The sequence below is a fragment of the Macrotis lagotis genome, chromosome X (assembly GCF_037893015.1).
Source record: "Macrotis lagotis isolate mMagLag1 chromosome X, bilby.v1.9.chrom.fasta, whole genome shotgun sequence".
In the NCBI taxonomy this organism is placed as follows: domain Eukaryota; kingdom Metazoa; phylum Chordata; class Mammalia; order Peramelemorphia; family Peramelidae; genus Macrotis; species Macrotis lagotis.
Genome location: NC_133666.1, coordinates 601,519,260 through 601,591,348, shown reverse-complemented (window position 1 = coordinate 601,591,348; position 72,089 = coordinate 601,519,260). Strand labels below are relative to the sequence as shown.

At 33.9% G+C, this 72,089-nt stretch overlaps 1 long non-coding RNA gene across 2 annotated transcripts; it reads left to right on the top strand.

Annotated features, from left to right (window-relative positions):
- Positions 1 to 15,323: 15,323 nt before the first annotated feature.
- On the top strand, positions 15,324 to 57,086 carry LOC141503363 (uncharacterized). Of its 2 annotated transcripts, none has more exons than XR_012472826.1 (3): positions 15,324 to 15,401; positions 53,313 to 53,440; positions 56,011 to 57,086. It is a non-coding gene; the product is annotated as an uncharacterized LOC141503363 (long non-coding RNA). The 2 variants fall into 2 exon arrangements; XR_012472827.1 differs by lacking the exon at positions 15,324 to 15,401 and adding an exon at positions 41,928 to 42,002.
- Positions 57,087 to 72,089: the final 15,003 nt, after the last annotated feature.

Here is a 72,089-nt window from a genome sequence, read left to right as displayed (position 1 = left end):
CTGCCACTCTCTCTCTGTCTCTGTCTGTCTTGGTCTCTCTCTCCTATATTTGTGAAACATAATAGACTACCACATTATGACACTAAAGTACAAAAATAAACATAAAAATAAGCAAATCTCTTAAGAAAAATAGGTCATGAAATGTTCCAAAAGATGTACCATTTCAACATCTTCTTTAAGTTGATTGGGTTGCCCTTATCCTGCAAACAGAATCTAATGGTTGATGATCGCTCCCTAAATTTCTAAAGGATGGTTTTTTCATTCCCTGATGGAGTGTCAAATATTATGATGACTGTCTCTCATACTCACCAATACTCCCCACAACCCTCTTCCACTGCATGACTTCACCTGTCTCCTCAAATTCTACCAGGACTTTGGTTAGGAAAAATTCCTAGAAGATTTAATCTTCTTACTATTTTAGTGTCCTGCATATTTCTGTCTGCTAACAAAGATTATCTCTGATATCTTATTACATGCTAAACAAGCATACTATTATCTCTACTACTTTCTTTAAATAATTGTTGCCAAGAAAATGTTTTGAAAACAATCAAATCATGATATTTCAGATTTGGAAGAAGTATCAGAATTAATTTGGTCCAATCCACCTTCAAATATGGAACTCCTCAATGACATTGCGAACAAGTGGTTACTCAGTTCCATTTTGAAGGTCATATGATAGTAAAATTAGTATCTCCTAAGTTAGCCTTTGCCAATTTTTCACAACTCTAATCATTAGTAAGTCTCTAATTTCTACAAATTTTGATGTCTGGAGTCAAGCAGAACAATTTCAATCCCCTTTCCACAAGACACCCTTTCAAATGCTTGAAGGTATCTATTGTTTCCCCTAAACCTTTCTTTTTCTACAGTAAGTAATCAAATTACTACTTGTTTTGTTCACATGACCTTTGGTCCCTTAATATCTTGTTCATTCATCTCTAAATAAGCTCTATCATATCTATCCTAAAATGAAATTTTACCCTCTCCCTTGAAAAAGAAGATAATACTCTATGTAGGGCCTGGCTAAGACAAAGGACAATATTGATGGTATATTCCCAATAAAACCATTTCAGGGATAGTATTCCTAATGAAGTCCTCTCAGGGTTAAGAAATACTAAAGAAAGAACAAACTATTCTTAACTATTCTTATTTATAGAAGAAAGCCCCTTGTATTCCAAACAGGTATGTCACATTCCTAACTTTTGATAAGACTACTTTTACTGACTACTAGAAGGATAGTAGACTTTTTCTCATGAGAAAAACCTTGCATTCCAATGAAGCTCATAAGACTCCTCTTGTTTGATGATAAGTAGACTGTTCCTAGATCTTGAGTTCCAAGACAAGTTGCATTACTTCAATAAGATAATTATAATCCTGAAGGTTATTCTTACCATCTGGATGGTGAGGTAATATTTTATGAAAACCTTTCATTCTTTTCTTTGTTGCTAGGGAAGATTTCACAAGTAGAATATAACTCTGAAGACTAATCAATGAGTCCTCAGAGAGGGATGATAGGGAGGAGGAGGGGATTGCATTAGGCCATATAATCTTTCTTTACTGACAATTTGGGGCAGCTCCTTGATCTTCACTGCATTTTTGAGACTTGGAGTGTGCCCTTTTTCCAAGAAAAACCAAAATAAACTTTTTTCTTTTGCTCAGAGGAGTCTATTTTTTAAAGTGGATTTTTATCTCACACAATATCATCATCACTAAATGATAAATATTAGACACTTATTAATGTAGTGAAGTTAATGGCTTTTTGCCCCGCCCCCCCCATTTTTTAATCCCTGAAGAACTATAGCCAGGGTACTTTTTGCTTCCTAATTGTTGCTATGTATACCTTAGTAGATAGATGCAGAGCTAAGAAGGAGCAAATGGTTCTTTAACAGGGTGCTAATATTTAGGGACATGTTCTCCTCTGGGATGAGACATTTTTTTCATTGCCCTCCCCACCCTTAGCAACTAACATCATCATTTCTCCTCAGTACATAGGAAGGAGATAAGATGCCCTTTTCAAAATGACTCCACCTATGGTGGTTCTTTCCTTTGTGGTTACCTGATGCTACAGTCAACTGAATTTCTATCATAGATAGGACTACAGAAATGTGAGCTAAAAATGGGACCATTTGAACTTCTCTTTTTTCCTTGTCACACTTCATGATAAGGCAAGACAAGAGATTCATTCTTGTTTCCAGCACCAGAATTAGCAATGAAAAATAAAACAACTGTAATTCCTCTATTCCAGTGTAAATTCTCTCAGTTTATGTTACCTAGCTGAAGTTATACATAATCAGAAGATATATTGACATGTGATTTTCTTGGAATAAAATGTCAAAATCCCAAGGGCAGGAGTATTGTGCCTGAGTTGCCTCAATAATCACCCTGAAAGCAGTTATCTCCACATTGGATGAAGAGTAGATGATATGTGGGTTCTTTCCTATGAAAGTTCTCTTTGTCACCAGGAAAATCTCTTCTAATTGGACAATCCTTTTGCAAAATATTGTTCTTTGCAACTTTTTTGGGGCAAAACTTAGATGTTTCTCAGAATAAGTAGATCAACCAGTAAGTATTGAAAGTTTTGACTTCCACAGAAGGAGGTTTGATGTATAACTCAGGTTAAAATAGCAGGGAGTATGAGGAAAAACATCAAAGCAACACTGAACAAAGGGTGACAGATATAGTTTAGCCAGTGAGGGGCAGGAAGGCCTTTGGTAACGTAATATTCAGCCCATGAGAAGAATTGGGGATAAATAACGCAGCAATTGACAGTTAGTCACAATGCTATATAGTGGTGGCAAAAAAGACAAAAGAGAGTTCTCAAATAGCTCACAGTATTATGGGGGAGAGCAAATGCAATAACTTTATACATGCAAAATACACATAGAGTAAATAGAGATAATTTCAGAGCATGCTTATATTGGTAAACTCATCTAAGTACTGAGATGATAGTAGATGAACTCTAATAAAATAGAAATAAATAGATGAAGAGTAAATACAAGTAACTGAATTTATGCCTATCAGTTGGGATCAGTATGAGTAGTCATATCATATAAATAAAATGAAACAAACATTTTTGTATAGCAAGAACTGACGAACTGAATTCAGAGAAGCATGGGAAGATTCAAAAACTGCTGTTGAAAAAAGTAAGCAGAACCAAGACAACATAGATAGTAATACTATAATCTAAATAAAAATATCACTAAACCCGCTTAGTTTCACTTAATTGTAATGACCAGTTTAATGTCTTAAGAACATACACAGTGGTAAGGACAGTATATTGGCCAGATGTGCTCCTTATATTGATTACTTTGGTTGGATGTTTTTCTTTATTATAGGGGAGGGATCTACAAATGTGAGAGCAAAATGGGGATATAGTGTAGTGTAAAAATCAAACTGTAAGTAAAACTTCCAAAAGCAAAAAATATGTATGTGTATATATACACAAGTTTATATATATATATATACATATATATATATGTATATATATATATATATATATATATATATATGCTATTGTCATTGTATCCATGTATATGATACACATATACACATATGTGGTGGTATATACATTTTTACATATATGTATATATATAAATATTTATATAATATCTATCTATTTATTAAAGTATGGGTTGATAATTCCCTAGGATGAAACTAAATTCTTCAGCTTCTATATGTTCATTGAGTTCTTTTGCAATCTTTCCAGACACAGGGCCAATTGCAAGGCTATTAAGGTTAATGGAAGATATATCTCAGGGTTGTTTTTTGTTCTCAAATGTACATAATGTGCTCTTGCTCGCACAAAGAAAAACAACAATGTCATAGAAGTAGGTCATGAACTATTGATCAAGCATATCCAACACTTCATTAATCAACCCAAAGGGCATAACTAAAAAAGGACATAACCAAGCATTTATTCTTTTGAATTGTGTTCTGATGAGTTTAACTTCTTTCCATGTAAAACTATAAATGGCAAAGAGCCAATTTGGAATTTGTCCCAGGGTGCCCACACCTTACTAAAGGAGTAGGTGACTAGTTGCCTTCTTTCTGGGAACATTTCATAACAGCTCAAAGCAGGCATTCGATAAAGATATTCAAAGATATATTAAGAAGACTTCTTTTAATCTCCCTAGCTACTAGTAGAGACCACTCATTTGTTGTAGCTGCTGTTACCATTGTTCCCAGAAAGGAGTTAGTATGTACTTTTGTACTGACTACACCAATGAAACAATGAAATAGTTTTGTGCACTGAAATCACCACTTATTCTTGCTAATCTCTTCCACTCGAATGGGCATCTCCTACTTAGTAATTGTATCAGGAATCTTTGGCCTGGCAAAGAATGAAAAAGTAAAACTACTGAGTAGAAGGAAGTATTTCCCCTTCTACCTTTAATGTCTTCACTGCAGGAAGAAGAGGTGGAGAAGTGCACCCTCTCATTTTGGCAATGTCTGGTGAGGAAATGTTCCCAGAGATGCTATTTCCAGGGAATCCCATGGTTCTTATGGTACTTTATAGAAGCCCTTTCCCTCAAAGACTAATCCAAGTGCTCCTGATTAATAGGTTGTCATCATGCTGCCTGGCTTGGGGACCCACGCTACAGAAGATATGCAGGATTTGGCATATACAGGCTTCAGGATGACCTAGAGTTATTGCTTTTCAATTGCCTGCTCCCTTTTCCCACTCTTTTCATAATTAATTAACTTTACTCCAGGAATTTCAAATTAATCACCACTCTTATACCTAGCCATAATTCTAATTGATGTAGGAATTCCCAGGTCCCAGGTAAGTGTAGTTTAATATAGATTCATGTTCCCTGAGTACTAACTTAGACATCTAAGGTTAATGGAAAGGGTTAACAAGGCATAAATGCTATCACTAGCTATCAATTGGAGATATCTTAAATTCAATATGTTCATTTTTCAGGGATTGGCAGTCATTGCAAGAGTACAATCCACTTCCTTTCTTCATAATAAAAACAGTTAAAACAGCAAGAATAAATGTTTTTATTTAGTGTTTTTATTAGTGCCCAGTAGGCTTAAATGAAACCTTAACATTTCCTTCATGTTTCTTTTATCTAATTCCTTCTTTGATATGATATATATTGTAAAAAAAATTCACAAAGAGAAGGCAGCTACTCAACTTATTCCTTGCTAAAGAGGTTATATAGTTATATAGTGGGAATTTCTAATACATCAAATTAGAGTTCTAAACTTTGAGTCAGACCAGGGTTCAAATCTAGCCTAAGATATTAACTGTACTTTCATTTTCTATGCCTCAGTTTCTTCATCTATAAAATAAGTGGATTAGACTATATGGCCTCTAGATGAAGGTGCTTTCCAACTTCAAATCCAAGGTCTTATGTGCTATCTACACCTAAAAGAAGGTGACTTTAGATGAAACAATCTTTAGCTGACCCTTGGTCTACATAGAATAATTTTGCCTGTAGAACATATGAGCAACTGAGCACCAATCAATACTGGGGTTTTAGATTATATTATATCAAAGCATATCATAATCTTATTAATTTTCATTATATTATGTTAGATATTATACCATATTATTTGTTGTTGTCTAGTCATTTCCAAGATTTTCTTGGCAAAGATACTAGACTGGTTTGTTATTTTCTTCTCCAGTTTATTTTATAGATGAAGATTTGACGCAAACAGATTTAAGTCACTTGCCCAGAGTCACACATCTAGTAAGTACCTGAAGCCCAACTTGAACGCAAATTTTCCTAACTCTAGGCCCATCACTCTATGCACTGAACCAGCTAATTGCCCATCACATATTTATGTCATATATCCTATCACATTGTTATGTCATATTGTATTATGTTTTGTTATATTATATTGTACTTTAATACTAAACTTCCACCTCATCTTTTTAAAATTACCAATGCTTTATTAATTTCCATTTCATATGGTATTTTTGTAGGACTCTTCCTTCATATCTATTATATTTGACACTGTTAAATTACCCCCTCTGGATTTTTGAGACACCACTGTCTTCTGGCTCCCTTCATACTTGATCACTACACCTCCATATACTCATGGAGAAGCACTAGTTCATTATTCATATCATACCCCCTAACCATGGACTTTTTGGCAAACTATCCTGCTCTTTGTTCCACTCTTTATTCTACTTCTCATGGATTTAACTACATTCTTTTTTTGCTATGACTCATAGATCTATTCAGATAGGTTAGTTTCTGTCTTTATTTTCAACCTTATCTCACCAGTTGTCAATTGAATATTCCAAACTGGATAAGATAGAGACATCTCAAATAAGGTCTTTCATATCTCTTTGCATTTTCCCTGTAATTCCACCCACTTCCAAAATTCCTTTTTTTTCTTTTTGTCAAAAGCACCACAATCCTTTCAGTCTTCCAGGTTATAAACTTTGTCATATCCTTAACTTTTCATGCGTAGACCATATATTTAATAACAGCATTTTCACAGTTTTAACTAACTGCCATACACAGGGAAGTCAAGCTAGTCTAGATACAATAGCAATGACCTTGAGGGATTAGCAAAATAGCATCATCAGGCCCTACTGTTACAAGTTTGTCTTTCATTTCCCCTTACTCTTGGGATGAAGATAGCCTAAGATCCTGAACCTTAATGTCTTGGAAATAATAGTTCTAGTCCAATGACCTTAGTGATCATTCTGGAAAATGACTCTTGTGGATATGTAACTTGATAATTGTTCCTTGAACTGCCAAAGACAAATCTCAAAGAAAGGAAGTTCTTTCTACCAAAGTCCTTGACACTGCCAGTTGGGTCAATATCATGCTGATATCATTTATCGGTGAAAAATCACATTAGAAAAGATTCATTACCATCTGCTTTGCTATAAATACATCCTTGGGACAGGAGAAATTTCCATCTTACTTATAGTTGAAATCTTATTTAGATATATCATTTTTTCTATTAGAATGAGAACTTCTTGGAGTAGAGATTCAGTTTTTTTCTATGTGTAGGCCCAAGTACTTAACCAATGAATTACATAAAGTAAGCACTTAACAAATACTTCACTTATTCATATTTTTATCACCACCATAATCTAATAATTCTTTGAGCTCATCAAATATTCTGAGTACAGTTTGCCTTGACACTTTCTCTGTTTACCTATCCTTATATTTATCTCTGCAAATATTATATTTGTACCACCCTCTCAGTAGAATGCACACTCCTAGAGGGTAGACATAGTATGATTTTTTATCTTTGTATTCTTCATACAGAGAAAACTGTTCAGCACCCAGGGAGATACTTCATTATAATTGAGTTGAAGAAGTCACTTATTTCAAATGGATGACATCCTTGCCAATGACCTTGCCACCTGGAACAGAAACCATGATCCCCACTTTCATTCTCAGAATACCTACCCTATATCCTAGCTATCCTGATTGTGGTTCTTCAGTTGCCCTGCTCTTAATAGGCTCTTAATAGGCTACTCTAATTATTCTTCATTCCATATTCTTCTCCCCCTTCTCCGACTCACTCTTCCCCAACTCCCAGTCTTTAGTTTGGTAATAATGAGCACTTCAACTCCACCATTATTACTGGATGGAGAATAGCAATCTATTCTCCTGATGTCCAATTCACCATTCCTATAACTTTCCATATAAAATTCCCCTCTCTGGCCCTTAATAATCTGTGTATATTCATCCACCCACCCATTAGAATATACATTTCTTGAACTCAAGGACTGTTTCTTTTTTGTTTTAGTGTCCCTAGCATAGTAAGTACTTAAAAAATCAAAGATTCCTATTCAGGTATTGGTTGGTTTAAATTACCTCCAGGGTAATTTTTAATTTATTTATTTAAGGCAATGGCATTAAGTGACTTGCCCAAAATCACACAGCTAGGTAATTATTAAGATCTGAAGTCAAATTTGAACTCAGGTCCTCCTGACTCCAAGACCCATGTTCTGTGCCCCCAGTTACCCCATCAGGATTACTTTTTTTTAGTTTTATTTTTTGCAAGGCAATGGCGTTAAGTGGCTTGCCCAAGGCCACACTGCTAGGTAATTATTAAGTGTCTGAGGTTAGATTTGAACTCAGGTACTCCTGACTCCAGGGCCGGTGCTCTATCCACTGTGCCACCTAGCTGTGCCCCAGAATTCCTTTTAACATTGAATTTTGGGGTTCCAAATGTGAGTGATCTCTTAGAATGGGATGAATAATTAGGATTTGGTAACTCTGTCATCTAATTATCTCAGCAATAAACTTTATCTATACCTCAGTTTTCTTATCTGTCAAATCAAATCAATAATAGTTGTCCATCTTCTATACCTCATAGGCACATGAGTGAAATTAGATACAGATTTATTCTGCAAGATTAATATCATCTTGCATATATTAGTGAGGCATTAGTTCCCAGAGTCAGGTGTGGAGAAAGCAGGCAGAGATGGTATGTCTATCTGTAGCAGGATATTAGGAGGAGAAGTAGGCAGTGGAGAGAAAGTCCTGTTGGAGTGCCAATAGACTCATCAACTCACTCTGTTAATGAGGAATGGGACTCATTTTGAGAAATCAATTGCATTGTCATGGAATATTTATGGGTCCTTTCTCTTGGAAAACAGTCTAATTTAATTGAAGTTTGCTCATTTACCAGATCTGGGCTGACTCCTTCTCCCAAATGGAAGAAAAGAAAAAGAAAAAGGGAAAGTCACTTGTCATATTCTGTTTTAATTTTTGAATTCACTTTATACTTTCTAGGATAATCAGTATTTATTTTTTTCCTAAAGAAAAGCAAGCATTTTTAAGACATCTGACCCCACTGACATTATTTATAAAATAATCTCATATGGCAGAAACCCATTAATCAGCAAGGAATGGATGTGTTTGGAGGAATTCTGAGTAGTCATTGTGTAGTTCTAACTTGTTTGTGGTGCAGGAATGATAGGACTTCTGTTCCAATCCCAGATATACCACTTAGGACTCTGCTTAATTACTTTGCATTTTGGGGCCTTTTATGATCTTTTTGCCGATCATAACTTGAGAAATATCATACAGGCAATGCCATTCTTCAACAATCACTGTGAAGTTCTCTTGACACTCATATATAACACAGTACAATGTCAGGTACATCCTGGAAACTTCGAAATGCCTTGAATTTTCAGGTAAAACTTGTCATCTAGAAGAAAAACTAGATTAATTCTGTTCAGTTCTAAAGTTAAAAGCTAAGAATACAGAGTAACATTTTGGCTCAATACAAAGAGCAAAAAATTACTAATAATCAAATGTAACCTTTAATGGATTAGATTATCTCAATAAATAGTAAGCTCTCTATCACTAGAAATGTTTCAAAATTGTTTCTGGGTATAACAGAAGGTATTCCTTCATAAGGTAGTAGGTTGAGTGATGTGAACTGTGATATTGCCTTTATCTCTAAGGTTATAAGATTCTGATTCCTATAGGAAATTTGTAGCTTTTACAAGATTCATTCTGCAGTTAATTTTAATTCATTTTAATTCATGTCAATATGAAAGAATAACAATACACACCATTATTCCCCCCTCAAATATGGTGTGTAGAAAACCTGCATGAAGTTTATAATTGCACCTCCAGTCTGTATTTTTTGCATCACTGTTTTCTTAGAAAGCAAGACAAAAAGAGAGTTATAATGAATGAGAATAAAGAATGTTTATCCATAAGGAAAGTGTTGTACAAAGAGAGGAAACATGTTTATTGGAAAGAACATTGCATCTGGAGTTACAATTCAATTCAATTCCTATTTAGTGCCTACTCTGGATCAAAAAACTGCTAGGGACCAGAATTACAAAAACAAAAATGAAATAGAAAAATCTTTCCTAAAGATGCTTCTATTCTGTTGATACAAGAAAGTAAATCAAAAATCATATGAGAAGGGAGAGGGAATTCACAACTATGAAGGAAGGAAAGACTTCTTCTGGGAAGCAGATCTAGAGCTGAGATATTTAAGAAGTCAGGAATTTAATCAGGCAATGAGGACTGAATAAGCACATTGAACAGGCACTGTGCTAAGCACTAAGAATACAAAGAAGGGGAAAAACCCCCACAGTTCTTGCTCTCAAGGAACTCAAGAAAATAATTGCACCTATAACATATAAACATTCTAAATGGGCTAAAATCATGAAACATGAAAATAATTGTACAAATAAGACATATAATCATTCCAAATGGATATAATGTCAGAGGTAAAGTATTAACATTCTAAAGGGGGGTGGATGAGGAGGGAATTAGGGAATGATTTCTGCAGGAGATGGGATTTCAATAGATTATTGAGAAAGTGTTAGAAACCAGGAAGTAGAGACAAAGAATGAGAGTATTATAAGTAAGAGGGACAGACATTATTGTAAATTCTGGAAGTCATATGAGAGGAATTAGAAGTCACTGAATCATAGTGGGGTATATAGCAAGAGTAATGAGTTACAAAAATGGAACACTTAGGAAAAGGTCAGAGTGAGAAAAGTTTCAATGCCAAACAGAATATTTTATACTTCAATATGGAGATAATAAGGAGCCAATGGAGATTGTTGAGGGTTGACCTGGATTCAACATGGGTTGATCTAAAATTTATTTAACTTTTATTTAGATGATCAAGTCTAAATGGTTTCAGAATAAAAAAAGTCATTTTGGCAGTTGAACAGATGATTCATTGGAATGGGGAGAAATTTGAAATAGGAAGGTCAACCAGAAGGTTATTTTATTAGTTTGGGTATTAGGTGGTAAGGCCTTGTGCCAGCTTGTGAATGGAAAAAAAAAAAGGCGATTAATAAGAAACATATTGTTCAGGTGAAAGTGACAAAGTGACATGACTAGGCAGTAGATTGGAATTGGAGAGAGTGAAAAAGAGAAGAGGAGAGAGAGAGAGAGAGAGAGAGAGAGAGAGAGAGACAGAGACAGAGACAGAGAGACAGAGAGGCAGAGACAGACAGAGACAGAGATAAAGAGAGAGACAAAGAGACACAGTCAGAGAGAGAAATAGAGACAAAGACAGAGACATAGAGACAGAGTCAGAGACAGAGAGACAGACAGAAACAGAGACAGAGACAGTCAGATAGAGATAGAGATCCAGAGACAGCAAAAGAGACAGAGACAGAGAGAGAGAAATAGAAAGACAGAGAATCAAAGAGAAGCTCAAGAATTTGGCTCCTGACTTTCACTAGCTGTGGGACCATATAATTAACATTTTTACATCTTAAGTTCTTCATTTGCAAAATGGGGATAATGATATTTATACTTCACACAGCTATTATATAGAAAAGCATTTTCTGAACCTTAAAGTGCTATATAAAAGTAAACTACTTCTATCATTAAAAAGCAGAAAAAGTAAAACCTTACTCAGTAAACTTACATTTATATAGTAATTTTGTATAATCTTCTTTCAGTGTATACTTTAGTACTTACAAAATAACAGCAGAAACCATAGTTTAGGTCTGTGTTTGTGAACATCTTGCAATTTAACTGTACAACCCCTGTGCCATTTTGGCTATGGGGTGGGAAATGTTAGATTGGACCAAATTGCGAGAAATCCATTCATTCATTCAACAAGCATTTGTCACAAGTAGACTAGGTGCAGGGGCTCTATACTAGGGATATATTAGAAACTAGTATATGAAAACAAAGTTGAGTATTTTTTCCTCAAGTAGATTATGTTTTATTGGAGGAAGACAAAAGCATGTATGCAAAGAGATAAATGAACAGACTCCATAATTCCTTGCATTTTTCCAGTTGTCCTCATTTTCCCCAGATTTAATTTTTCTGGATTTTCCTGATTCCACAGAGGGACTAAGTTCCCAAGGTTCCAGTTCCATTCAAATTCCTAAGGATCAATTTTATTTTAGGTTGTAGTCCAAGTGTCTTCCTTAGCAGGAGGAGAGGGTAGAGAGAAAGCAAAAATATACTTGGACTAGAAAGATGAATTTTTGAAACATGTAGGAATATAGAACAGGCAGACCTTTCTCAAATAGAAAGAGGAATGCTAAACAATTATGAATGATTAAATATTATAATCATTTGAACAGGTAACAAGAAAGTCTCCTCAAGACATTTGGAAGAAGACTGCTCTTTGGCTATTTTAAGTTTTGTTTTTAATATATTTTTATTTATATATTACTATTATTTATATTTTATATTCATCTCTACTGTGTATAGTCTACTCAGTGGGGTCTTTCCTTTTAGATTGTCTGTTTTTAATAGGAAATTCACTTTTTTTTGCAAGGCAGTGGGGTTAAGTGACTTGCCCAGGGCCACCCAGCTGGGGGTAATCTACTCTTGATAAACTGTTGTTGCCTCTGTCCCATCATTGTTGCTGAAGCAGTGGCTCCAGGAGTCAAAATCTATGGCTCATGTGTTTAGTAGGGGATAGGGGACCAGTTCTATTTCCAATGGAGAGTGAAGACACAAACAAAAAGGTGTTCTTAGCCCAGATACAGGAAGTAATACATTCACAGAGCTGGGACCAATGTCAGGATAGTCACTCCCAGTCCCAGACACTTCCTACCTTTGTGACCTTGAGCAATCCACTCAACCTCTACTTGCCTCAGTTTTCTCATATGTGAACTGAGACAACTTGTATTATCCTTGTAAAATCCTTTTCAAACCTTAAAGTGTTAGTTACTATTATTGTTGATATTAGAATAGAAGGTGATCAAAGGTAGTAATTGAACTGAGCATTAAAAATTAGATTGAATTCTATGAGACTATTACAGGCTTCCAAAAGTTGGAAGCAGTTTTTAAAAAAATGACTAGGAATTTTCTTTGTATTTTGAGATAACAGATGAGATTTGATATTTTAAGATAACTGACCAAGTATCCTTTACTTCCTTCCTCTATGCCCCAAGTTCTGTTAAGAATTACCATTTCAAATGGTTGTATAAAGAGAAACCCAAAAGCCATAGAAAGCTTTTCCTGGTGAGAAATGCAAAATTAGGAATCTAGCTTTCTCTGACTCAGTCTCTAACTATTTTCCATAATGGAGAGTCAGACTTCATTCTACATATAATGATAATAATAGCTCATACAGCCATATTCAGGATTCTAACCCAAGGCTTGACTCAAAGACTATTGCTCTTTGCAATGTACCATGGCAAATTTGTGATATTCAATTTCAGTGACCCATATCATATGATTTGAGTGTCACTGAACTCTTCCTTTCCTTTCTCCCTATCCCAGTCTCTGATGGTCCTTGAAATTCCTTGAGATTCATTTCTGTGGATGTGTGCAGAAATACTAGCTTTCTAATTGATTTATTTCCCTTCCATTTCCCTGCTCAGTCCTCATCTATCTTTACATTGTCACTAGGCTCACAGCAAAATAAGGTGTTAGAGGTGTAAGGAACCTCCAGTATCATCTAGTCAAATTGAACCTAATTAAAAAAATGGGGAAACTAAGGCACCAAATGTATAAAATTGCTCAAAGCTATATAATAGATCAGAAAATGACTAGAATTGCTGTCTTTCTTGCAGTTCATTTCTCTTCAATTAAACAAACCTTTACTAAGTGCCTACAATGACCAAATGGTGGGATTTCCTCAGACTTCAACTTCAGTTTTCTGAAGAGCATCATTAGTCCTTAGACTGAAGATGGAGTGAATAGCTCTCCCAATGCAACAAGAAACTCAGCTTTCATCACATAAAGCAAAAATTGCACTTTACCCCTTGCTGATCCAGTTAAGAGTTTATATGTGACATAATGTGAGCATAAGTCATAAGTATGGCCATCATCATCTTTCTTACAAAAGTTTCTGAATTGGATGTCTGTATTCCAGTCTTCTCTCATTCTCCCCATAGCTGCCAAAATAATCTTCCTAATGCACAATTCTGACAATGTAACTTGGGGTTTAATGAAATGGTAAGAGGGCAGTTTATAGTAAAAAAAGAAAGGGGGTTAGAAATGCACTCCATAGTGATTTTGCTCCTTGGGTGATTCATTTAAATTCTAGGGAAAGTCACTTAATTCTGACCCCTGTTTTCCCATCTGTAAACTGAGAGGGATGGACTAGGTGGACTTTGAAATCTTCTCCAGCTCTCAAAACTTTGATCCTATAGTTTGTGATTCTAGCCAAAAAATTTTCAATGGCTTCCTCCTGCTTCTAGGATTAAATTCAAAGAGACCTTAGGGGGCTACCTATTCTAAATAAGGAATAATAAATGAGGAAATTGAATATGAGAGGTAAGGTCTGGGTGATAGAAGAACCCTTCACAGTCCGGCTTTAGCCTATATTTCTTCCCTCCCCCTTGTTTTTGTTTTCTTGCAAGGCAATAATAGGGTTAAGTGACTTGCCCAAGGTCACACAGCTAGGTAAGTATTAAGTGTCTGAGGTTGAATTTGAGCTCAGCTCCTCCTGACTCCAGGACTGGTGCTCTTTCTACTGTGCCATCTATCTGCCCCTTTCAGTCTACATTTCAAGATTTATTTCACATTTCTAACCTTCATTTAATCTTTGGAGGCAACCAGGTGGTTCAGTGAATAGGGCAAAGGGTCTGGAGTCAAGAAATCAGAAAAAACATCACTTCTAATCCAATCTCAGACACTTACTAGTACTTATTAGGTGTATGATCCTAGGCAAGTAACTTAAACATTACTTGCCTCAGTTTCCCCAACTCTAAAACAGGATTGATAATTGAACATATCTCACAGCTTTTTGTGAAGATCAAACAGGTTAAAATGTTGAGTGTTTTGAAAGATTTAAAATGGTATATAAACATTACATATTATGTTTTGAACGTGGCATTTCTTCTTCCTTCCCCTTTGTTATTTCAGAGGCTGTCTGACATTTCTTGAAAATGCTACTTCCTCACCTCTACCTCTTCCAAGATTCCCTCAAGGTTTAACTCATGTCCACTCCTAGAGGAAGTCTTTTTTTTTTCTTTTGTTGCCTTTCTAAAGACATTTTCTCTTCTAAAATGATCCTGTGTATATCCATTTGTGCAGGACACTAGGTGGTGTAGTAGATAGAGCAATGGGCCAGGAATTAGGAAGACCTGAGTTTCAATCTGATTTCAGATACTTGTCAGGTCTATGATCCTGGACAAATTATTTAATCCTGTTTGCCTGTTTCTTCATTTGTAAAATGAATTGAAGAAAGAAATAGCAAACAACTTCTGTATCTTTTCCCCCCCTAAAAAACCCCCAAACCTCAAATGGGAACGCAAAGAGTAGACACAATTTAAAAATAACTCCTAAGGTCCACACTAACTCTCATATCCTAGTTCAATTTCAGAATATTAATTTCCAAGGCCTTTTGTATTTCAAAAATTCTATGTTCCAAAATCTTTTCTGATTTTAGCATTCTATGTTCTCCTGCCAGGTTTTAAGGTGCCTTTCAGTAAGAAAGCTCCAGGATTCTATAATGCTACAAAAAGAATCTGATTAATCATACCTCTAAACAGTGCTGGTCCTTGGAAGAACTGGGAAGTAGGTAAAATTTGCCTCTGGCATGTCCTTTAGATAGTGTGCTCAAATTTTATCCATTCTCTATCTGAAATCTTTTCTCAATCAGTTATTGACTAAAAAAAGACAGGGGGAACTAATTTATACTAAGGGGGGTAGACGATGACAATAGTTTAATATATGGAAACTGAGGCAAACAGGGTCAAGTGACTTGCCAAGGTCGCACACCTAGTATCTGAGACCATATTTGAATTCAGGTCCTCTTGACTTCAGGAATAGTAAGGCTGTCCCCTTCTTAAAAGTATAGAAAAGAAATCTAAAAGAGACATGAATATTAATGGGAAGAGACAGATCGTTGTTTTGGGAATGATTTGGGGGTTAGAACAAGCTTTTTGAGAGTATTGTGCACTTATTTTCAGATGTCCAGAGACTATTGTATTACCTTGTAAGTAAATACTTAAATATTTGGTGAACTGAAATGAGTTTAAAGATTTGAGTTCAAGTTTAAGTTAATCTACTTATTCCTTGGACAAGTCATTTCATGGTTTTTGCAATACAGTTTCCTCATTTACAAAATGGAGGGAATGACTTCTCTATTATTCAAGTATTAGAGTATTGGAATTAATGATGATGATTATGATGATGAAGAAGATGGATGATAATGTTGATGATGAATAGTTAACATTCACATAGTGCTTTAAAATCGGCAAAGTCTATCCTTTGATCCAACAATACCACTCCTGGATCTACACCCTGAAGAGATCATGAAAAAGGGTAAAAAAATCACCTGTACAAAAATAATCATAGCAACTCTGTGGTGGCAAAGTATTGGAAATCAAGTGAATGCCCATCAATTGGGGAATGGCTGAACAAATTGTGGTATATATAATGGTAGTATATATGGAACACTATTATTCTATTAGAATCCAAGAGAGATGGGATTTTAGAGAAGTCTGGAAAGACTTGCATGAACTGATGTTGAGTGAGATGAGCAGAATCAGAAGAATTTTGTACACCATAATAGCAACATGGGAATTATCATCAGGCTTAATGGACTTTTTCATTCTATCAATACAATGTTCAGGGATAATTTTATAGTATCTGTGATGGGGAATACTACCATCTGTATCCAGAGAAAGAATTATGAAATTTAAACAAAGACTAAAGTCTATTACCTTCAATTTTTTTTTAAGTGTAGACTTTTGGCCGAGATGGCAGAGAGAAGACAGACACAATTCTAAAGTCTTCTTATCTTCCCTTATAAATAGCATGAAACAAACCTCTTAACAGAAATCTGATTGACAAAACCCAGAAAGAAAAAGTCAGAAGAACATCAATCTCAGGATCTGTCTTCTGAGATTGTGGGTGAGTCCAGGATCAGAGGGCTGACTTTGTCAGGGCATGGGGCCCAGTGAGAGCTTGGAATCCTGGATCAGCTGCAGATTAGCCTGATTAGCAGTGGGGCTGGAGCCTGGTAGCCTGAGGGCCTGAAAACCCACCTGGATTGGTCAGGAACTGGAATAGAGCCTGGTCAACCGCAGGGGCTTGGGTCAACCAGGCAGCAGAGGTATTGGTGGTGATGCTGACCTTCTGGAGCTTGCTGGCAGGGCTGATGGAGTGTTCTGGTATGGGAAAGCAGATGTTGATCCCTGGGATCCTCTGGTTAGGAGGAACTCAGAGACCATACCTCTATTTCAAATGAAGCTTCTTCCCAGAACAAACACAATTACAGACCACTTCTGCCCCCCAGGCTAAGGCCCAGCAGCAGAACCACCTCAGCTGACAATAGGGAGAGTGATCACTCCAGGGTATAGCGCACCATTGATCAAAGACAATAGTATTTAACAGCTTCAACCACTCCTTCTAGGCCAAGGAAGAGGGCCTCAATCAAGGTCACAGACACTCCCTTCAGGCCAGCTGGAAATATTACACTCAGTGAGTAAAACCTCTAGTACTCCCTACTGGCCAGCTGGAGACATTGCACTTAGTGATCCAAACATCTAGCACAACCTACTGGCCAGCTGGAGATATTACACTCAGTGAGTAAACACACTAGGGCTCCCGACATCAAAGCCCCTCCCAAACACAAGGTTTTAGGATAATGAAGAAAGGCCAGTGAAAAGGAGAGTCTACAAAATTCTTGGAAGGAAAAGACACTAACTCAGAGAGAGAGGAGAACATGACCTGCTTTCCAGCACAGAAAGTCTTTCTTAAAGAAATAAGGAAGTTTAAAAATCAATTAGAAAATTTGGGAGAGAAAATTAACACCTTGCAACAAGAAAATAAATCATTGGAAAATACAATCAGACAAATACAAAAAAAATAATTCTCTCAAAACCTTAATTGGTCAAATGGAAAACTCTTTCAAAAATAGAATTGACCAATTGGAAAAGGAGTTGCAAAAAGATAAATGAAGAAAATTCTCAAAAAAAAAATTCAGTCTGGGGAAACTAATGACTTCATGTGACAGCAAGTACCTGTTAAAAGCAAAAAAAAAAATAGAAAAAAAATGGAAGAAAATGTAAAATATCTCATCAGCAAAACCATTGACCTTGAGAATAGAACAAGAAGGAACAACCTGAGAATTACAGGTCTTCCTAAAAACATTGAAGAGAAAAAAATCCTAGACTTAATATTATAGGATTTAGTGATGGAAAATTGTCTTGATATCATGGAACCAGAGAGCAAAATAGTTATTGAAGGAATACATTGATCCCATTGGGAAAGAGATTCTAAAAGGAAAACACCAAGGAATGTTGTGGCAAAATTCCAGAACTAGCAGATAAAGAGAAAATCTTACAGGCAGTCAGAAAGAAACAATTTAAATACCAAGGATTATGCAGCACCTGTCTGCATCAACATTATGGGATTGAAGGATCTGGAATGAGATGCTCCAAAGAGCATGGGAGCTTGGAATACAGCCAAGAATCCACTATCCAGCAAAGCCAAGCCTACTCTTTCAGGGAAAAAGATGGACATTTAGTGAAATGGAAGACATCCAACAATTCCTGATGAAAAAGCCAGAGCTAAATAAAAAATCTGGACATTAAACAGGAGGTTCAAGAGAGACACATAAAAAGGTAAAAAAAAGTGGGGATAAAGGAAAAAAAAACTACTATTCAATAAGATGAAACTGGTTATATCTCTATACGGGAAAAAATGTAAATCTCTCAGAGAGAATATATTTAGCCAGAAGTGATGGATACTCATGACTGATTGTTTTCCAGTGGGATGAAACTGGCTATATCCCTACTTGGTAGAAAGACTCGAATAACTCTCAAGAATTGTAACTTTTTAGAGAGAATATACTTAGCTGGAAGTGATGGATACTCAGGATTTTTCTATGACTTAGATAGAATGATTTAAAAACACTTCCTGCTTAAAAAGAGGGACAGGAAGGAGACAGGAGGAGGAAGGGGATTGAATGAGGTAAATCTAATTAAGAGGTATAAAAGACCTATTGTAATAAAGAGAAAGGAGGGAGATGAGAAACACCTGAATCTTCCTCTCTTCAGACTTGGCTTAAAGTTAACTTACACACATACTCAGTTAACATAGAAAACATCTTACCTTTCAAGTATAAGAAAGGGGAAAAGGGGAGGGAGATGGAGACAGGGAGGGGAGAACAAAGGGAACTAACAGAAGAGAAGGGAAAAGGGAAAAAGGGACAGGGGAAAGAAAGGGGAGGGGTGATATAGGAGGGCAACTACACTGAAGGTGCTGGTATTTGGAAACAAAATACTGGGGCATATGGATAAAGGGGAAAAAACCGGGAAAATGCAAACAAAGGGAAGATAGCATGGAGAGCAATAAAGAGTAATTATAAGGTTGAATGTGAATGGGATGAACTCTCCCCTAAAATGTAAGTTAAGGAGGTTAATAGAGTGTTAGGAAGCCTAGATATGATAGACATATGGAGGAAATTAAATGGGGATAGAAAGGAATATATCTTTCTTCTCTGCAGTACATGATACTTACACAAAAATTGACCATGTACTAGGGCATAAAAACTTATTAATCAATTGCAGAAAAGTGGAAATAGTGAATACATCTTTCTCAGATCATAATGCAATAAAAATCATATGCAATGTTGGGCCAGAGAGAGATATATAGACTCAGAACTAATTGAAACCTGAGTAACCTCATTTTAAAGAATGAGTGGATCAAATTATAGAAAGAATTAAATATTTTATCAAAGATAATGACAATAAGGAAAAAACATACCAAAACCTATGGGATTCACTCCAAGTGACTGTCAGGGGATGTATTATATCTTTAAATGCTTACATGAATAAGTTAGAGAAAGTGGAAATCAATGAACTAAATATGCAACTAAAAAAATTAGAGAAGGAACAAATTAAAAACCACCAATGAAATACCAAATGAGAAATTATAAAAATTAAAGGAGAAATTAATAAAGTAGAAAGGAAAACCTATTGAATTAATAAATAAAACCAAGAGTTGGTTTTATAAAAAAAACAATAAAATTGATAAACCTCTGGTCAATTTGATTTAAAAAAAGAAGAAAACCAAATTGCTAGTATCATAAATGAAAAGTGAACTCACCACCAATGAGGAGGAAATTAAAGTAATAATTCAGAATTATTTTGCCCAACTCTATGCCAAAAAATTTGACAATCTAAATGAAATGGAGGAATATTTACAAAAATATCAGTTGCCCAGGTTAAATGAAGAGGAGATTAAATACCAAAGCAACCCTATCTCCAAAAAAGAAATTCAACAAACCATCATTGAACTCCCTAAGAAAAAATCTCCAGGGCCTGATGGATTAACAAGTGAATTCTATCAAACACTTAAGGAACAATTGGTTCCAATTCTGTATAAACTCTTTGAAAAAATAGGGAAAGATGGAGCTCTGCCTAACTTTCTATGACACAAAATATGGTGCTGATAACTAAACTAGGAAAGGTTAAAACAGAGAAAGAAAATTTTAGACCTATCTCCCTGATGAATATAGATGCAAAAATCTTAAATAAAATCTTAGCAAAATGATTACAATAAGTTATCACTAGGATAATACATTATGACAAAATAGGATTTATCCCAGGAATGCAGGGTTGGTTCAATATTAGGAAATTAATTATATCAATATATATTAATTATATCAATAATAAACCTATCAGAAATTATATGATTATATCAATAGATGCTGAAAAAGCTTTTTGACAAAATACAGCAGTCATTCCTACTAAAATCACTAGAGAGTGTACGAATGAATGAACTGTTCCTTAGAATAATAAGCAGTATCTGTCTGAAACCATCAACAAGCATTATATTCAATGGGGATAGGCTAGAGGCATTCCCAATCAGATCAGGGGTGAAACAAGGATGCCTATTATCACCACTACTATCTACTTTCATATTAAAAATGTTAGCTTCAGCAATAAGAGAATAAAAAGAAATGGAAAGAATTAGAATTGGGAAGGAAGAGACAAACTCTCACTCTTTGCAGATGACATGATGGTATATCTAGAGAATCCCAAGAAATCTGGCAAAAAACTACTGGCAACAATTAGCAACTTTAGCAAAATTGCAGAATATAAAATAAACCCACATAAATCCTCAACTTTTCCTATATATGACTAGCAAGATACAGCAGGAAGAGCTAGAAAGAGGAATCCTATTCAAAGTAACTTCAGACAATATAAAATATCTGGGAGTCTATTTGCCAAGGCAGACTCATAAACTTTTTGAAAACAATTACAAAACACTTCTCACACAAATAAAATCAAACTTAAATAACTGGGCAAATATCAACTGCTCATGGATTGGTCAAGCTAATGTAATAAAAATGACAATGTAACAAAACTAAACTACTTGTTTAGTGCCCTACCAATCAAAATCCCAAACAATTACTTTAGAGTTAGAAAATGTGGTAAGTAAATTCATATGGAGAAATAAAAAGTCAAGAATTTCCAGGGATTCAATAAAAAAGTGCAAAAATGTGGCTTATCCCAACCAGATCTAAAATTATATTATAAAGCATCAGTCATCAAACTGTCTGGTATTGGCTAAGAAATAGTGATGGATCAGTGGAATAGACTAGGTGCAATAGCAGGAAACAATTATAGTAATCTGCTGTTTGTTAAACCCAAAACACCCAGCTATTGGGATAAAAACTCTCTCTTCAATAAAAACTGTTGGGAAAATTGGAAGTTACTATGGAAGCAACATGGATTAGACCAATACCTCATACCCTATACCAAGATAATATACAAATGCATAGAGGATTTAGACATGAAACATATGATAAGCAAACTAGAAGATCAAGGAGTAGGTTACCTGTCAGGTATATGGAAAGGGAAGCAGTTTATGACCAAGGAAGAGATGGACAATTTGGAGCTGTCTGCCATGAAGATAAACTGGAGTTTGAAGGAAGACCAAGGACTTATTAACTTTAATTTGGAAAAAAAAAACTGATATCTTATTGTGTGATCTTGCTATCTCTTTTACTTTTTGTTTCTTCTTTAAGGGTATGATTTCTTTCTCATCACATTCAATTTGGACCAATGTATAACATGGAAACAATGTATAGACTGGCAAATTGCCTTCTGTGTGGGGTGGGGGGAGGGAAATAGAATTTGGGGAAAAATTGTAGAACTCAAAATAAATAAAATCTTTTATAAAAAGTGTCTTATGTACTATATAATTTTGCTATCTCTAATATTTTATTCTCTGCTTAAGGATATGATTTCTCTCATCATATTCAATTTTGTTCAATGTATAGAATGGAAACAATGTAAAGATTATCAGACTGCCTTCTGTGAATGGCTGGGGGGAGAGATGGGAGGGTGGGGGAAAATTGTAAAATTCAAAACCTCAAAAAATGGAATATAGAAACTACTATTGTATATAATTTGAAAATAAAATATTAATAAAAAATAATGTTTGCAAAATCTTTTCCATTTATTATTTCACTCAATCTTATACCACCCCTGTGGAAGAGGTAAAACAAGAGACAAATGCAAATTATCATTATTAATGTCTTTTCTTTCTACTTTGAAAGTTCTTAAAACCACAGTGTGCTGGTGGAGTTGTCTTTGGCCTCCAGTTTTTCCTTTTGTTTTTGTCAATGAGCACCCCCCCCCCCATCCTAGGCCACTCTTTTAGGTGGGAGGACTGAGAGGGGAAATCTTTCCTTTCCCTGTTGCACCATGTTTCCTTGTCATGGTGATCATTATTTCTTCAGACTTTAATAATGTTCTCAGCTTGATCTGGCAAAGAATAATGAACCATTCAATCGTATTCAAGACACTAATTAAAAAGACGGAGTTTTGTTTGCATGGGTTGGGTTGATGGCTTAATTGTAGAGAAGTAGAGAGATTACTTAGAAAAAATTCTTATCCTCTTGACATTAAAAGACTGGAACTTTGGAGTACAGACTTGCCTCTGTAAATTGGGGGAGAGTTTGGGAAGAGGACAGACCTGGGAGTCAGGTCACGGGCTTAGCTTTGTCACCAAACAATTCAATGGTATTGATCAAGTCATTTCTAGAAAGCAGGGATAATATTTTCCCTATTTATCATAAGTCCATGCTGTTAAGGATTAATTTTACTATATTCAAAAGTTGGGTTGGGCTACCAGGAGTGTGATGGGATTTACAGTCATTCCACATCATAAACACCTGAAGGAATCAGGGTAGTTTAGCTTAGAGAAGATAAATATTTGAGGGTACTACTTTGTTTTGAAAGCAAGACTCACATCATAGTGATGCAGAGAATTATGAGAGAATTATGAATGTTGTAGAAACAAATTCTGTAATGTTTCAATGCTGTTAAAATCTTGTTAATTGTGGAAGGTTATTTGCTCCTGAGATGCAAACTGATCCCTGATGTATCTTGTCTCCCATTTTCCCCTTCACCTAACCTTGGCCATAGACCTGGCATGGCAGGAAATGACATAATGAACTTGAGTGTTACCACCTTGGGACAGGAAGGACCAGTATGTAGTTTGCTGTTGGAAGATACCCGGCCCAAGGTTCAAGATCACTTCCCAAGTGTTGCTCCTCACCCAACCTACCATAGAAGGATATTTAACAAGAAGTGCTGCCCCTTCTGGGCTATTCTTGATTCTTCTGATCCTGCAGGATGTCTACATCTCTCTTTCCTTCCTAGGCTATGACGTTCTTCCATGCTAGGCCCTGATGGCACATGGCTGAAGTTATTTCCTCTCTCTCTCTCTCTCTCTCTCTCTCTCTCTCTCTCTCTCTCTCTCCCCTCTCCTCTCCCTCTCTCTCTTTTCTCTCTCACTCACACTCAAATGCTTCACCTAGCCTATTCTTTAAGTGAGTACTGCTTTTTGAGAAGCTTTAACCTGTTTGTAATAATTTTTAATAAAATCCTGAGAAACTTTAAATCCTCTTTAATAATCTACAACAATCTGTATTTCAGCCAAACTGGATTATCTGCTGTCTCTTATGGGAAACATTACAACTCACATCCCTGTGGAATACATTCCTTACTCCACCCTTAGAATTGTACTTAATTTCTTTCAAGAACTATCTCCCATATCCTATGGGAAAACTTTCTGTTTCCCCAATTTTTATTTTCTCTCCTTGCTCCCCAAAATATCATTAAATGGTTTCCCTCATAAAAAAAAAATGTAAGTACCTTGAGGGCAGGATATGTTTTTGCTGTGTTTGGTCTTTGCATCCTAAACACCTAGCAAAGTGAGCTCTTCTTCTTCTTCTTCTTCTTCTTCTTTTGTTTATTTTTACAAGGCAATGGGGTTAAGTGACTTGTGCAAGGTCACACAGGTCATTATTAAATGTCTGAAGCTGGATTTTCACACAGGTCCTCCCGAATTCAGGGCTGGTGCTCTACCCACTGTGCAACCCTGCGACCTCTGTGAGCTCTTCTTAAGGAAGATATTCAAGTAAAAGTTAAATGATCACTTGTTAGAAATTAAAAAGTGAATTCCTTTTGATGGAAGGATGGATAAGGAACTAGGATGACATTTAAGGACTATTACAGATCTAAAGCTCTGTGATTTTGTGAAATACTATTAAAGAAAAGAAAATGGTTTGAAAAGTTACAATGCTTTTTTTGTTGTTTGATCATTATTTTGTTTCCTTGTTTGTTTTTTAATTATTTAATTATTTCATTTAATTATTTAATTATTAGTTTTATTTGAATTATTTAATTATTTTTCACCCCACCCATTTGGGTGGATTTTTTTTGGCAAAGATACTGGAGTTGTCTGCATTTTCTTCTCCAATTCATCTTACAGATGAGAAAACTGAAGCATACAAACTAAGTGACTTGACAAGTCAAATTTCAATTCAGAAAGATGAGTCTTCTTGGGGCAGCTAGGTGGCCTAGTGCATAGAGTACCGGCCCTGGAGTCAGAAGTACCTGGGTTCAGATCTGGCCTCAGACACTTAATAATCACCTAGCTGTGTGCCCTTGGGCAAGCCACTTAGCCCCATTGCCTTGCAAAAACCTAAAAAAAAATAAGATGAGTCTTCCTGACTCCAGCTAGCTGTCTCAAGCAATAATATTTACCAGATAATTAAATATTTGCTAAATGCCCACTATTTGTGCAGCACTGTGCTAAGTAGAAAGATAAAAATGGCAAAAATAATAAAATGGTCCCTGCCCTTAAATATTTCACATTTTTACGAAAGTTCTATTATTGAAAGCCATTATGCTTATTATATTAATAAAAGTTCATTGAGTAGTCAATTTTCTATCTTCATCAATAAATCAGTAATAGTTAAGAATGACCTATTTTAAATGAGAAGGTCCAACTGATTTCCTAAAGAGGACTAATGTTATATCAGAGGATCAAAATGTCACTTTTCTGGAAAAGAAACTCCAATATCATTCTAACTTCTCCTTTTACACATTCTTAAACCATGTCAGATACATAGGATGTATCAAAAGAGCAAAAATAACAACAAATACAGGATGAACTGTATGGACTGTGTTTGGTTTAAAAATTGTTTTATGTCTTTATTTGTGACGTGTACTTAATGAAAATTCAATTATTTAATAATGAGAAAAATACTGTTTGCAATGAAAATAATTTCACTGTTAACCCCAAAAAATGAGTTATTGAAATGGAAAAATGAGAACTGTATAGAGGAAAAGAAATTTAAATTGATTATAATAATTTCACCAAAACTAAAAAGCAAAAATCATACTCTTTGTTATAACATACAAACCAAAATAGAATCTCAAACTGCCTTAGGCAGAAGACACATGATATATGTAGCAAAGTGAGGGATGTTGGGAGTCTGTTCAGGTTAAAATTGATTTTTAACCTGTTTGCAAAATCATATAAGAAGGACAATGGAAAAATATAGAGATCTGGAACAGTTAGCTTCATTAAAAAAATACAAACACAGAATAGTGTGATCTAATTTTGTGTTTACAAAAGAGGGACTTCCAGCCAAGATGGTAGAGAGAAGCCAGGCCCTGTGTTAAGCTCTCCTGATCTTCCCTCATAGACAATATGAAGCAAACCTCTTAATGGAAGTTTGATCAACAAAACCCAAAAAGATAAGATAGGAAAATAACATTTACCTCAAGGTCTGTCTTTGGGGATCTGGAGTGAGTTGAGTGCAGAGTGCACACAGCCAGTGTGGGGATGAGTGAGAACCTGACTAATCTAAGATCAGCCCTGGGGGCTTGTGCTGTGGGAACCATTTTGCTGTGGGAACTGTTTCCCTTCAAGAAACAACCAGAGGGGCCAGCTAGGTGGTGCAGTGGATAAAGCACTGGCCCTGGAGTCAGGAGTACCTGGGTTCAAATCCGGTCTCAGACACTTAATAATTACCTAGCTGTGTGGCCTTGGGCAAGCCACTTAACCCCATTTGCTTTGCAAAAACCTAAAAAAAAAAAAGAAACAACCAGAGGTTGTGGAGGTGTTTCCCTGGGACTGACAGTCTGAGACTTACAGGAAGGGCTGGACAGTAGGTTCCAGCCTTTAGTACTCCATACTGGCTGCAAGGAAATATTACATTCAGTGAGAAAAGCCTCTAACACCCCCTACTAGACACCTAGAGATATTACACTCAGTGAGCAAAACCTCTAGGGATCCCAACTTCAAACCTCTGTGAACCAGTTCCTCCCCCAACACAAGATCTTTAGAAAATGAAAAGAGGCCAGCAAAAAGGGGGGACATAGAAAAATTCCTGGAAGGAGAAGACCCTAATTCATAGAGATGTAAAACCTCTGAGGAGAATATGATTTGGTCTCCAGCACAGAATGATTTCCTTGAAAAAATCCAGAAGTTTAAAAAATCAATTTGAAAATTGTGGAAACAAAACCCAAGAGAAGATCCACAATTTGCAACAAGAAAACAAATCCTTGGAAAATACAATTGGAAAAATGGAAAAAGAAAGTAGTTTTTTCAAAACCTCAAATATCAAAGGGAAAACATGTACAAAAATCAAATTGACCAATTGGAAAAGGAGTTGCAAAATGTAAATGAAGAAAATTCTTCCCTAAAAGAAGAATGGAGTCTATGGAAACCAATGACTTCATGAGACAACAAGAATTTGTTAAACAAAACCCCAAAAATTGAAAAATATAGAAGAAAATGTAAAATACCTCATCAAAAAAACCATAGACCTTGAGAATAGATGAGGAAAGATAATAAAGAAAAAAAAAAGTCTGGACTCAATTACAGGATTTAGTGATGGAAAACTGCCCTGATATCATGGAACCAGAGGGAAAAATAGTTATCAAAGGAATATATTGATCCCCTCCAGAAAGGGATCCAAAACGGAAACACCAAGGAATATTGTGACCAGATTCCAGAACTATCAGATAAAACAGAAAATCCTACAAGAAGCCAGAAAGAAACAATTTAAATACCAAGGAAACACAGTAAGGATTACACAGGACCTAGCTGAATAAACATTAAGGGATCAAAGGGCCTGGAATACAATTTTCCAAAAAGCAAGGGAGCTTGGAATGCAGCCAAGAATCCATTTTCTGGAAAAAAAGCTTCTCTTCTAGGGCAAAAGATGGACATTTAAGGAAATGGGGAACTTCTAACTTTTCCTAATGAAAATACCAGAGCTTAATAGAAAATTTGAACTTCAAACAGGAGACTCAAGAGACATATGAAAAGGCAAAATTAAAAAAGGGGGGAAGGGAAAACTGTTATCAAATAAGATGAAACTGGAAATATCCCTACTATTAGAGAGAATTTAATTAGTGAGAAGTGATGGACATGCATGACCTTTTTGAGAAACTGTTATCCAATAAGATGTTACCTGCAAGAAAGATTTCTAATAGCTCTCAATAACTGTAATGCTAGTAGAGAGAATAACCAGAAGAGATGGACATTCATGACCTTTCTGTGACTCAGATAGAATGATTTAAAAACAATACCTCCTTAAAAAGGAGGACAGCAAAGAGATGGGGATGGAGGAGACAGAATGGGATAAATCTCATTACATTGAGAGGTACAAAGAACTTATTGCAAAAGAGGTGAAGAAGGGAGGAGGTGAGAATCACCTGAATCTTACTCTCATCAGATTGGCTTAATGTTAACATACATACACTCACTTAAGTTAAGAAACTCATCTTACCTTTAAAGTGTTAAAAGGGGAAATGGAAGGGGGAGCAAAGGGGGAACCACTAGAAGGCAGGGCAGGAAGAAGGGGCAAAAGGAAAAGGGAAAAAGTAGAGGGGGGTTGGGTATAGTAGGGCAAACAAACTGAAGGTGGTGCTATTTAGAAACAAAATACTTGGAAAATAGACAAAGGGGAAAAAAGGCGAAAATTACAAACAAAAGGGAAAATAACATGGAGGGCAATAAAGAGTTAGTTATAACTTTGAATGTGAATGGGATGAATTCTCCCTTAAAACATAAGTGAATAGCAGAGTGGATTAAAATCCAAGCTCCTACACTATGCTGCTTACAAGAAACTCATCTGAAGCAGAGAGATACATATAGAGTAAAGGTCAAAGGTTGGAGTAAAATATATTTTATTTCAGCTAAAGTGAAAAAAGCATCAAAAGAGATAAGGAAGGAAACTATATCCTCCTAAAGGTATCATAGACAATGAAACAATTTCTATAGTAAATATGTATGCTCAAAGTGGAATAACATCCAAATGCTTAGAGAAGTAGTTACAGGAAGACATAGGCATCAAAACTCTACTGGTGGGAGATCTCAACCTACCACTCTCAGATTTAGATAAATATAATCATAAAATTAATAAGAAAAAAGTTGAGGTGGTAAATAGATTGTTTGAAAACCTAGATATGATAGATTTATGGAGAAAATTGAATGGGGATAGAAAGAAATATACTTTTCCCCCTGCAGTACATGGAACTTACACAAAAATTGACCATGTACTAGGGCATAAAAACCTTATAATCAAATGCAGAAAGGCAGAAATAGTGAATACATCCTTCTCAGATCATAATGCAATAAAAATAACATGCAAAAATGGGCCATGGAGAGATAGACCTAAAACTAATTTGAAACTAAATAATCTCATTTTAAAGAATGAGTGGATCAAATTCAATATTAGAAAAACTGTAAGTATAATTAATTATATCAATGACAAACCTATCAGAAATAGTATGATGATATCAATAGAATTTGAAAAAGCTTTTGACAAAATACACTAACCATTCTTACTAAAAATGCTAGAAAATATAGGAATATGTGGACTGTTCTTTAGAATAATAAGCAGTATATATCTGAAACCAAGCATTATATGCAATGGGGATAGGCTAGAGGCATTCCCAATAAGATCAAGGGTGAAACAAGGATGTGCACTATTACCACTACTATTTAATATTGTATTAGAATTGTTAACTACAGCAATAAGAGAAGAAAAAGAAATTGAAGGAATTAGAATTGGGAAGGAAGAGACAAAAACTCTCATTCTTTGCAGATGACATGATCGTATACCTAGAGAATCCTAAAAAAATCATCTAAAAAAACTACTAGATACAATCAGCAACTTTAGCAAAGTCTCATAAACTCTCATAAATCTTCAAAATTTCCATATATGACTAGCAAGATGCAGCAGAAACAGCTAGAAAGAGAAATCCCATTCAAAGTAACTTCAGACAAAATAAAATAACTGGGAGTCTACTTGTCAAGGCAGACTCATAAACTTTTTTTTGTTTTGTTTTTAGGGTTTTTTTTGCAAGGCAAATGGGGTTAAGTGGCTTGCCCAAGGCCACACAGCTAGGTAATTATTAAGTGTCTGAGACCGGATTTGAACTCAGGTTCTCCTGACTCCAGGGCTGGTGCTTTATCCACTGTGCCACCTAGCCACCCCCTCATACACTTTTTGAAAACAGTTACAAAACACTTCTCACACAAATGAAATCAGATTTAAATAAATGGACAAATATCAACTGCTCATCGATAGGCTGAGCAAATATAACAAAAATGACAATTCTACCAAAACTAAACTACCAGTTTAGTGCCCTACCAATAAAAATTCCCCCCCAAAATTACTTTTATGAGTTAGAAAAAATTGCAAGTAAATTCATATGGAGAAATAAAAAGTCAAGAATCTCCAGGAATTTAATGAAAAAGAAAGTGGCTTAGCCATACCAGATCTAAAATTATATTATAAAGCATCAGTCATCAAAACTGTCTGATATTGGCTATAGAGTGGTAGATCAGTGGAATAGACTAGGTACAATAGCAGGAATTGATTTTAGTAATCTGCTGTTTGATGACCCCAAAGAGTCCAGCTATTGGGGTAAAAAACTCTCTTTTTGATAAAAATTCTTGGGAAAATTTGTAGTATGGAAGAAACTTGGATTAGACCAACACCTCACACCCTATACCAAGATAAGATACAAATGAATACAGGATCAAGACATAAAAAACAATATTATAAGCAAACTAAGAGAACAAGGAATAGTTTACCTGTCAGATCTATGAAGCAGTTTATGAGCAAGGAAGAGATGGAGAACAACATTAAAAATAAACTAGATATATTTGATTACATTATATTAAAAAGCTTTTGCACAGACAAAACCACTCTAACCAAGATCAAAAGAAATGTATCACAATTGGGAAACAATTTTTATGACTAGTATTTCTGACAAAATACTCATCTCTAAAATATACAGAGAACTGCATCAATTATTTTAAAAAAAGACAAGCCATTCCCCAATTGACAAATGGTCAAAGAAAATGCAAAGGCAATTTACAGAAGAGGAAATCAAAGTGATCCATAGTCATATGAAAAATTGCTCTAAATCTCTAATTATTAAAGAAATTCAAATTAGAATGTCTCTGAGGTACCACCTCACACCTTTCAGACTGACCAATATGACCAGAAAGTACAATGATTAGTGATCAATTTGCAAGTAATTGTTTAATTAATTCAACAACAGCTACTTATAAACATCTACTATTTGGAAAGTAGTATGTTAGACACTAGAGCAGATACAAATTTTAGTTAAGAAAGATGTTCCCTGTCTTCCTCCATGGAGTTTATGTTCTAATTGGGAAATCTGGGACACTGATACATTGTTGGTGGAGCTCAGAACTTATCCAACCTTTCTGGATAGCAATTTGGAATTATTCCCAAAAGGCAACAAAAATGTGCATAATCTTTGATTCAGCAATATCGCTACTGGGTCTATACCATGAAGAGATTATGAAAAAGGGTAAAAACATCACCTGAAAAAAATGTTTATAGCAGCTCTGTTTGCGTGGCAAAGAAATGGAAACTGAGGGAATGTACATCAATTCAGGAATGACTTAACAAACGGTGCTATATGTATGTGATAGAACACTTATTCTATTAGAAACCAGAAGGGATGGCAATTCAGAGAAGCCTGGAAGCATTTGCATGAACTTCTGCTGAGCAAGAAGAGCAGAACCAGAAGATAATTGAATACTCTAACAACAACATGGGAGTGATGATCAACTTTAATGTATTTGTTCATACTAACAAGGCAACAGTCAGGCATAATTTTGGGATATCTGTGATGGAGAATGCCATCTGTATCCTGAGAAGGAATTGTGGAGTGAAACAAAGACCAAAGACTATTACCTTTAATTTAAAAAATGCCTTATTATATAATTCTTCTATATCTCATACTATAATGTTTCTTCCTTAAGGATATGATTTCTCTCTCATCACATTCAACTTCGATTAATGCATAATATGGGAATGGTGTAAAGACTAGCAAACTTCCTTCTGGGGATAGGGGGAGGGAAGGAAGATGGGGGGGAATTGTAAAACTCAAAATAAATAAAACCTTTCTAAATTAAAAAAAAAGTTCATAAAAGAACAACTGGTGACATTTTAAAAGGCAACTAGATAGCAGAGTAGATAGAGTACCAGCCCTGGAGTGCAGAAGACTTAAATTCAAATCTAGCCTCATACACTGATTAGGTGACCCTGGGAAATCCATATTACCCTATTTGCCTCAGTTACTCATCTATAAAATGAAGATTAATAATAGCACCTCCCATCCAAGGATGTTGTGAGGATCAAATGAGATAATTTATTAAGCTCTTTCTACATTGTCTGTCACATTTCCTGACTTCAGGTCCAGAGTTCTTTCTATAAGAGGTAAACTGGTGATGTAATACAAAGAGTATTGGACCTAAAGGCACAAAAATCTAAGCTCAAACTTAACCTCAGATTCTTACTAGATATGTGACCCTGGGGCACAAATCATTTTTCTCAACACAATTTTCTTTTCTGTAAAATTGGGTAGATAATAGTACTTCTTAGGTTGTGAGGATAAAATGAAATTTCATATATATATATATATATATATATATATATATATATATATATATGACTCAAATTCTATGTCTTCACACCCTTTGAATACAAGGCAGGGGTTACATGATAGAGGGAGAATGGTTTGATGAAATATTTCTACTTTGGGGGGAAATGACCTCTCTCTCTCTCTCTCTCTCTCTCTCTCTCTCTCTCTCTATATACATATATATATATGTTGATATTTAAATCAATATAAATTCTATTACTGTCACATCACACAGCATCACTTTGTAAAATTTCTTTCAGATCAAGTAGTAATTTATATGTTTTCTGTGATCATTGATCATAGTCAACATCATACCTGGAAAAGAACATGGCATTTGCAATAAAGTGGCATTTGCCACTTAATCTGTGATTTTGAGAAAGCCATTTAATCTCTCAGAATCAATTTCCTCATTTTTAAAATGAGGGCTTGAAAAAGAAGACCTTTACTATCCTTTCTAGATCAAATTCTATGACTTCACACCCTTTTGAATACAAGGGAGGGGTTACATGATGGAGGGAGAATGGTTTGATGAAATATATCTACTTTGGGGGGAAATGATTCAAAGAGGAAAAAAAACTTAATCAGAAGACATGAGTTCAAATCCTGCTACTATTTCTTTGCCATCTATGAAAACTTGATCCTTTCATCTCTGCTTGGGTTCAGCTAGATAGTCTCCAATGTGATTTCTAGTTCTAACAATCTCCATAACCTTTTGAAAATGATCTATTGATATGTTTTAGTAAAGTCATTGATAGGTATAAAAATGTGGTTGCTATAAAGTAAGGGAACTGGAAATGATACTACTTCTCTGAAATATGCTCTTTTTATATTGTGAATGATGACAGCATATGTGATAGCATATTATGGTTCATAAATCACCATATACATATATATATATATATATGTATATATATTTATATATTATCACCTGATCCTCACATGGTCCTGTGAAGTAGGTGCTGCTAGCATTATTTTTTCTCATTTAAGAGAAAACAAAATTGGTTATTATCAGAAGCTAATAAGCTTCAGAAGCTATATTGAAACACAGGACTAATCCACATGAGGGTCTAGGAGTCTTTCTATGAAACAATAATATATTGCAAGAATAATACTTACTAATTGAATAATTACTTGCAAATTGATTATAAATAATGTGTTATTATTATAATACTCATAATTATTCACATTATTATAATAGTCAATGATTAGTGATCAATTTGCAAGTAATTGTTTAATTAATTCAACAACAACTATTTATAAACATCTGCTATTTGGAGAGTAGTACATTAGACACTAGAGAAGATACAAATTTTGGTTATGAAAGGAGTTTCCTGTCTTCCTCCATGGAGTTTATGTTTGAATTGAGGAATATATGACATATGCACAATTATCTAGAATATTACCTGATACATGATTTGGATAATGGTGAGGTGTCATCAAAATATAGATAGTAGCCTGAGCAAAGTTTTGGTGTCAGAAATGTGGGGTATGTGAATGAGAGATAGGAAATCCTTCAGATAAAATTGGAAAGGTAATGTATAATCAAACTGTGAAAAGTCTAAAATACTAGGTTACAAAATTTGAACTCTAATTGGTAGACAATAAGGAACTAATGAAGGTTTTAAGTAGAAGATAACAAAAATATGATTACTGTGAATAGTAAAGTGATGAAGGCATGGCCCAAGATGAAATCAGTGAAAATAGAGAGAGGATGCACGTAAAGAAGTAGAAATGAAGTGATATGAAAATTGAGAAAGAAGGAAGAACTGAAGATAATAGCAAGGGTTTGCTTACAAAAATGGGTAAATGACAGAAATAATGATGCAGAAGAAAGAATAGATTGGAGAGCAAAGATTTACTTGATATTCTTGAACATTCTGAGAATGGAACATCTAGGAAGAGGTGGGAATCAAGGAATCAAGGAAATTGCTATGAAAGGGAGTATTGGAAAAGAAGAAAGCCAAGCAAACAACCATGGAGAATGTAAAACGAATGATTCAAGCAAATGAAGGGGAGTCAGAGAAGTAAAGAGAGAATGTATGCTTGGTTAAAGAGGTAAATGAAGGAGAATGGGATGATAATGAAGAAAAGAAAGAAAAGTGTAGCTACATAGAAGCAAATATCAATAATGACAAAAGAACATAAGTTTAGGATGATCAAATCTGGGAAAAGATCATTTGATTTACTGTTTTAAGGTCATGGGTAACTTCTGAGAGAATGATTTCAAGAATCGTAGAAAGGGAAATCAGATTGTAAAGGGTTAAATGAGAGTAAAAGTGACAAACAAGCAGAGATATCAGAGGAAATGAACTTTTGCTTTTAAATTTGACTATGAAGAGAAAGAGCAAGTATGATAGCCAACCTTGTATTTATTGAAGTAAGATAAAGTTCCATTTGTGAGAAGATAAAATAATAATAACACCAATAATAAGATTAATGCATGGAATATTGCAAAAAAAAAGCAAGACCACATAAACTGAAGTATTACATTGCAAAATTCAGGCTATAAACTTTGGAGGAGTTAGGAAAAAAGTATATATTGCTAAGGACTGTAATAGCTGAGGAACAGGTTCAGGCAAGAATGTCTTGAGAGTTAGGAGAAGCAAAGGGAAAAGAGAACTATGCTTCAGTGTTAATACCAAGAAGTAAAATTAAGGTAGCTCTAGATTGTTTTGATCAATGATTTGGATGACAAGATAGATGACATCATTTTGTAATAGCAGGCAACAAAAAGTTAGAAAGAATAGTTAAAACACTGGATAGTGAAATTAGTATCTAACAATTTCTTGACATGTTATACATTCTGGTCAAAACAAATAAGATTTAAAATAATTATACTGCATTTTTTATACACATTCATTACTAAATAAGCCCCCCCCTTTTCCCCTACCCAGTAAATTTCTATTTTTACTTTAAATAACAATAAAAATGGATCAATAAAACTTAGCAAAATATCAACCACTTTTGAAAGCATATATAGCATTGAATAATTGTACCAAAGATTTTTCAAAGTGGGGAGGAACATGTACTTCCTCATCTCTTCTCTATAACCAGGGTTCATCTTAAATATACAGTTTCTGTTTTGTTTTATTTTTCCTTCCCCTTCATGATTATGATGCTTTTTGTATATTATTTGGCTATTGATAATTATTTTACTCTGCATTAGTGAAGGGTTTTTCCTTAATTATATATACTTCATTCTTCACCATTTGTCTACTCATGTTTCTCTTAATTATTTGTATTCATCTTTAATTGCTTGGTATTAGTAATGAATTTCTTCCATGTATCATGACTTGTTTAGCCATTTTCTCAATTGAGGGTCACCAATTTTATTTCTAATTTGTTGCCACAACAGGATGTCATTATTATTTTAGCATAACATGCATTTTGGTTTCTATCTCTGTTATTCTTGGATCATATTCATTGAAGTGACATATAAGTAGCAGATGGGATAGAACATTACTTCTAAACTCAGAAAAACCCAAGTTCAAATCTGGCTCCAGATACTTATCAGCATTGTAACAAGGGGCAAGTTACTTCACCCTATTTGCTTCACTTTCCTTATCTGTAAACCGAATTAGAAAAGCAAATGGAAAATTATTTCAACATGTTTGCCAAGAACACTCCCATGGGGTCATGGAGAGTCACACATGACAGAAAAAAAATGAATAAGAATGGATTACTGAATCAAAAGGTAGGAAGTTAATTTTTACATAATTCCAAATTGTTATCCAGAGTATTTAGCTTAATTCACAACTCTATCAATAGAGAATTAAATTGTTGGTCTCTTTCCAACTCTTCCAAGGTACACTATCTGGATCTTTTATGATTTGATATTGGAAATCTTTTATTTATCTGCCTAGTGATTTCAAACAGTCTTCAATAGCATCGTTAGCAATTTGTTATTCTTCTTTTGAAGATATTTATTTATATCCTTTGACAGTAACTATTGGGGAATTATTCTTGGTCTTTTACATTTATGAAAATCCCCTGTATAACTTGAATATTGTACCTTTGTCTTAGATATTTTTGCAGCTCTTTTTTTCCATTCAATTCTATCCCTTTTTAATCTTAGGTTCACAGATTTTTGTTTCTGCAAAAGCTTTTCAAATCAAAGTAATCACAAATGTCTGTTTTATCCTTTGTGATCTACTCTATCCTTGTTTGCTTAAGAATTTTGTCTCTTGATATTTTTGAAAGATATCTCAATAAATTTTGTTCCAATTTGTTTAATAAGATATTCTCTATCCAAGTTGAGTAACTATTTGGAACTTATAGTAGATGATGTAATATTTTGTTCTAAACTTGTGTTTTGACAAATGTCTTTCTAGTTTTCCTGGTACTTCTAATCAAATTGGATATCCTTCCTCAAGAATGTTTTTTATTTTTAGGTTTACCAGAGGGTTATATAATTATGTACTTTAAAATTTTAGTCACTTTCAGATATGATATCTATGCTTTTAAAAAATAATTTGACATCTGAAAGTATACACTTTCCTTAAATTTTCATTATTTCCCCTGTGAGTTCAAAACTTTCCCCCCAGAAATTGTTATTATTATTATTATTATTACTATTTTTACCAGGTTCTATAAAGCAACCTCTTAATACTTTCAGTGCTAGAGCACTGCATCTGTAAATTAATTTAGGGAGTATTGTTATTTCATTATCTCATTGTTATTTAATCATCAAGTGTAAACAACTTGTTAATTAGCTAGACTTATTTCTAAAAGTATAACAAATTTTTTAAATTTTTGAATGTGATTTCAAAGATATACTCTCACATATTTTATGGATTATGTGATCTTTAAAACAGAATAACTGTTCTATCATTTCTTTTTTGTTATTTCTATATAGAAATTTTGGTCAATCTGTGGTTTTATTTTTATATGATTACTTGAATGAAAATTTATTGTCTCATTTAGTTTACTTGATGATTCTCTACCCCACCTCAACCACATTCACAGAGTCATGTTCTTGATCTTGGCACAATCTACAAATGTACCACCTCCATGTCTAAGAATTCTAAATAAACCATTATGTCTGAAATTATTAAGCAAAGATGAGACAAAATCAGACTTGTATTTTGAAAAAATCACTTTAGTGACTGAACTGAAAGCAGGTTATACTATAATGGGAGAAAATTCTGGCAGTCAAGTCAACAGTAGGATATTGAAAAGTCTGGGTATGAAGAGATGAGGTACTATACTAGAGTTGTGTAAAGAACGGAAAGTGACAGTTGAATGAAAAGTGAAGTCAACAGACTTTATGAAAACTTTGAAAAAACAGAGGTGAGAGATAGTGATAAATCCAGCATGACTCAAAGGTTGTTAGCCTTAGGGACCAGGAAGATGGTAGTGCCCTTTCCAATAATAGGGGAGGTGATGAGTTAAAGGTTTGGGGGAAAGAGAGCAGGTTCTATTTTGTACATTTTGAATTTAAGATGTCTATTGGACATCCACTGTCAGGCAGTTGAAGATTCAAGATTAAAAATCAGAAAAGCAATTATGGAAAGTAAGGTAGATTTGAGAATCATCATCAGGGAGATGGTAATCCAATTCATGGGAGCTGATGAGAGAGATCTCATCAATGAAGAGAGATCTAAGGAGAGATGGAAAAGTTTGAAAAAGTCACTATAGAGAGGGGGATAATGAGATAATGACAGAGATTAAGTAAAATTGGCTAGCAGCAGAGAGCAACCAGTGGAAGCTTTGGAACATAAATTGATCGATTGATTGATCTTCTCCATCTTTGTTCAATAGCACATCTATAGGGATAAAGAGAAGGAAGTGAATGATAGGAGTAATCCAAGTCAGGGATTTGGCTTAGTGAAATCAGAGATATGATAAAAGGACTAAAGATTCAAGAGAGGAGCACAGCATAGAATTTAATTATTGCAGCAAAGGGTCAAGATGGGGAAAAGAGAAAATAGTGTGAGGGAGAAAACCTGGTAAAGAATTGAGAAGTCATAATGGGAAAGAAGAATAAGGTTTTATAAAGGAAGGAGAAGTGAAAAGTCAATAGATTATGATTGGATAAGAAAATTACAGAATTCTTGATCATGGAGGTGGTGCTTTAGTAGATTATGGCAAGATCAAGAACATGACTGTGTGTGTGTGTGTGTGTGTGTGTGTGTGTGTGTGTGTGTGTGTGTGTGTGTGTGTGGTTGAGGCAGAGTAGAGGAAGAGCTCAGGAGAGGTGAGTAGGTTGAGAAACATGATGTTTAGGGTATTTGAGGGAGAATAAATATGTATGTTGAAGCCCCCTAGTGTGAAGGTGAGAGCTTGTAGAAGAGAGCAAAGTTGTAAGCTAGGTATCAAACTCACTGAGAATGAAAGGAGAGTGACCTGGATGCCTCTAAATGACTACTAAAATTCTGATTGAGTAGTAGATATGAATAACATTACCATCCAAGGAAGTGAGTGAAGGAGGAAGGGGGAGAATGGAAGTGACAATGGGGAGAAAGGAGAATTCCATTTCCCCAACCTCAAACAGAGGAGAAGGTGCAGCCAATATTGATAAGGGTAGCCAGGGAAGCCATGTCATTAGGGGAAAGTCAGTTTGCAAATGGAAGAAGTGTGAGGGGGAAAAAAGATGAAGGGAATAGGCATTCCAGATATCACAGTGGAAGGACTGTTTGGAGTTAGAATAAATTCAGGGTGGGAGGTTTAAAGGGGTTGGGAAATCAGGTAGTAAAGGGTGAAGATGAAGTTTGAATAATGATATACACAGGAGTTCAAAATCACTGGGATTTGAAGATTATGATCAGGTATGAATTTGTCCATCTTTGAGAAGGGAATGACGCTTTGCAGTCCTCAAAGGACAGACCTTAAAGAGCTGGGAGAACTGAAGTGGAAGTGAGGGTTACGTGTTTTTGCACTGGAGATTGCAGAGACTTGACTGGCAGCAGTAAGTAGAAAACATATTGGTGCAGATGGAAATCATTGCTTTGGGGCAAAAGGAAAATGTTTAGCTAGCTAAACATTTCCTCAGGGGACATTAGCAGGCTTCAAATTGACTCAAATCACTCCCCAATTTACTCATTTTTTTTTTCAAGTTTGTTGCCAAAATGATTTTTTTCTAAAGCTTAAGTTTGATCATTTTACTCCCCTACTTAATAAACTCCAGGATCTTCCTACTACCTCTAATAAAATACAAACTTTGTTGTTGATTGACCTTTATAACCTGGCCCCAACTTATTTTTCCAGCCTAATTTTACATTGCTCCTCTTTCCATACATTATAGTTCAGCCAAATTGATTTTCGTATTGTTTTCTAGGAAACAATATCTTCATATCACTACACTGACTATACTGTATACATGGAATACCCTCTTACCTCAAGTCCAACCCTTTGGATATTTCACTTCCTTCATAGTTTCATTCATATACATAAACTTTCCTTAGAAAGCCTAACTTTATTGACCATAGCACCAATTGCTAGTATCTTTCCTCACCAAACTTTGTATCGCTATCTATGCACTTTGTCTCTTCCAATAGACTGAGAGCTCCTTGATGAAGCTCTTTTTATCTTTTTATCTGTTCATTTTAACAGAAGGCATGGCACTTCACAATGTCCATTTTTCAAATATGTGTATATATATATATATATATATATATGCAATCACGCACATGAATATGTATGCACGTATGAAATATATTTATATGTGTAAATATCCATGTAGTTTGGATTTGTATATTATTTTGCTATTTGTTTTCCTATTGTTGAATTGTCCTTGCATTTCTAGTATAAATCCAGATTGCTTATAGTGAATGGATTTTGGATATATTGGTATAATAGTCTTCCTCTTTTTTAGTATTGTACTTAAGATATCAGTGCCAATATTCATAAGTGTCAGTGAGCCATAGTTTTCTTTCTTTGATTTATACATTTCTGCTTTAGCTTCAAGGACCATATTTATTCAATAAAGAGAACTTAATAGATTCCATTCCCTCTCCCTTTCTGGGATTATTTGTATACATAAGGAAATAATTTTATAGAATTTAACTGAAAATCTGCAAATCTAGACTGTTAGTTTATTATTCGTAGAGTTCCTTTATTATTTATTAAATTTTATTTCTAAGGTGTGTTAAGATCTTTTCATATTATGTTAAATTTTCATATTTTATATTCTTGTTGATAATCATGTCATTTGCATTTTTAATTTCATTAGTATATAGTTCTGTACAGTAGGTTTTGCTAATTTTCAATTATTCTTTGCTGTGATCTCTCTTTATTCTTTTTTTATCTTTGTAATTAGTTTTTTTCCTGTCTTTTAAAAATATATCCTGTTAGTTGAAGGCTTGTTGATTTCATTAGTATTTTAAATGAAAGTTTCAGTTATTTCTGATGGCTTTCTGTCTTTCATTAAATATTTCAATGATTTTTTACTTTGCTTTCAGAAATATAATTTTTCCTTTTTAAAACTGATTCAGCAAAATTTTTCTATTTTCTAATTACTGTCATTACTTTTTACATTATTATTATTTATATTGCTTTTTTGAGCTCATTATTTAGACTATTTAGAATCAGAATTTGATCCCCATTTAGGTCGTTATTTTTTAACTATTATTTCTAATATTAATTATTTTATTTGTGTGAATGTATGTAATAATGATTTCTGTCTTCTTACAGTTAAAATTATGTTTCTCTTTCCATGTGGTACTGAAAAAGGAGAAGCTTCTTTAATGTCCCCATTCAAAAGATACCCACTTTCCCAAAAATTTTTAGTTCTATTTCTTTTTTGTTTCATTTTCTGTTAGATTTATTCAGTTCTATGAAATAAATATTTAAATCTCCTGACATGATTAGTATTACTAACTATGTCTTTTGCATTAAGTGCTGTGATTTCTTATCTTATTTCCTTTTCAGAGTTGTTTTAATCATCCTGGATTTTCTTGCTATTGTTATATGATCCCTCGAGAATGTATAAAATTGTCTTATTTCTTGGGAGTGTTTGATATACTTTCCTTCATAGTTTTCTGGTTTAATAGGTTACATCCTTTATTTGAGTTATTACTCATTTTTCTTCTGCTTTTATGAGTCTCACTGGGGTTTATTTGCTTCAGAGCTAAGATTATACCTGGCCTTTTTCTCCTGGACTTCTTTGACTTTCAATCATTTTCTTGAATTTCCAATAGCTTCTCTCCAGCTTCCCCTGCTTACCCATAGACTTTTTTCTCTTTTGCTATTGCACATCATTCCACTTTATACCCTGCTCCACCCTAAGACTCTTCCAAGGGAAAATAACTAGTTTTATGCCCAGATTCTGAGGGAAGAGGCCTGGCTCCAGTAGTGTTTCTAAAATCCTTTTTTTGTCATAAAGTTTCCCTCTGTTCTTTTCTGTGCTGCTATCATGTCTCCAGTTTGCTTTTCCAGTTGAACTTTTTTGCTTTGTGTGGCTTAGCAATATCTTCTACCTTTTGAGGGATGTGTATGGGTTAAGACTGAGTCACTATCATGTAGGGACCGAGCAGAGATTCCACAGCCAGTTCTTGAGGTACAAGCCTATGAGATTTTTTGAGTTGACTGTGCTTGATGCTTAATAAAATCTCTATTTTAGTTGCCCAATGTTATTTCATGAACCTTTTTACCATGTTTCTGAATTTTTATCTTGTTATCACAGTTACAGCTGTTCCATTTGTTGTATATTTACTTTTCTAAAGTTTTCAGGATACAGAGTTTGGCAGGAAACTGCTTCTCCACTGAATTGCTGATTTTCTGAATTGTAATAGACTTTAATAGGTTCTCTGTTTTGTCTCTTCCTTCTCCAATCTGTCCTCAATGCAACAGTTAAAGTGAAATAATTTTCCTGAAGCACTGTTTGGATCATGCCATTCACCTACTTAATAATAAGTACCAGTGATCTCCTGATATTCAGGTATGTATGAATCCCCAGAAATGGTCACACTATTCAGAATCATACTGTAATTTCCATTGAACTGAACTACCAGAATTTATGCTTTGTTAAATAGTTAATAATTAAAATTGCATTAATGAAGACTTATTTGTATCTGGGATTATATTTCATTCCTTTTAATTTCTATTTTCATACCTTATGGTAGCCCTAATTAATAGTATATGTGGTATGTAATTTATTTATAAAGAGATAATTATATCCACATTGAGAAATACTCAAACTTTTTTGCTTATAATGGTGTAAAATTGACAGTTTAGAGACCAGTTATATGGGAAGAATATCTTATCTATTACATTGCTCCAAAGATTTTATTCTTCTTCTTCTCTTCCTTTTCCAGATCAAATTTTTCATTTTTTCTTTTCCTCAAAATTCCTGGAACAATTGAGAATTCACTTTTAAGCTCACAGATTTTTTTATACTGTGTCCCTTTTATTTTACCATTATAATGCTTTTAAATTTTTAAAGGAATTCTTCATTCTTCCTGATAACCTGGGATTAGAAGCAATCCTCTAGTATGTTTATTTTCTTCTCCAGTGCTTCCTACAAAAATTTTCAAGCAGTAGATTAATAGGGTCATTTATTACTATGAATTGTGTAACTAATCTATTCTACTGTTCCACACTCTTTTTCTTTTTCTTAGTCAGGATCTTTTTGTTTTGATGATTCTCACCTTGTAGTATAGTTTGAAACTTGGTACACCTAGCTCACATCTTTCTTTCTTTCTTTTTCTTTTTTCTTTCTTTCTTTCTTTCTTTCTTTCTTTCTTTCTTTCCTTCTTTCTTTCTTCCTTTCTTTCTTTCTTTCTCTTTCTTTCTTTCTTTTTTCTTCCTCTTTCTCCCTCCCTCCCTCCCTCCCTCCCTCCCTTCCTTCCTTCCTTCCTTCCTTCCTTCCTTCCTTCCTTCCTTCCTTCCTTTTCTTTCTTTCTTTCTTTCTTTCTTTCTTTCTTTCTTTCTTTCTTTCTTTCTTTCTTTCTTTCTTTCTTTCTTTCTTTCCTTGTTTCTTTCTTTCCTTCTTTCTTTCTTTCCTTCTTTCTTTCTTTCCTTCCTTCTTTCTTTCTTTCTTTCTTTCTTTCTTTCTTTCTTTCTTTCTTTCTTTCTTTCTGTTGTTTTTAATGAGGCAATGGGGTTAACTGACTTGTCTAAGGTCACACAGCTAATAAGTATCAAGTGTCTTAGGTCAAATTTGAATTCAGGTCCTCCTGACTCCAGAGCTGATACTCTATCCACTGTGCCACCTAGCTACACCCAGATGGTTCTTTACTTTAAAAAAAAATGATTCCCTTGATATTCTTGGCATTTTCTACTTTGAGAGGAATTTTGTGATTATTTCTTCTAGCTCTATAAAATGGTTCTTTGGCAATTTGAGTTGTATATAAACTTAGGTATAATCATAATTTTTATTCTATTGGCTCAGATCACCCATAGTTAATTGCTATTTCTCAACTTCCTTAGATCTGTCTTTATTTGTGTGAAAAGTGTTTGATAATTTTGTTCATGAAATTCCTATGTGTATCTTGGCAAGCAGAGTTCCAACAATTTTATACTATATATAGTTTCATAAAATGAAATACATTTTTTATCTCTCTTCCTACTGAACTTTGTATAATATATAGAAATGTTGATTATTTGTTTGAGCTTATTTTATATCCTGTAATTTTGCAAAAGTTATTTAAAAATTTCAACTAATTTTTAGCTTATTTTCTTTGATTTTCAATTTATATCATCATCATATATCTATAGAGGGTAGATTTGCTCTCATTGCCCATCTTTATCCCTTCAAGTTGTTTTTTTCTCTTATTGCTGTAGCTAGCACTTTTAGTACAATGGTGATTAATAGTGATAATGTGTATCCCTATTACAGATAATGCTTGCTTTTGGCTTTAGATAGATATATTTTAATACTTCACTTATTCATATTCTTTTTAGTGTTTTTGAAAAAACCAGGAATGGTTGTTGAATTTTGTCAAAAGCTTTTTATGCACCAAGTATACATAATATGTTCAATTTGTAGCAAGTTTTCCTAATAATGAGTAAGACCTGCATTCCTAGTACAAATTCCACCTGATTATAGTATATGATCTTTGTTGTATTTGTCATGATACTGTGGTCTTCTTGTTAATATTTTATTTACATTTTTTTTATATCAGCATTCATTAGGGAAATTGGTCTTTAGTTTTCTTCAGTTTTGCTTTCTCTGATTTAGGTATCAAAACCTAAATAGCAGAAAATTGGTAGGACTCCTTTGTTTGCTATTTTTCAAATCATTTTAAAGTATTAGAATTAATTGTTATTTAAATGATGGCATTCAAAGGTGAATTCATTTAATCCTGGGGATTTTTTCTTGAGGGAGTAAATTTTTGCCTTGTTTAGTTTTTTCTCTAAGGTAAAGATATTTGAGCATTTCATTTCCTCTTCTGTTAATCTGGGCAATTCATATTTTTGGAAATGTTTATTCATTTCATTTAGATTGTCAGTGAACAAAATAACTTCTAATGATTGCTTAAATGTCATCTCCTTGAATGGTGCCTTCACAATTTTCTTTTCGATATATGTAATTTTTTAACCGAATCCATTGATAATTTATCTATTTTATGGATTTAAACAGTTCCCATTTTTCTTTATTTTTTAAAAATTGCCCATGCTATTATTCTCTCATTTGATTTTCAAAATTTTTATTTTTATATTTAACCAGACATTTTTAATTTGTTCTTTTTTTAATATTTTTAATTGCCTGCTTAATTAACTGATGTACTCTTTTTTCTATTTTTTATTGATATACGCATTTAGAAAAAATAAATTTTTTCATAAGAAGTGCTTTGACTTGGGGTGGCTAGGTGGTGCAGTGCATAGAGCACTGTCCCTGGAGTCAGGTGTAGCTCAAATCTAGCCTCAGACACTTAATAATTGCCTAGCTGTGTGGCCTTGGGCAAGCCACTTAACCCCATTTGCCTTGCAAAAATAAAAAAAAAGAAGTGTTTTGACTCTATCCTACAAATTTAGGGTGTTGTCTCATTGTTGTCATTATCTTTAATGAGATTATTTGAAATTTCTATGGTTTGTTTTTTGACCTATCATTCTTTAGGATTAGGATGTTTTGTTTCCAATTCATTTTAATTTATTCAGTCAACATTCTTTATTGAGTAATTTTATTGCATCATTGTCTGAAAAGGATGTACTTCCTATTTCTCCCTTTTTTAATTTGTAAGAGTTTTCATTTGTTTTTAATATAAATGTTCAATTGTTGAAGGTTCCAAGTACAGCTGAGAAAACAGTATACTTTTTTCCTATAGCCACTGAGTTTATCCTAGCTGTCTATCATATCTAACTTTTCTAAAAGTCTATTTATATCCATAACTTCTATTTATTTTGTGATTAGATTTATATGATTTTAGGTGGGGCAAATTGCAATCCCCCATTAGTGCAGGTTTGCTATTTCCTTTTGTAATTTGTTCTAGCTTTTCTTTTAAGGATATGAATATTATGCCATTTGGTAACTACATGTTTAATATTGATACTCATTATCCATGCTACTTTCTTAGAAAAATATAGTTTTCTTGATTGTATCTTTTAATTAGATCTAGTTTTGTTTTGTCTTTCTCTAAGATCATGATTGCTACCCCTGTCTTTCTTACTTGATTTGAAGTTTGAGTGATCAGCTCCAATCCCTTTTTTAAATTCTGTTTATCTTTGTTTCAGATGTATTTCTTTTAAACAATATTAGATTCTGATTTCTAATCTATTCTATTATGCAGTTTCAATTTATGCATGTTTTCCATTTCTCATTTACAATTATAATTGCTGTGTATTTTTCTCCATTCTAGTTTCTTCTGTTTAGTCTTCTCTCTTTCTTTTCACCTTGTCTCTTCCTAAATGTGTTCTTTGCTTCTGACCACTGTCTCTCTTAATTTTATTACCCCACCTCTCCCCTAGTTACTTCCTCTTCTACTTCTTTGTTGGGTCATATGGATTTCTATAACCAAATAAGGGTGTATTATATATATTTGCATTTGGAACCAGTTCACAAGTGAGTAACGTTGAAGTTTTTCTCACTTTCTTCCATATTCTTCTTCATTATAAAAACTGTCCCTTATATACTTTTTATGAGAGATAATTTTCCCCCTTTTCCTAGTATATCTCTCTTTCTCAACCTTCCATTTTTGTTTGAGGCAATCCCAACATAACAGGTGAATAATACTCAGATTTTCTGTAAAAGTATACTCTTCACTGCTCTAAAGATGATGATAAAAGTCTTGAGGATCACATGTTTCAGCTTCTCCTTTGGAAATGTAAACAATTTAATCTTATTAAATTCCTCACGATTTCTCACACAGGTTGATCTTTTTATGTCTCCCATGAGTTCTGTGTGTGAGTATCAAATTTTCGATTCAGCTCTGTTTTTTTTTAATCAAGAATCTTGGAAGTGTTCTATTTCATTTAGATCATTAACTTTTTTCCCTGTAGGATTATATTCAGTTTTTTCAGGTAGTTTATTTTTGACTATAATCATAGTTCTTTAACCTTCTGGAATATCATATTCCAAGTTCTCTGCTAATTTATCATGATAGCTACTAATTGTTGTGGGATCCTGATTGTAGTTCCATGGCATTTTTTTTTTTTACAATTACATTCAATATTTTTTCCTAGATTTGGGAGTTCTGGAATTTGACTATCATATTCCTGGGAGTTTTCATTTTGGATGTGATGACTGGTCTTTTTCTAATTTCTATTTTGACATCTGGTTCTAAGATATCAGTGCAGCTTTCCTTTGTAATTCCTTGAAATATTAGGTGTAAGCTCTTTGCCTAGGATCATGGTTTTCAGATGGAACCAGTTCTTATATTCTCTCTCCTTAAACTACTTCCCAGGTCAGTTATCTTTCTGTGAAATATTTTACATTTCCTTGTTTTTTTTGTATCTTTTGACTTTTAAAAAAATGTTCCTTGATAGATCATGGAATCATTAGTTCCACTTGACCGATTTTAATTTTTAAGAAGTTATTTCTTTAATGTGGTTTTGCATCTGTTTTTCCATTTGACCAATTCTACTTTCTAAGAAATTATTTTCTTCAGTGAGATTTTGTTTCTCTTTTATACCATTTGACTTTTTCTATTTTCCAGGAGTTATTTTCTTTGATGTATTTTTGAGGAAAATAGATACCTACATTGCTTAAACATTGGGGGATCAGTTGTTTTTCCCCCTTCCAAGTCACAGTCTCAGAATTGGAAAGAATCTCTGAGGAGGTCTACCACAATCCCAACTTGAATCACCTCTAATGAGCTGTTGACCAGTGGACGTTCTTTTGAAGATTCTTAGTGCTAGGGATTCTGCTCCCTTTTGAGGTAGTCAATTCCATTTTTGGACAACCCTAATTGTTGAAACATTTCCCCATGGGAAGTACTAATATATCTTTTTGCATACCATTTCTCTGGCTAATCAAAACAATAATTCCAAAAATGAGAGGAAGGTATATAAAGACAATTTTTAGATCAATATAAGGGGAAAAAAAGGATGAACTTCTAAATTGGAGCTTTCCAGCAAGAAATGTTGCTTAACTTTGGGTATAATGATTGCTTGATCAATAGAAATCTTGAAGAAAAGACTCATTGGTCATTTATTTTTATGCCATAGAGGAAATATATTCTTCAGTGATATTTGGACCAGGTCACAGTTGTTTAAGCTTTTTAGTATTATGGGCAGCTTTGAAAGTCTACTAAAACTTATGGGCCCCTTCCTAGAATAATTACATTATTATACATTAAATAAATACATTAAATGAAATATATAAAACTATATGGGAAAGCAATTATATTGAAATAAAGATGTCATTTTCCCTATCCAAGTTCATAAGCATTCAAATTCTATGCATGGAAAGTTCAAAGGCTTATAGACTCTGGGTTAAAAATCTTTAGACTAGGTTTAGCTTATAAGGAGAATTTTGTCCTCTCATACCTTGACCTGCCTAGTAGTAAGCCCTTTTAGTTTCATAATCTTAGCAAGTTATCATGATATGACTATGTTCATGAGTATGGGCAGAGAGATGGGAGTTGGCCAACACTAATTTTAGAATGAAAATAAAAAATATAGAACACACTGATCAAACCTACCAGTGTCTAACTGGCATTAAAGTATATAAGAGACTTGTCTACTAGATAAGCAGAAAGTGCTTTGAAGATATGAGTATCTATATGTGTAAAGAACTAAAAATAAATTTGGATTTATGTTTCAACCTTTTTAATTTTTCTTTTATATATATATTACCTTATTTCTTCTGATACTATCACCAACCTAATACAAACCTCCTGTACTGCATGCCTGAACTATTACAATAGGTTTCTGGTTAGTTGGACTGCCTTGACTTTCTCTAATCTGGTCCATCCTTCATTCAGTTGGTAATTACTAAATTACTAAAATGCAGTTCTGATTGGGACATCTCTCTTACCCACTCAATACACATCATTCAATAAACTCAATAAAAGCATCCAAAATTCATTATCATCTGCATGAAATACAAATCTTTTGAAATTGATTTTTAAAATCTTTATACTAACAATTCTTCTTATATTCTAAACTCATTACACTTAATTGTTTCATGTACTCTGATAGTAACACTGTCTTTCTTGCTGTCCCATCCATAAGAAACTCCACATCCCAACTGACTATTTTCATGGACCATTAGTCATGTCTGGAATTCTCTTGCTCCTATCTAGATATTTTTTTGCTTTCTTAAAGTTCCAGTTATAATTTCTCCATTCACAAGAAGCCCTTCATAGTCTGTTTTAATATCTTTCCTCTAAGACTACTTCCAATTCATCCTGTGTATAGCTTCTTTATACTTGGCTGTTTGCATTTTACCTCTAACTTTATACTTCAAAGATAACAAGGACTGTTTTTTGGTTTCCTTTGTATAACTGATACTTAGCACAGTGTTTGACTCATAGCATACTCTTAATAAATGGTTGTCATATGGCAATAGAAAGCATCAAAACAGAATAGCAGCAATATGAGTGGATGGTCTACTTTCTGATGATGGGCTAGAACAAGCAGGAAGAGGTGTGAAGGGGCTGAGTGGATTTCCAATATGCATTTATTTCTATTTAATGTCTTTCCATAACCAACAGCTGAGAACAGCTTTCATTTCTATTAGGATTTTGGCAAGAGATTTTAAATTATGGATAAAAAACAGCTGAGGATGCTAAAATTGCATACATAACAAGGGAAGGACTGCTTTAAATTAAGTTTCACTGAGGCAAAGCCAAGATAGTAGAGTAAAAGAAGCAAGTAGCCAATACTCTTAACATTTTTCTTCAAATAACTTTAATATATTACATGTTAAATCTAACTCTAATGTGGGCATAACCAAAAACAGCTCAAAGTGAGATATTTTTCTAGCTCAGAGTAACTTAGGGGAGCAGAAAGAGAGGTCTATGAATCTGGGATAGGCCCTGGCCAGGAGCTCAGCATAGCAGCAATAGCCACTATGGGTCTTGAACATTAGGGCAGTGTAGCAGGAGCTCTCACCACTCACAGATAGTAAGGGGATTAAATATCTGGTCAAAAAAGAGATTAAAGGGGTCCCCTGTGCTAGCACTGAATACAGGATCATGAATCATTTCACAACCCTATTGCCCATTACTTAGTTTCCATTAATAGTTTCAGAGTTAAGAGGAGTGGTAGCATTTATCAGCACAAAGGAGTAGAGGGCCTACCTAGGTATGAGTTTCAGTTCCAAAAACAAAAGGAGTTCTGACTATAAGAGAAGAGGGGTCTAAATTGGCTACAAATAGCTCACAGAGCAATGACTATACCTCTCATCACATAAATTTAGAAGCACTAAAAACTTACAAGTCACCAGCACTAGCTATGAAAATAGCAGGATGAAAAAACCTGAAGCTTGAGAACGTCAGGACCCATTCAAAGGTGGGAAGATCCCAATTCTAACATAAAGTTCAAAGTCAAGAACTAGGTTAGAAGAAAGAGCAAACAACAACAAAATCTAAACCTGACCATAAAAATCTACAATGATGATAGGGAAGTTTAAGACACAAAGTCAGAAGAAGACAGCAACATAGAATATCTGTAAGTCTTATTAATTTTTTTTGCAAGGCAATGGGTTTAAGTAACCTGTCCAAGGTCACACAACTAGGAAATTATTAACTGTCCGAGGTTGAATTTGAACTCAAGTCCTCCTGACTCCAAGACTGGTGCTTTATCCACTGTGCCACCTAGCTGCCTTCCAAAACATCTGTTAAGTCTTAAACAAAAATTCAGATTGGATATAAGCCCAACAAGAATCCCTAGAAGAGTAAAAGAAGGAGGAAAAAGGAGAAAAAATGATTTTTAAAATCAAATAACAAATCATAGAAAAAATCAACTATCCCATTAAAAATAATGACAACCATGAGATAGGCATCCCAAAATTTATAGGATGGAGCCAAAGCAGTTCTTATAGGGAAATTGCAGTTTCTAAATGTATATATGAATAAAAGATAGAGTTTACCAGTTTATTGCTCAGAAACTTTAAAAAACCTTACAAATGACAAGAACAATTGCAAGAAAATTAGGAAAAGAGAATTAAAACCTTGATAAAAAGAAGTTCAAAAATATACTCCTATCTCCCTGCCCATTCATGAATATGGTTGTATCATGATAACTTGCTAAGCTTATGAAATTGAAAGTGCTTACTACTAGGCAGGTCAAAGTATGAGAGGAAAAAAGTGTCCTTATAGGCTACATGTAGTCTAAAGATTTTTAACCCAGAGTCTATAAGCCTTCGAACTTTCCATGGATAGAGTTTGAAGTGCTTATAAACTTGGATAGAGAAAATGACATCTTTATTTCAATATAATTGCTTTCCCATATAGTTTTCTATATTTCATTTAATGTATATATTTAATGTATAATAATGCAATTATTCTAGGAAGGGGCCCATAAGCTTAAGTAGACTTTCAAAGCAGCCCATAACAATAAAAAGCTTAAGCAAGTGTGATCTAGTCCAGACATCACTGAAGAATACATTTCTTCTATGGCATAAAAATAAATGACCAATGAATCTTTTCTTCAAGACTTCTATTGATCAAGCAATCATTATATCCAAAGTTAAGCAACATTTCTTGCTGGAAAACTACAATTTAGAAGTTAATCCTTTTTTTCCTTATATTGATCTAAAATTTCTCTTTATATAACTTGCTCTCATTATTGGAATTATTGCCTTGATTAGCCAGAGAAACGAGCAGAAGCCGCAAAAAGCCATACTGGTACTTCCCATGAGGAAACATTTTAACAAATAGAGTTGTCCAAAATGGAATGAACTACCTCAAAAGGGAGCAGGATGCCAAGCACTAAGGATCTTAAAAAGAAGACTGAATGACCACTGGTCAAGACCTCCTTAGAGGTGATTCAAGTTTAGATTTTAGTAGACTTCCTCAGAGATTCCTTTGCAATTCTGAGTCTGACTTGGAAGGGCAGAAAAAACAACTGATTCCCCCAATGTTTAAGCATTGTAGATATGCATTTCCTGAAATATTTATTGCAAATGATGTCCATCTACTCTCTAGTCACAATTTTTCAGTTTTCAGTTCTAATGAACAGCAATAAATTATATAATGTTAATGTCAATTATCATAGTAATTACAAGACAGCAGTCCCCTTAAAATGATAATTGATGATAATTGCCTCCTGGTTTAATTGGTTTATAAACAGAATTGACTGTGTCAATAGGAATCTAAACATTTCCTCAAAATGAGGAGAAAAACAATAGCAAAGAAAATATTTCAAAGTCATTTCTGAGTTAATCATGGATAAAGAAATGTAGCCAGCATGCCCACACATCTTTTCAGGATGCTGGGGAGGGCCAGCATCACTAAGCTTGAGATTCCCCATGTGCTAGCAAGGATTATAGAGGGAGCAAGAACACCAGGCAGGATGATACGAATGCCAGGAATTCTCTCCAATCTCTATTGGAACCATGTCTATTACTGCTTATGTGCCAACTTACTTCACAGCTTAAATGGCTGCCAATTTGCAGGATACATAGTTAGCTGCCTAGAGATGCAGGGAATGATGTGAGAATGCCTATCACCAGCTGTCAGGAAACACACCATTACCCAAGCACCATGACAAGGCCAGCCCAAGACAAAATGACAAGAGTTAGCAAATGTTCTCAGGATCTTGAATCCTTTTGTCATTGGTTGTCAGTCCTTCCACATTAGTTTGGTAAAGGGAGAAGAGTCTATATCAGAAGAGAATAAGTGGAAAGAAAAAAAAATGATGTATCCCTGGGCAATAATAAAAAGATAACATTGGGGTTATGATAATGGACTTTGAATATCTGAACAAATGTTCTTTGGAAAGAGTATTGACTCATTCTTCGGAGGACAAGACTAAGAGAAATGAGTGGAAATTATAGAAAGTCAACATCAGCTTTCTTTAATAATTAGAATTATGTGTTATGCAATGGATTAGACTGTCTTAGGAAGTAGGTATTCCATCCTATTTGAAGATTTTCAGCAAATTTGGACACTTGATGAAGGTGTCATGGTTTGATTCTAATTTACATAAGAATTATTCTATAAAGCTTCTGAGCTCACTTCCAAATTTCAGGATTTGAAATTCTGTAATTCTTACACATCCTTAACTTTTGGCAACTATTTCTTAAAGTGCTCTCAGAAAACATAGAATATGAAAATGAAAAGGGATTGATTAGTCATGATTAAAACTTGAGATGACTTGGGCAAAGTTACACAACTAATTACTCTTACAGCACTGGAAACCACTTTCATTCTGGACTCCACCTGTACTATTTCTGTGCCAAACTGAATTGTCTCTGCATTTTGGAATCTTTTAAAATGATTTTATGTGGTAGGAACTTGTATTTATCTGCTTACATTTTTCTTTATTAAACAGAGTGGAAATAAAAAGTTAGTGATTAGGCAGATATACATGAAAGACATTTCCCAAGTCTCTATTCAGCATGAAGGATTTCTTATTGTCTGAAACTGAGCCTTAATTCCAAATTTATCTATGAACTCACAGGAAAATCACAAATCAGAATGAAGTTTTAGAAAGAACCCTGAGCAGTATTATCACAATAAAATAGGCTTTTGTCCTGGAGTACAAAGCTAAAACCAGAAAACTGTATTTATAGTAGAAAGCTCAGTACCATCCTATCTGAAAATGGGCAATTTTAAATACATATTATTTATACATATTTTTATAAATTTTCCTTATTAATAAATTAACTATTGAATTATTAAATTATAACATTGGCCTCCAGAGTATATGGAAGAAGAGATAAGAAGAGGAAGAGGGAGCTAAGGCCAGTTTTGGGGACAATCATGGGATTCTAAAAACGTGGAGCCAAGTTGTTTCAGGGGTGAAGAAAGCTAGGAAACAAGGAAGAAGGTAAGTAAGCTGATGTCTAAAGTTGGAGTGAACTTACCAGTGAAAATTTTCTAGAGAGTAAAAAAAGGTAGTACTTGGACCACAACTCAAGGGATACTTCCTGAGAAAGTAAATTGCTTAAGAAGCTAACCAGAATAAATAAAGCCTGAGGCCTAAACCAGAATCTTTTTTATAACCTCATCCACTCAGTCAGCACTATTCTCTGTTACATTTCCTAATCCTGTCTCCCATTATTAAAATATCCCTACCTAGCTATTCTTACTCTTAGGACCCTTGCAGTTAACAGACTTTAAAATAATAAGCTAATTTAATTGTTTGAGATATTGGTATTAGGTGCCAATAGCTATTAAAATGCAAATGATATCCAGGAAGCTTGAGTGATTATTTAATAGTTTAGCCTAAAGTGAGATTCTATATGGTAATTGTGGTGGGTGTCAGGGTCTCTTAACATCTGACTGCAAAGGAGTCTGTGTCCTTTGCAATAGACACACTTAGCAGCATATTGAAGGTTTTTTCAAGGGTTCAATTATTGCTGACTTTACAGTACAACATCATCACTGTCTGATTCTATTGGTACCTGCTCTTCTTTAAGACTTTTGGCAGCCTGTGGCACAAGGCTTTCTCCTGTTCACATACACATACAGGAAAAAGACATTCAAGAAACCAGACTCCCCATAGATCTACAATGTTATCACACAGAGGTGTCATTAGTTCTGTTACTCTCCCTTGTGTCTAAGCAGTAAAGTCTGCAGTATAAAGCCCAGCTTAGAAAATACCAAATGAAAATTAAGCAAGTTGTCATTTTCTTTTAAGTCAACTATTAGGAGAATAATTTATAATAACATTGTGAAGAAAATTAACTTTCAAAGACTTTAATCACTGTAATGACCATTCTTGATTCTGGGGGACTATTGATGAACTGTTACCCACTTCCTGATAGAGAGGTGATGGATAAAATATACAAAAATAACAGATTTTTGGACATAAACAACAGAGAAATTTGCTTTCCTTCATTACATGTGTGTACTTGGGTTTTTTATTTTTCTTTCCTTTTTGCTTTAAAGGGTGAAAGAAAAGGAAAGAACAACACATAGTAGTGTGGCCTCAACATTTAATTAACCTTGTAAAGGTTATTAGTTTTAGATCTTTTGACTGTTAGATTTTCAAATGGGCAGCAGTGTTTGTTTTTTTTTTAAACAGATCAGGGTACAAGGAACATTAGTGGAAAGACCCCCAAGGTAATATCAAAAGACGAAATGAGGTCACTATAAATAATACATTGAGATATCTACTCCATGTTCAAAGTCATGATTCAAAGCATGCAAAGTTGCAAAGTTAAGCTTCAAAATCATGGTGTAGTATAAACAGGATGTCTAGGGTTTTTAATTCTTGGTCAGAGTCTAACTTTTTGCTAGTCATTTAACCTTTGACATAAGTATAATAATATGTAAAGTGAGAAGACTGAACTGAGTAACTTTTGAGGTTGTTTTAAAGTTCTAAATCTATTTGTAGAACACTGACAGCAGTCTGATGCCAAAGCTAGATTCAAAGGTTAGAAGGAATCACAATAAAAGAGCTAGAGCTGAGAATAAGGAAGAAAAATGAGGTAATAAAGAACTATTGCTTTATATAAAATATAATGTTTGAGGTTTACCACAACTCCTTGGAGAAACATTAGTATTATCCCCATTCTACAGATAAGCTTTTAGCTTTTGAAACAGTGGGACTTCCTTATTTTCTGACCATTTGAAAATGTCCTTGGCCATGATGTAGTCATGTTTTGAGCAGTAGGTCAGGAGACAAGGCAGGGCACAGACCTGACTAGGGGACTCTCCAGAAACAATGAAGTCAAAGAGAAACCCTCTGAGAAAACCTAAAATAGGTCTATTGAGGCCAGTCAAGGCGATTTTAGGAGCTTTAGCTGTATTAGGGAAGATTCCTTTGCCCAAAGACATTTCCCCTGCAATATTGTGACCACAGCAGAGACTTTAAGTTAACTTTTATCTCTCAAACAGATCATAAGCTTCTAAGATCAAGGATTATGCTTTATTCAACCTTGTCTACTTGCCAGAGCCTTTTATATAGCAAATAGTTAAGAAACCTTTTCCCAATGAATTTTATCAATCAATCAATCAATTTACCATTACTTATCACCAGCAATGTTCCTGATCTTGTGCTAACTCACGAAGATACAGAGATAAACAAGAAAACTTTCCTGGACTCATGCAAAGATATTCATAGCTGAATCTTTCAAATTCATAGTTTCATTGAGTTGGAAGGTCATTTAGTCAAGTCATCTTTTACTGAGAATCCCCTGTGCAAAATCTCCTTGATAAGAGATGATCTAGCTTCATCTAGAACATCTCCAGTAATGAAGAGCACATTAGGTTTTGAGACAACAGTCCATTTCAATTTATGTTGCTTGGATTCCTTAGGGAGATTTTCATTCTACAAAATCTAACATTTTCACCTTTTGATATCCAAATACAGCCCCATTTATTTTGCTGAGGAAATAGTTATGCTCCTTAGGGTCAACCAAAATAATTGTTATCTCTTTTTCCTCCTGACAGATATGTCAACAACACTACTTCTCTTCAAATAGGCTTCAAGTGATTATTTCCTGGAATTCTGTAATCCTGTTCATCCTCCTCTGGATACACCCCAGCTTGGCAGTGTCCATGCAAAAATACAATTGCCTACAGTAGAAAAGGAGCTCAAGATGATGTCTGCTGAGGGTAGAGTTCAGCAGGACTTTCACCTGGCTCTGGACACTGTTACTTCTCTTAATATACCTCAAGGTCTCATAAACATTTTTAGTTACTACTTCACATTAATGACTTTTACAGAGTTTACATTCCACTAAAAATCAAGGTCTTGCTTATGATTCTAGCTGTTCTGAAATTCTCCCTATGAGACTCAGAAGGGATAAGTCATAATCTACAGTTTGTTGATGATATTGAAATGAAAGGAATCACACAACAGATTGCAGCACAGATGCCATTGTTTAAAGGACTGTTTTCATAGGCTTCATTTTTGGCCAGGAAAGGGAGGAAAAAGAAAAGTGATAAACAGCATTTACTGGGACTGGTTGAAAAAGTTATTCTGGGAATTGAAGACTATGCAAAGCTGGCCCCTGGCAGAAATGGGAAATAAGAAAAAAAAAAGTCTGAGACCCACCATTTCCTGATCTATGCCTTTTCTTTATTTCAAAATAGCCAGAATATTTCTCATGCTTCCAATTCCCTTTTTCTGTCTCTATCTGAGAGAGAGAGAGAGAGAGAGAGAGAGAGAGAGAGAGAGAGAGAATAAAAAGGAGGAGGAGGAGAAGATGATGAAGAACAACAACGATAATGACAATGACAAACAGGAGGGAAAAGTGAAGAGGAGGAAGAGGAAAGAGAAAAAGAAAACATTTATGAAGCACTTTCTATATATCTTACCCTCCCTAGGTTTTGAGACCACAAATGCAAACAAAAAGTCCCTATCCTTAAATCTAATTGGAAAAGATAATATATAAAGGGAAATGGGAAAAAAAAAACAACCAGAGAGGAGATCAGAAGGAAGGGATGGGAGATTTTTGTCTTGGGGAAAGGAGTTGGGGAGTTAGGGATTAAATCAGGTTTGGAATGACCATATTTGACATGGTTATTTCCTCAAATAGAGGTTCAGGGATCATTCTACCCATCAGAGGAGACTTTGCAGGTGAATGCATTGACAGCATGAAAAAATGCAACAGGGATTACTGTGGCAATAGACAGAAAATTGATGCAGGTGTCTATAGACAGAATTACAGAATTTTATAATTAGAAGGGACAGCAATATCTGTCTAGTTAAACCCATACATCATTTCCAACTCTTTCCCTCTCTACCCAAATTTCCTTTGCAACCTTTTTTTGATAAATATTTAATATGACTCTTGTTAGGATACCTTCCAAATGAAGGAAAACCCTCTAATTACTTAGTTTTGGAGTAACCATAATTATTAGAAAGGTTTTCTTGATATCAGGACCAAATTTGATATTTTACTATTTTCTCTTATTTATCCTCATTCTGTCCTGAAAAGTCTCTTCTATTTGAACCTTTTAGATATTTGAGGAAGAATATTACTTCATTCTCTGATTTTTCAAACTAAATAGATACACAATCTCAGGTCTCTGTCCTGTGAAGCACTAGTTCTCTAACTTTAAGATTCTACTCTCTAGGCCTGTGATGCCAAATTAACAATGATGGCTTTGACCCTATACCAAGATGAGGTCAAAATGGATACATGATTTAGACATAAAGGGTAATACCTTAAGCCAATCAGGAAAACAAGGAATTGTTTATTTGTCAGATTTATGGAGATGGGAGGAGGTTAGGAGCAAACAAATGATAGAGGACAATATAAAATACAAAATGTTAATTTTGATTACATTGAATTTTAAATATTTTTGCACACATAAAACCAATGTAACCTAGATTTGAAGGAATGCTGAATGCTGTAAAACAATTTTCACAGCTGATGTTTCTGATGAAAGATTCATTTATAAAATATATAGAGCACTAAGTCAAATTTATAAGAATACAAGTAATTCCCCAATTGATAAATGGTCAAAGGTTATGAACACAGTTTTCAGATGAAGATATTAAGACTATCTAATCACATGAAAAATACTCTAAGTAATTATTGATTAGAGAAATGAAAATTAAAGTAACTCTGAGATACCACTCCAACCTTATTAGATTGGTTAAAATGAAAAAAAGGAAAATGATCACGACTGAAAAAAATGTGGGAAAACTGGGACACTAATGTACTGCTGGTGGAGTTGTGAACTGACCCATTCTGGAGAGCAATTTGGAACTAAGGCCAAGAAATTACAAAATGGCATAGTCTTGATCCAGAAATCCCAATCCCAAAGATATCATGCAAAAATGGAAAAAGATCTATATACAAAGTATTTATAGCAAGCTCTTTGTGTAGAGGTAACAATTGGACATTAAGGGAATGCCCATCAATTGGGGAGTGGCTGAAAAAATTGTGGTCTATGAGTTTCATGGAAATACTATTCTTCTGTCAGAAATTATGAATGGGGGATTTCAGAAAAACAAGTACTAATACTAAGTAAAGTGAGCAGAATCAGGCAAACACTGTACACATTATCAGCAGCATTATAAGATATCTATGATAGACTTACATTCTCTGAGCAATTCAATGAGGAAAGACAGTTCTAAAAGACATAATAGAAAATGCTACCAACTATGGATGTCTCAATGCAGACCAAAGAATATTATTTTTATGGGTTTTTTACTTCTCATTTTTCTCATTTATTTTGATTCTTTTATAACATGACTAATATGGAAATATATTAAAAATGATTGTACATATATAACCTAAAAAAGAGAAAATGATGATTTTTTTGTTTTTTTTCTTGTTTTATCAAGCATATTGTTTTTTGTTTTGTTTTATCTTTATTTATCAAATATATATATTTTATTTCATTAAATATTTCCCAATTACAAATAAAAAATTTTAACAATATTTTAAAATTTCAAGTCCCAATTTCTCCCTTTTCCTCCCTCCTACACTTTATCTTTCTTTGAGAAAGCAAGTAATTTGACACTAATTTTACATGTGAAATCATGTCCAAGATATTTCCATATTAGACAAGATGAAAGAGAATACAGACAAAAATTAAGAAACAGAAAGAGCATTTAAAAATATGTTTCATTCAGCACTCAGAATTCATCACTACTATCTTTGGTGGTAGATAACATTTTTTTTATCATAGATTCTTTGGAATTGCCTTTCTCATTGTCTTGATTGTCTTTCACAGTGTATTATTTTTATAATATTACTGTTACTATGTGCAATGTTGAGCTGGTTCTGCTCATTTAATTTTGCATTAATTCATATAAGTCTTCACAGGTTTTCACGAACCATCCTGTTTGTAGTTTAGATAATAATATTCCATCATAAACATATACCACAACATTTTCAGCCATTCTGCAGCTGATGGGCATCCCCTTATTTTCCAATTCTTTGCTAACAGAAAAAGAACTGCTATGAATTATTTATATACACCTTTGCACAAAATTATATCTATCCTCACATTCTAAAAGTAAGGAAACTGAAGCTTAATGAGGCAATGTGATTTGTACAAAGTTATATAGATAATAAGTGAAATAACTAGAACTTAAACACAGTCTTTGGACTTTAAGAATAGTATTATTCCTAGTATTTTATATTGCCCAGTAATTACCATTCAAGCCAACAACTAGTTTCTTTGCTCATATTAAGACCTTTGGGTTGTAAGTTCCATTGAGCTTTTGGTGCCACCTGTAAATTCTCTCATGGGTAAGAGGTGAGATCATATTCTTTCCATACTTCTAAAATCATGCCCAGAAGTTGAATTCCCTAATAAATGTGAGTAACAATATTCCTGAAGTTTCAGAATATCATAAAAGCAGACTGTTCAGTAATGAAAATATCTTGAAATTAGATCCGGAGAAGAAAGTAAGTCAAAACATACCACATATCTTCAAGCCCCATCTGTTTCAACTATAAAATGGAAGGAGTAACAAGTCTTGTAATAATTCTAAAATTTTGTAATATCTATCTATCTATCTATCTATCTATCTATCTATCTATCTATCCATCTATCTCTCTCTCTCTCTCTATCTATCTATCTATCTATCTATCTATCTATCTATCTATATGTATATAAAGCTCTTTGAAAACCTTAAAGCATTATTTAAATGTTAGCTATTGACATTATACCAACAAATTATGTAAGGAGTTAATGAAATGGGAAATAATGACAATAAATTTTAAAGTACAAAATATTATAACACTGTGTAAATTTATAGTACTTAAGTAGAAAGTAATGGTAATAATAGAATCACAGATGTAGACCTGAAAAGGAATATTGAGAATACTTGATTCAAGGTTTTTCACCATATAGATAAGGAAAATGAAACCCAGAGATATAAAATAACTTGGTCAAAGTGAAACAGATAATTGACAGCAGTGGTTAAATTCAAATGAAAATTTTCAGTAATAGAAATAGAAATAGTAGCAGTAGTGGCAGCAGCAGCAATAGCAGTAGAAATATTAATAAAAGTAATGGTAGATGTTAGTATTGGTGACCATGATAGTAATAATATTAGTTGGAATTATAGTTGTAGTAATAACGTTAGAAACTTGTAATACTAATAAGTAGTAGCACTATTAATGGTTAAAGTCAATGGCGTCTATTGTTTTATCCCCTATTGAACTCAATTATTTAACTGTACTCCATATACAAAATCTCTTCTAGGTGAGATACCTCCCTCTGAATAATTTGATCATCTGCAAAATGACCCTGACAATAAAGATGGAATAAAATGAATGAAAGCTATTCTCCCCACCATCATGCACTCTGGAAGAGAAAAAAGGAAGAAGGAAAAGAGTTTATTTCTTTTCAAGAGTTGAATTCTTCCTCCATAGCCTCTTTAAATAACCTGCAGCAAAGCTTATTGCATCCTAGCAAGCATATAGATGATCCATTAGTCAGTCAATAGCTAGCCATCATACAATTCCATCAAATTTGACTGAAAACTTGTTCATACCTTCTAATGCAGCAAAGAAATATAAAAGCCAACTTTATACTTCCATTATTCTGCCTTTTTAATATTACTGCTAATAATCATAGAAATTATGGTATTAATAGTAAGAGTATTTCTCCAAATCACTAACAATTACTATTGCTAGCAATTGTGATACTTAATAATAGTAAAAATAATGTTATTTAGTACTTGATATGGTACTTATTATGGTGGTAGTTGATATTAAGAGGAGGAGGTAAAATATAAAAAGAACAAGGAGGAGGAGAAAGGTATTTCTATGTCTGTGGACTTCAAAGACCATCAGAGCAAATAGAAGCCAGGGAAGGCTAATCATATCTAAAATCTGGTTATAGTTTATCTATTCTCAGATTTAAGGTTCAAGTGTAATATAATAATACTTCCCACTATTAATTCTTAGAGTAGTCCTTTCCCAAGCTTCCAATTTATTTGTTCAGTTATTTATTGAACACATTGTTCAATTGTGTTTCAGTTGTCTGACTCTTTGTGGACTCATTTGAGGCTTTTTTTTTGCAAAGATACTAGAGTAATATACCATTTCCTTTTCCAGTTCATTTTACAGATAAGAAACTGAGGCAAATAGGGTTAAGTCAGGATCACATAACTCATATCTGAGGCCAGATTTGAACTTAGAAAGATGAGTCCTCCTGACTCCAAATACAGGAATCTTTCCATTGTGTCATCTAGTTGCCCACAGTCAACACATCTTGATGAAACTACAGATATATGAAAGGAATTTCTTATATGGAGTCTATTTACTAGGATGAATACGTTATTATCTGTGATGTCGCTGGTCTTTAGGAAGTTAAAGTCTGGTTATAGAGGCTTATAAGCAACTCTAATCAGAGACTGCATATAAATAATAAAATTTGCAGAACTTTTGAGAGTTGCAAAGTGCTTTAGATGCTATATTATTTGGTCCACACAACAACTCTGTGGGATAGACACTATCACTATCATTATTTTACAGATAAGACAACTAAATAAAATCATGAGGATAGGGCTATATGGCTTTGGACAATTCATATGAATTGCTCATAGTCAAACAAGCAATCAATGTGTGAGGGAGAATTTGAGCTCAAGTATTCTTGACTCCAAGTTCAACCCTCTACCTACAGCTCCATTTAGTCAAAAAATAGTCACAGTGGCATTGGGGAAAATAGACATATCTGTAATAAGAACGATATGGGTTAAAGTATAGACTCTGATACTGAGATATGAGATATGGGGCAAGGCATTAAACCTTTCCATAAGTTGAGACAACTCTCAAAGAATATTGATTGTAGGGGAATGAACACATACCTCTATGCATAACTCATTACAATACTCTGAGCTACTTCCTTTACTTGCCTTATTAAACTTCAATGGTTCTCTATTGCCTATAGGATTGATAATTGATGAAAGGAGAAAAGAAACAAAAAATGAAAAAGGGAGGAAAGAATGAAAGGAGGGAGGGAGGGAGGAAGGAAGGAGGAAGGAAGGGAGGGAGGGAGGGAGGAAGGAGAAAGAATAAGGAAGAAAGCAAGGAAGAAATGGAGGAAGGAAGGAAATGAGAGGGAGAAAAATGGGGGGAGGAAGGAAAGAGGGGAAAATATTTAATTTGTCCGGACTTCAGTTTCCCCATGTGTAAAAATGAAACAGTTGGATGGCATGATTATCAAGCTTTCTTCTAGAACTAAATGCTAATTATAATCCTATCAACTGGCAAATTTGAGGTGTGAGGGGGCAGAGGAATTATCAGTTCTAGGGCACAATATGTGAGCATAGACATAAAGGAAGTTTGAATTTTTGAGGTTTTATCTTATAGGAAATGAGAAAATGTTGAAGACCAAAATATAGGGGGGAAGATGTAATTAAATTAAATTGCATTTTAATAAGATTCCCATTGGGGGAATATATTTATTATATCTCCTAGTCTCAATAATTTTCATGATAATTGCCCGTTTTTACATTCAACTTCTTTTCAGTCATATAAGTGTTGAGTAGAGACTTTCTCATTGAGTTTTCAGCAAGCTGTCACTGAGCAGAATTTTCAGGCAGAAAAAGGAGGGGAAGAAAACATTTTAAAATATGAACTTTGGGGAGTTTAACTGATAAAACCACAAACCCTTTGAAGACCATTTACTGGGCATGGGAATTTGACAGTAGATTTCCTTCTCACCAACCTATAGAGATGCCATTTAAGTTTCTGAAAGATAAACTGTTTGGGAAGGGCAGCTCCTAACCTTTAAATGTTGTCCATGAAAGCAGCTATGAAAGATGCTCAGGGCAGCCAGAAGAGCAATAGTACAATGACTCAGATGTTGGTTTTTATTTCTTTTAAGGCAGATAAAGTATCTTGATAGACTATCAATGAGAAGGTTCCTTTATGTGCCTTTCAAGAATTAAACCAAGAAAATGACAGCTATCTAACCCTTTTTGGGATTTGTAACCAAATTTCTATCATGTTTGTCAAATTTACTGTATATATATATATATATGTATATATATATATATATACACATATATATACATATATAAGCACATGTATACATATAGTTATATTTATATATTAATAAAATATATAATGTAAATCATGTTATATAATAAAATGTGTATATATAATCTACGTATATGTTTACATGTAAACATATATGGATAGATATACATAAACATGTATATTACTTTATTCATGTTTATATATACATGCATGACCATGGCTATAAGTATACATATACATGAGCATATATCCACGCATTCATGTACATTAAAATGGGAAACCACATATGCATAAACTTATACATACGTATATGGGAATGGATAAACACATATGCATAGATTTATATATTTGTGTACACAGAAGTCTACATGATATAATATAAATGCACATTTGAAAAATATTGTATGCGGATATATAGTCTATATCTTCATCTACATCTCCATTTGATATATGCATGTCCTAGAAGCCTAGAATTTTTTCTTTAGAACTACTCTGATTGCTAAAAGAACAATTTCAACTCTATTTTGCCCAAACTCAGGTCTTGAATGGATTACCTTATCATTTTCATTGCCCCATGTCAGCTTTCTCATATATATATATATATATATATATATATATATATATATATATATATATATATATATATTCTTCCTTAATTGAATGAAAGCTTTTGGGGGGGCAATTATGCTCTTGCTTGTTTATATTTGAATCTCTAGTGTTACTGCAATATCTAAATATCTAGGGTGTGATAAGTACTTTATCATCTGTGCATACATTAGACATGAAAACACATGCATCTATGTATAAATTTATTATACAAAAATATTTATAAATATCTGTTTATATACATCTATTTATATCTGTAGAATATTCATATGACTAGAAATTTTCATATGCAATAATCAATTAACATTTTTTCACTGCCTATTATGTTCCAGGCACTATGATAAAAACTGGGGGATACAAAAAAGAGAGTAAAGACAGTCCCTGCTCTCAAGGAATTTATTATGTAATGGACAGAGAGTATATGTAAGCCAATATGTACAAGCAAGCTAAGTTGTCAGTGGTGTATGACTCTTCTTGGCCTTTTCCTTCTCTAGGTCATTTGATAGATAAGGAAACAGGCCAATAGGGAAAAAAAGTTACTTGTCCAGTGTCATATAGCTAATTAGTATCTGAGACAAGATTTGAACTCAGGTACTCCTGACTCCAGAGCTGAACTCAAAGCAAGCTATATACAGGATAAATAGGAAATAATTAAGAGAGAAAAGGTACTAAAATTAAGGGGGATTGGCAGGGATGAAATGATAAATATTTAACCAACTGGTTCATGAAAAATTATGATCATATGACATTGTTTTAAGATTAATTTTCTTTGCTAATATTTTTCTCATTGTCTTAAGTCCAAACAATTATCCAAAAAAACAAATAAATTAGACCCTGATTTTCAGTTATAGATTTCTGAGGTTTAAATACACTGAAATTTTAACAGTTAATACTCAAGAGGCAGTACAAGCCAACTCCAAGATATTATTATGTGTGGTGAATATATTCATATATTTCTATGTATTATATGGATATACATGAGTGTCAGATATAGAAAGCTGGCCTCAGAACCCAAGAGACCTGAGTTCAAGTCCTGCCTCTGACAAAGCATGCTGCAGAACCCTTTGCAAGTCACTTAACCTTTCAGTGCTCTAAATGATTCTCTAATACAATCCACTGCCAAGAAGGTGCTGACCTGCTTTGGGAGGGAAAGTTTCACTATTGAGAAATTTTCTATATGAATTTTAAAAAGCACAAAACTAAAAATTCCTTATATACCTGCATATGCATAGATAAGGTATCTCAGATTTTAGGTGACTGAATGCACTATATTTATTTAAACACACACACAGCAGTTTGAAAAGAATTAGACTCAGAATAAAATAGGAGAAAGAGCAAAGTGAATTGCCACTGGGAACCTATAAAATTCTTTTCACAACCACCAATTTCTGCAACAAATAGGGAGCCATTTAAAAAAATACCAATATTTTAATCAGTGATTGTAGGACTTTAATTTGTGGAATGCTGTAATCTCCAAAGAATTAAAACTGTATATTCTGAAAAGGTCAATGGAAAGGTTCATGGTGGGTGTCAGACAGCTGCAGTGTATTGCAAATCATTAATAATGAAAGAAAATTAGAGTAAAGGATGCCATCAAATAAATGGATGAAAAGAAAAGAAGATGAGCTCTTCATGTGTGGCCTGTATGCTCTACTAGCACCTTTACAATTCCAATTGGAATTAAAGACCATTTCTATTACACTGGGACCTCCATAGCAAGTTACATAGAATGAGCATGTGTGAATAAGCTGAAATCATCTACTGGGAATCTCCACATCAGTGAATATTTGAGGACATATCATATCAAGGCAGTAATAAGACATTTTTATTAATGCAAAGGTGTAGACTAAAATCTATTGCTAACTAGACTATCCTATCCAGAATTAAAGATGTAAAAAGATTTTCATTGAAAATCCTGATCAGAAATGGCATGACATCACTATAGAATCAGAAGGATATTGTCATGCAAATCTCAATCCAAGACTATAATAATTGGAATAATGGCAGGACCAGTGATCATGATGTATGGCTTCAAGTTGGACTCTTTGTTGGCTGCATGGATATAACAGGAGTTTGAGGACCAATGAGTGTCTGTAGGTCAGAAGGTAAGAGTTTCACTTCAGCCTCATTATTTATTTGAGTTATCAAGAACTTTGAGACAAAAGAGTCACACATAGGAGTTCTTTCTTAAAGCTACACAAGCAATTTGCAGTAGCTGGAAGAAGTATTGCAAATACTGAGTAACAGCATTTCCACTTCAATCTCAATAAATCAAATTGAAAAGAATCACAGAAACAGTAAAATGAAACGGGGAAACCCAAAAGGGGTGGAGAAATTCTGAGCTTTGACAGAGAAGAAAGGAAGATCAAGTTAGGGTATCAGGCTCTTCAAAAGTCTTAGTCAACTGAAACTATTGGTTGCAATCATTGCTTCAAGGCCTTAGGGAAGTTCTATTTGCTTCACAAATTTTCCCTCCTTGTAAATGTTTCTTGTGTCTTGATTTTGAGTCTGACATAAAAAGACCAAGGGTTAGGTGGAGATATAAAAAAATTAAATTAGGACAAGGAAAGAAATGTATATATAAACAGTATGAATTTTATTATATTGGGACCCTGAGTTATTGTGATTATACTAATAACATTTTTGGTATCAGATATAGAATCTAAAAAATAGTATATGTTCTTATATGAATCTACCCTTAGGTGAAAAATGAACAGTTGTAAAGATGTATGGGTAATTAAAGAGGGTAAGATGGAAATGAGCTGGATTTAGGTAAGACTGGCCTTGGTAGGATTCAGCTTTGCCCTTTCCAGAAGAGATAAGGGAGAAGAAAGAACTTAGTAGTTTCCACAGTGCAACTTACTGATGTTACATACATATGCATACATATATAACAAATATTCATCTTGCATGGACCTGCATACACACACACACACATACACACACACACACACGTATGTGTAGAAGCATGCATATGTGTATCTTAGTGGACTGTATCTCATAGTGGAAAACCCTTAGGTTCCTTCTCAGCATTATTTATATGCTATTCTTCTAACAAATTTCCAAAGGCTTCCAAAGATTCAGAGTCTTCTAGTTGCTAGTTTTTAAATTCCAAATCTCCTTTTCCCTTCTCATTTCCCCATTTTAATGCATTCCTATCCATACATGTATATGTGCTTTATTTAAGGCTATAAATGTGTGTAAAGAAATACACAAGATTTCATATGCATATATGTATTTATGAACATACATGAATATATACAAACCTCACACACAAATATACACACACAACAAACTTCATGGATGCATGTTAAGTATATCAATATACTTCATATACATATATGAATTTTGTTAGGAAGATTATCCAATGAGTGAAGCCTCTAAAATGGATTCTACTTTTAGTCACTTAGAAATATAGATGAAAAAAAATAGATTTAAGCCGAAAAGGCTTTAGTTATCTTCAGTGCTTCAGGGTTCCAAAGAACTTAGCTATAGCAAGGAGTCATCATCTGCCCCAATGGGAACAGCAAATGATATCACTAGGCGTTATTAGCATAGTCATAGTTTTGTAGTTATAAATTGTTCTTCCATTTCTCTAGTTTCCTTACAAGGAGACCACTTCATGCAATCACACTGTTTCTACCTTCTCACTGTGATATATGTGACTGTGTTTGTGTGTATGTGCACTTGCACACCTATCTCTCCACTGGAATATTCTTTTATATATGTCTCATTTTATGTGTTCTCTATTCCCATTGATTATATATGTATCTGCTGAAAAATGTGTTCTGAGGTTATTTGAGAAAAATCATGCCACTACTTTTATTACTATGTTATTTCATTAATATTTTTTCTTTGAACTAAATATGTCCTCTAACTAAAAAAAAAAAAATATAAACATAGGTAGTTGTGTGAGATGTGATTTCAGTAGATGCTCACCCATACAGAAAATCCATTGATGAAGAACTGTCTTGAAGACCTACAGTGTTGACTTCAAAGATTCCATCACATAATACATAAAGATTGGCTCATGGGAAACATAGTTCTTAAGTGACCCCCAAGGAAGAAATATAACATTAAAAAATTGGGGGAAAATATCATGACAATATTCTGTAATATGGAGGCAATATTTAGTTAAGAGATTTAAGCATAAGGGAGGATATAATTATTATAATTGGATATATCACCTCCAGAATCAAAGTTAAAAATATCCTTTCTTGGACATTCAAAGTCATTTTTGATGTGATTCCTTTCAGCCTTTCCAGTTTTCTTACACCTTATACCTTATCCTACCCCTGCAATATCTTTAATCAAATGACATTGTTCCATGAGCAAGGCACTGCATCTGAAAAGGAGTGTCTCAATCTCTTGCCTTCCCTTACTTCCTTCAAGTTCCTGTTAAAATCCTATTTTTTACAAGAAGCCATTCCAAATCTATTTTGATTCTAGTGCTTTTCCTCAATTATTTCCAATTTATCCTAAATGTACTTTAGTCATGCATAACTGTTTGAATATTATCTCCCCAATTTTTGTGAACCCCTTGAGAAATTATCTTTTGCATTTTTTAATCCCACAGGTCTAACAAAGTGACAGTCATTGAATAAGTATTTATAAATATTTATTAACATACACACACAAATGTACACATATACATATATCCAGTTGAAATCCCATTGCCATTATACAGATTTGGTTTAACAGTGAGAGAGACACTGATTCAGAAAACACCAGAACATCAGATATGTGTACAACCTGAAGTCTTCCTTTTTAGAGCTGCTTCTTGTGCACTTTGATGGTCAGGAAAGTAGTATTATGGGGAGAGGTAGTGACAATCATGATGTGTTTGTATATTTTCTTCACTCACTCCCTTCAAAGTATCTCATGAACTTCTCCTAAATATACTTGTGATTTAACTCTAATTAATAAATCAGTTTAGGAGAAAGGAAAGTTAATAATAACTGCTATTTATCAGTGAATCTGAACTAAGACTCCTTAGTTACTCTTCTAGGGACAAATATAAGAGCATTCTCTTTTTTGAGAGCACCAAACATAGAGTATTCCCTTTTTGTCTTGAGGTTGGTCTGTTGAAATAGCAACATTTATAATGATAATCAGAGAAATAATGACAGCTTATATTTTACAGACTTTATAGTTTTAAAATGATTTATTTTTAATAAGATCAATCTCAGGTGCCATCTTCTATATGAAACCCTTTCAGATTCCCATTTCTAAAGTGATTCTTCTTCCTCAAATTGTCGTTGGGCACTTTAGATTTTCCCATTTACCTTTATCACATTCAATTTTATATTATATGGCTTTGTGTATGTGCCATATATCAATAGAATGTAAACTCTTTGAAGGTAAGGACTAAGTCTTCTTTCATTTTTTGTATTCCTAGGTTGTTTCATAAGATATCATAACCAAAGAATTACTTACCAAGTGGTGAATGTACTGTTAATAGGATGTGTGGACATGGATGGATTAGATATGTATATATTGAATATGCATTAGAGGGAAGCATATCAATAGTTAATATCAGTGGTCAATTAATGTTTGTTGAATTGAAAAACATTCAGATGAAGTAGGAAATTCAGATGTTATACCCATTTTCTCAAAGAGGAAAATGAGGTTCAGAAAGTTAAGTTTCTTAACCGCAATAACAAAATAACATGTCTCCTTGCAGGAGAATCAATGCTTTTTCCAGGATTCGTAGCAGAAGGCTAGAAGCAAATGAGAAGGACAATGCATGGTTATAGATTGTCCTCAACTAAAAAAGGGATAGAGTAAATTTAAGACAAAACTGGAATATAATGATATTAGATATATCATAAGAACATGAAGAGCAATATTTCAAATATAAATGCACATATTGCAGTCAGAAAATTATATCCTTAATGACATACATTTATTTTGGCACAAGATGGCATCTAAAGATTCTGACCTGACCAACCTCACAGGAAAAACTATGTATATAGATAATGCCTATTATTTAGAATAAATCATTCCATGCATTTATCTCAGGACATCATTGATAGCTTATACATCAGTTTACATTTATAAAATAGATGCTATTAAAAGGACAATCAGTTGGACTCAGTGCTAACAGGAGGTGGAGAATGGACTGTCTTGCCTTTGAAAAACTATAAAGTTCCTTTAATATACCCAAATTTCTCCAAGGCGGGGGGGGGGGGGAGAAGATGTTTTATAAGACAGAGTTTTATTGGTTTAGTTGTTTGACTGTCAGATATGGCAATACAGAAGACAATGGAGTGACTCATGGGTGTGGGTGTGAATAAACTTCAAGATATAATCAATGAGGAATCTTAAAGAGTAGCAGTAAAGTATGTCATCAGTGAAATGGGGAAAGAGAAGAGAATAAGCATTTATAAATCACCATTATGTTTCAGACAGTGTGCTTTAAAGTACTTTGTAAATATTAATTTCATTTGATCATCACCACAACTGTGCAAGGGAAGTGCTATTTTTTTCACCATTTTACAATTGAGGAAACTGAAATGTATGGAAGTTAAATCATTTGCTTAGGCTCATATAGTTAATAAATTTCTCAGGCTAAATTTGATTGAAGGTCTTCTGAAGTACATTTTGCCATTTTCTCTACTATACCACCAGATGTCTTTAAAGAAGATTGGTTGAACCATTCTGGAGCATAATTTGGAACCATACCAAAGGGCTATAAAGCTTGATCCAACAATATCACTACACTCTTGTACTCCAAAGACAGGGAAAAGACAAGTACAAATATAATCATAACAACTTTTTGTAATGGAAAAGAACTGGAATTTGAGGGGATACCCATCAATTGGGAGATGGTTGAGCAAGGTATAGTGTATGAATTTATGGACTTATAGATCTATAAGAAATGATGAACAGACTGATTTCAGAAAAAATATGGAAAGATTTACATGAGCTGGTACTGTATGAAGTAAGTAGAATGAAGATAACATCATGCACAGTAATAGCAATGTTATGAGATAGTCAATTATGAGAGATTTAGCTGTTCTATTGAAATCAAAGACAATTTCAAAAGATTTATGATGAAAAATGCCATCTACATCCTGAGAAAGAACTACAGAGCTTGAAAGTAAATTAAAGCATACTATTTTCACTTTTTTAAAAAATTGCTTCTTATTTTTTCCTTTTGTTCTGATACTTCTTTTACAGCATGACTAATATGGAAAAATGTACAAAATGATTGTGAATGTGTAACTTCTATCAGATTACTTGATGTCATAGGGAGGGGGAAGGAGAAAATTTTATAGAAATGAATGTTGAAAAGTATGAGAGACCATGAGCCAGTGTCTCAGCATATGGTTAGACATGTTTGGGCTACAGTCCTTATCACTGATGAGATCACAGATCGATCTGAAATTTGAAGTGTTAAGAAGTATGTGTTACAGGGAAATCTCCAAGTCTCCAATGAACAATTGGTTGGTCACTATCCCTCGTGTTCAAAGAGAACCAAAATGATATCACTATCTTAGAGTCAAGGAACAGTGTGCCCAATAATGGGTGATCAGATCATGGAAGACTTTATCAGAGGTCAGATACAAGTAATTAAGATGAACATTTGGAGTAGAGATGGCTATAAATTTTTTTAATTTTATGGGTTTTTATGTTTATGTGTTTAAGCCACAACAATTTTCTTTGCTCATGGAATAAAAACCTTCTTAGCTGTAGGTATATTATACCAGGAGAGCTTGTTTTGTTGGACAACAATACATAAGAGTAATAGGTTTTCATACTTGCTAGGACACGTGAATACCTCACCCAAGCTCTGGATTTCTGAACCCTTGAGAATACTTCACATCCCTGCATCAAAATTGAATATGTGATAGAAGCTGGGTAAATATACTACTTTTATTCATTCAGATATCCATCTACCAATCAAGTACTGAGTTAGATGTAGAAGATCTAAAGGTAGGAATTAAATAGGCTTCTTTT